The sequence below is a fragment of the Vipera ursinii genome, assembly GCF_947247035.1.
Source record: "Vipera ursinii genome assembly, chromosome: 4".
In the NCBI taxonomy this organism is placed as follows: Eukaryota; Metazoa; Chordata; class Lepidosauria; order Squamata; family Viperidae; genus Vipera; species Vipera ursinii.
Window position 1 is genome coordinate 56,069,883 of NC_139514.1, and position 53,738 is coordinate 56,123,620.

Genomic DNA, 53,738 nt, shown 5'->3' on the forward strand with positions numbered 1-53,738 from the left:
TGTGCTTTTTTCTTTACCCTGTCAACAATCTAGATTTAATATTATTTTTTTAAAAAAATAAACAATTTAAAAACTAATGCAAAATCAGAAAAACAGAAGACAAAGAAAGAAAGGAAGCTGAAGGTTAAAGGTGCAGGGAAGAAAAAAATAGTAAGAAGAAAGCTTCTGATCTTTTTATAGCAGTTGTAAGTGCAATTATAATTTTACCTTTTACTCCAGTTAAATGACTCTCTTCTTTCTTTATCTTATCTAATCATCAAAACCATAATTCATAAGATCACTTTTCTTCTGTTTTAAAAAGACCATGTCAGCAATAAACATTTAATTCACCTGATTTCAGCAATTGATTTCAATCCGGTCTTCAAACTATGATCACTTTAGTCTATAGATCACATTTCTATGGATGAAATTTGAAAGGCTTGCCTTTGCTGATTCTATATCTGCTGATTCTATACACCAATGCACAGAGCACGAGCAATAAACAGGGTGAATTAGAAATTCAGGTAAATGAAGGCAGATATGGAATGGTATGAAACCCACAAATGGAACACACAGCTAGAGGGATTTAAATTATTTAAAAGAAACAGACCAAATAAAAGAGGAGGTAGAGTTCCTCTCTCTATAAGAAATAACTACATCTCTAGAGAAATAGAGCAGAACAATGATGAAAACTATCTTAAATGCATTTGGGTCAATATAAAAGGGCGGGGGAAAAATGAGATTGCCATAGGTGTATACTATAGGCCACCCAACCAAACAGAGGTAATAGATGAACTTTTTGCTAGTTAGTTAATTAAGGTATGAAGGAAGCACATCACAATAGTAATGGGGGACTTTAATTACCCTGACATCAACTTAGAGACAAACTCTGCACCAAGTGGAAGATCAATCAGATTCCTGACAAACCTAGCAGACAACTTTGTCTCCCAAAAAGTAGAGAAGGGATCAGCCATATTGGACTTAATTCTCACTAACATAGATGAAATGATAGAAGCTGTTGAAACCCCAGGAACCTTGGGGGGGTAGTGATCATGCAATATTGGAATTCAACATTATATAAGCACAAGCAATAGAACACAGTCAAACTAGAGTCTTGGTCTTTAAGAGAGCTAATTTCAACAAACTTAGAGACAGCTTTGGAAGGATTCCATAGATGAGAATCCTCAAGGGGAAAACAATTCAAGAAGCTTGAGAAATTTTGAAAAATGAGATTATAAAAGCCCAGTCTAGCACAATACCAACAAAGAAGAAAAATAACAACTCTCAAAAGAAACCAGCATGGCTGCATAAAGAACTCTCTTATAAATTGAAAGACAAAAAGGACAAGTATAAAAAGTGGAAAGAGGGGCACATAGCTAAGGCAGAATATCAGCAAATATGAAGGGAGGAAAGCTAAGGCTCAAAATGAACTAAGGTTTGCAACAAAAGTCAAAAATAACAGAAAAAAGTTTCTTTCTACATGTAAAAAACAAAAAAGTTAAGGAAATGATTGGTCCATTAGTGGGAGAAAGTGGCAAGAAGGTGACAAGCAATAGGAAGAAAGCAGAACTACTCAACTCGTTTTTTGCATCCGTATTTACACAAAGGGGAAAAAACAGTCCAACCTATCAAAAACAGTACAGTAAAAAAAACAGATTAGAAACACAAGTTAAGATAGGAAAGAAAATGGTGAGCACCTGTCCACTCTAGATGAGTTCAAATCACCAGGACTAGCTGGATTATACCCCAAGGTTCTGAAGGAACTGGCAGATGTTATCTCAATAAAAAAGGTAAAGGTAAAGGTTCCCCCGCACATGCGTGCTAGTCGTTTCCGACTCTAGGGGCCGGTGCTCATCTCCGTTTCAAAGCCGAAGAGCCAGCGCTTGTCCGAGGACGTCTCCGTGGTCATGTGGCCGGCATGACTAGACGCCAAAGGCGCACGGAACGCTGTTACCTTCCCACCGGAGTGGTCCCTATTTTTCTACTTGCATTTTTTACGTGCTTTCGAACTGCTAGGTTGGCAGAAGCTGGGACGAGTAACAGGCGCTCACTCTGTTACGCAGCACTCGGGATTCGACCCGCCAAACTGCCGACCTTCTGATCGGCAAGCTCAGCGTCCTAACCCACTGAGCCACCGCGTCCCTTCGTTATCTCAATACCACTCAACTATAACTTTCAAAGATCCTGGAGCACTGGGGAACTACCAGAGGACAGGAAAAGAGCTGAAGTAGTTCCCATCTTCAAAAAAGGAAAAAAATGGATGCAGGAAACTACAGGCCTATCAGCCTGACCTCAATACCTGGGAGGATCTTGGAAAAGATAATCAAGCAATGAATCAGCAAACAACTAGAGGCAAACAAAGTCATTATCAAAAGCCAACATGGGTTTGTCAAAAACAGATCAGTGAAATTTTCTGGCAATTAGAAATTTCCTGACAGTTAGAACAATTAATCAGTGGAACAACCTGCCTCCAGAAGCTGTGAATGCTCCAACACTGGAAGTTTTTAAGAAGAGACTGGACAGCCATTTGTCTGAAATGGTATAGGGTTTCCTGCCTGAGGAGGGGGTTGGACTAGATGACCTCCAAGGTCCCTTTCAACTTATTGTTGTTGTTGTTGTTGTTGTAGCATATGTTCTTGAAAATAAAGATTTGTTGGAAAATATTAAGATTGAAAAACTAGTAATTTCAGACACATGGAGTAGATTTCAAATATTTTTCAGTTTTTATGCTGTAATTTTTGTTGCAGATGCCATAAAAGTTAAACAGTTAATGTGTTCTCCGTTTCCACAATTTGTCCCCCTTTCCAATTATTCATATCCTCTTTTGCCTTTTCAGATATTTGAACATACTGTTTGGCGCACTCTGCACTAATAGGAAGCGGTGAAAGGAATTATTATATTTTTTAAAGGGAAACAATTGAAAGGAAATTTTCTTAAAATGTTTACACTATTTTGCAGATTTGTATGAAAAAAAGATCAAGGTAAAGCAGGGCAATTTATAGCACTTGTATAAATTAAAACTGACTCCACCACTAATACTCATGGATTTCATAACAGTGATTCTTAATGATACCATACATAGTCTTTGCTGCCCTCTTTGTAGTGTCACAAAATTTGCATAAGTATCAACCAAATGTCATGCTAGTAGAGAAGACTATAACTTCTCACTTCAGATGGTGGGGAGCTGCAATTTGTTACCTCCAGTTTGATTTTAGATACCAAGCTAGATAGCTGGAGCTCTGTTCTAGTCCCCCCCTTAGCCATGATAGCCAGCTGGGTGACCTTGGGTCCATCGTTCTCTCTCAGCCCAACTCACCTCGTAGGATTGTTGCTGTGGGGAAAAGAGGAAGAGGAAGATTTATTGGCTAGGTTCGCTCCCTTGAGTTGTTTATAAAACTAATAATGGAGGGATATAAACAAACTTATCAAACCTACAACCCTACAAGGGAGAACATCTGTAGGAAAAGTTTCATCTCAATATCTTCTCTGCTCTGTGATGTTTTTGTGACTGCAAATAATGTACAAATGTATTCAAAACATGGCATCATCATGTCTTCTCCTGGCCAAAGGGTATGTCTGCTTTCAAAATCAGAGCTGACCAAAGTAGCTAAATGCCTGAGGGCTGCCTGTAGCAAAAGAGCAATGCATCATTACACTGAGCTTCTTACTTCAGATATTGGCAGTAGGAAAACATGTTTACATCTTCATGACTTCATTTCTATCTAACAACCAATGCAGTATTCTTATTAATATGCTTTGACTTCCAGATTCTGCAGCCAGTGAAACTGCAGCATAGTTGGGCACCTAAGACTTACAGAAAGTAAGGGAAATTATGAGAATCCCAATTATAATTCAGTATAAGACCTTTAACCCCTTCCCACCATCTTTCCTTTCTCCCATATATTGCAAAACTGAAAACAACTGTACCAGGTTCACAGTCATAAAATTCAATGAAACCATAATGAACATAAAAATTGTAAAGACCTTCCATAAAACCCAGACTGGCGACAGTCATGTTAAAATTAGCTTTGCTTCATTCTGTCAATTTGGTTCTTTCATTGGCTGACAAGAAAGGCAAACAGATATAAAAGGGCCTTTTTAGTTTAAAACATCTATCCCAGCCTCATAAGCAGTTCATGCCAACTCAAGGACTTTACAACTGTGCAAATACTATTATATTATAGAACTATTATCTTTTGGGTACGCATCCAATTTTATGATATGCAATGAAACAGCACTGATCTGGTGGCAAGGGAGGAAGAGAGAAGTGCAGAAAAATAAAAAGTCACCTCTTGCCACACATTCTGCCATTGCCCCCCAGGATACTGGCCTGAATTTTAGCCATTCCTTGAGATGTCTTGGGTAGTGTACTCATTTAGAGACATAATCCTAATTTCAGGGCCTTGAGCTAGACCCAAGAGTCAATTTGATGTAGTTGTTCAGGCATCAGGCTTGAAAACAGGATACCACGTGTTCTAGTCAACTGGGTGACTCTGAGCCAGTCACTCCTTCTCAGCATTAGGAAGGAGGCAATGGCAAACCCCTTCTGAAAAATCTCACCAAGAAAATTGCAGAGAGTAATCTAGACAGGAGGATTACAGGGAAAAGTCTCAAAGGTGTAAGTACTTATTCTATGTGGTCAGGCACAGAGAGGTTTTACCTACTGTGTTTTTAGTTGTTCCACCCAGTTGTTCAAGGCATCAAGGCACAGTCTAAATTTCAAAGCTTCTATAAGGTGCATATTTCCAAGTGACCCAGAAGGCAAAAGTTAGTTTTCCAGATAAATGATAATTTACAGCAGGGGTAGGCAACCTTGGCTCTTTTATGACTTGTGGAATTCTGGGAGTTGAAGTCCACGAGTCATAAGAGCCAAGGTTGCCTACCCCTGACCTACAGTATATTAAATTATTCTTGTACAAGATGATTTTTTAAGTTTTCCTGAATAGAAACCATGTCTATAATGGCAATTACCTGATGATGTTCCAACTGGATAATTCCTCATGAGTTATTTGTAGCTTTTCTTCCCAAGTGGTTTAAGAATAACGGTCTGCAGGGCTAATCCAAAATATTTTGCTACCTGGGCAAAGGCCAAGATGGCACTGAATGCATCTGAAACTTACTTTAATATTGATGATGTTGAATAATCTTAACTACTTCAAACGAAGGGAGACTCACCAAGGAATGAAAGCTGGGTTGTGATAGATAGTTCTGTTCAATCTCTCACCAAAGATCTGCAAAAAGCTCTAGCCACAGTACAAGTGTCATTCTGACTTTGATTTTCTAACCCAGTTACTGAAAAGCTAACCCAGTTACTGAAAAGTAAAGTCAGAACTACTTATTCCCTTTATTGTAATTTTTGCTGTGCTACATTTTTTATGACTTTGAGGGGTATTTATTACTTATGAAAGTAATGCACTGGATTGAAGTCCTTTATTTATCTATCATGCTGAGCTCAGCTTAGCTCCAGTATTTTGCATACTTGCACTAGGCTAGGAAGTCACCTACTGGCACCTTCCTCAACACCTTCCAGAAGTATCAGAAGCAGGAGGAGGGGAATTCAAGGAAGAACTGCCATTTCTTCCATTATCAGAAGTTATAGACCATAATTTCTCCCTTCCCTTCCCTTTTTTTTTTGTCATACCAATCCTACTGGGAAACAACTAAGCCTTGCCAGCCAATGAACTGATATAAGTCCTAGCATTCTGAATCATAGTATTTGTATTTATAATTTTCAAAGTATTCATAGTACCTAATTACCATAGAACAGACATGTCAAACACAAGGCCCGGGGTCCGGATCTGGCCCGCGAAGTGGTTTCATGCGGCCCGCGAAGCCATCCTGGAAACAGTGAGGGAACGGCCCCCACTGCCTTGGCCCTGGCCCAGAGACCCTCCTTCTGCCAGAGACCCTCAGATCTGTCCCACTCCTGCCCAGGCCCCCATAGGCAGCCTTGAGGCGAACGATGTAGAGCTGGCCATGCTCACCCAGTAGGCCATATGCACTCTGGCCACGCCCACCCAGTAGGCCATGCCCACCCCGGCCCCCTGAGGGCAACCGCAATGCTGATGCGGCCCTCAATGAAATTGAGTTTGACACCCCTGCCATAGAACTATCTTATGTAAGGCTATTTATGCATGTAACATGGCTGTATCACTATTATCGTTCTCATCTTTTCTATTACCTTCTCCTGTTGGTATCACGTTACTTTGTTCGTATTTACACTGAGTGTTTATGCACTGGAGACAAATTCCTATTCCCTATTCCATTCCATTCTATGAATAAGAGGACTTTGAATTTGGCAGCATCTCTAGACATGACTCCTTTCTGCCCCTTCTGAAGTCAAATTCTCCTCTCAAAAGATGGGCCTCTCTGCTCCCAGAAAAAAGAAATCTATCAGATACTATCTGCTCCTTAAGGAAACTCCCGTGATTTATGTAATTTCAGCAATTTTGTGCCTTAGAACAGAACAAACGTGCTTTTGAACACATTGGAATTAAAACAGGCAAACGCACTGGACCTTTAGAGTAATAATTTTCTCTAAAGAGTGCAGACAATTGGATTTTACAAAATGAAAGATAAGGTAATATGAGGCAGAATGTGATGTTGGCTTTAGCCAGAGATACTACCAGTAACTATGACACTGACTGTAGGCATAGAGTGCCATTTGAGATGAATTATTAAGGGCACAGGAAGACAAGAGAGGAAGAAAAGAGGGAAGCAAATGTTTAAGCAACTCGGCAGCAAGATAGCTGAATCACTTTATGCTAAATTGTCTGCTTTTGCAAAAACATTGGATAAGAGAGTTGTAAAGTTGAAAGAGATAAAAGAGATGAAAATCCCTGTAAAACAAGGATATAAAACTAACCACAAAGTAGAAATTTTGGAGATTAAGACAGAAGTCTCCCTCACACACTGCTTCTCTAGCTGCACATTCCATTATAACTTTTGGATTGTGTTGGGGAGAAAAACAGAGGGGAAAAACTGATAAATTATGCTAAATAAATAAAAGATTTGCTGTCAGGAAGACAAGGGATAAAAGCTTTGCAGCAGCATTTTAATACAAGACTGAAGTTTGATAATATAGATGTAATTGTTCTTAGAGAAATTCCTATTAGAATCTTGCAAAATCTTGACAGAAAGATTAAAGCAGATAAGGATCCCATTTCAAACTGGAAGGTGTGATGTTATAATTTCAATTAATTTTTTAATAAAATGATTTACTATTGCTATATATCACCCAAAATTGGTCCAGAATGTATAAAGCAGGGGTGTCAAACTCAATTTCATTGAGGGCCGCATCAGCATTGCAGTTGCCCTCAGGGGGCTGGGTGGGCGTGGCCTGGGTGGGCATGGCCTACTGGGTGGGCGTGGCTTGAGTGCATATGGCCTACTGGGTGGGCATGGCCAGCTCTACATTGTTCGCATCAAGGGTGCCTATGGGGGCCTGGGCAGGAGTGGGACAGATCTGAGGGTCTCTGGCAGAAGGAGGGTCTCTGGGCCAGGGCCAAGGCAGTGTGGGCCGTTCCCTCACTGTTTCCAGGATGGCTTCGCGGGCCACATGAAACCACTTCGCGGGCCGGATCCGGACCCCGGGCCTTGTGTTTGACATGTCTGGTATAAAGGCATTTCAAATTTATGCTGGAAATGTGAACAAGGAAATTTTATTATGTTTTGTGAACATGTAAACAAGCTAAAAATTTTGGATTCAATTACACACAGATTCAAATGATTAATAGACAATTAAGATCAAAGGTTTATCTTTAGGACTGATGGACAAATAGCTGGAAAGATTCATGGGACTTTGTTTTCGTATATGGTAATTGCAGTGAGATAATTGTATATACAAAGATGGAAAGATTTGACACTATCCACAATGGAGGAATAATTGGTGATGATGAAAGTTGCTGACTAAATTGGCTTCTTTGATCAGAGAAAATACAGTATCTATGTTTATTACTGAATAGAAATCCCTCATGAACTTTGTTAGAACAATGAACTTATAGTTTTGATGGGTTAGGCAGGATAGATTAGAGAAATAAGAGTTATGTCCTAACAGAATCAAGCTGCTGTAAAGATTTTTTTTTCCTATTTTTTTCTTTTTTGCACTTTTAGTTTTTAGTTTTTTATATTACTATATTCCTTTAAAATTATTTAATAGCTAATTAATAATTTTATACACACACGTAAACAAACATGTCCCCCATCCCCAACACATCAGAACTTTATTATCTTATCAAGACATTTAATTCTTGTAGTAAATTTGGAATAAACATGACATAGAATTCAAACTTTAAAAACAGACAGAAGCCTCTTTCATGGTCCTAAAGAACCAGAAATGCTTACTGGAACATTGAATGCTGAGTAATATTTTTGACACCAAATAGTAATTCCTCATTTATTGTATTACAGTAGCCTTTTAGTGGTTTAATATCATAATCTGAATTCCATACACATACAAAACTTGGTCCTTGATTGTGTCAAGGAGATTTTTCTGCCATGAAAGAAGTACTGCTGTGACTGGAAAAAGTACAGTATAAATAGCATGCTTCTTTAAAACATCCAGTAGAAGTTAAAGTAAACTACAAAAGAAAAGAAAATCCTACATCAAAGAATACCAAAAGAATCAGAAAACAGCTAAGTTTGTTTGCAGTTATTCCCCATTAAGACTATTATGACCAGCTAAACAAGTATCATTTTAAATAACATATTATACCCATGAACAAAACAGAGATAACAATTACTTGGCCAACATGATGCTGGACAGTTAAAACAATGTGCAGATAGAATCATATTTTGATTTAATATTAAATATTCTGATTTGGTCTTTGTGGAACAAATATGTTAGCAGTCAAGCTAGCCAACAATATATAAATAGAACATTAGATGCTAGAATACTTAACAGTAGAGAAAATACAGTGTTTTCTGATGCTGCGAGAGGTTGTGCTATGAGCTAGTAGTGTTTCAAGTACACAAAATTCTCTTTGATTACACAAAATGTACACAAACGAATGGAAACTGCATGAACTAGTTAAAGAGTTTTTTCCCCTCATTTTTTACTTACTGGCAAAGCAATTTCTTACTTTCCCTTGCACCCATAATTTGACCAGAATAAGGAAGGGAACTGCTATTAAGCATTCAGAAAGTGAAATCTGCAAGTAGGAGGGATAATGGATGTTTTGTCGTGTTTTGTGTTGAGGGTTGGGAAAATGGGTGGAATATGGAATTCAGCAGAAACATCTGGATAAACAAACTAGCATCTGTAAAAAGAGGTTAAAACAGTAATAGGACAGAGAAGATGTTTTTCAGACCACTTTCTCTATTGCTCATGTAATTATGTATTCCAACCCCTGGATATATATGAAGACAAATCCTTTATGAAGATTGGGTTAGGAAATAAGTTGTTTTCTTCTGTGCACTAGAGGACAGCCAGTAGGTTTGACAATGGACAACTTTAATAGGATTAAAGATTAAGATATCTAATACTATTCTGGGTTGCAAAACAGCATAGTGTAAGAAGTGGATGAGTTTCTAGACCACACCATAATGTGGAAGCAGGACCAGCAATCAGCTTTGGAAAGCTGTCACATAGCCATCCTGTTATGGTGGCTTGATCATTCAGGCCTTAGTCCTCCAGCTCAGCAGTGCCTTCACAATATAAAATTTGTATGTGCAAACAAAGCAATTCTTTACTGAAGTTATTAATCTTAAAACTTCCCAGTGTCCTTATATTTCAATGTGTTCGCTACATTCTAGAAATTACAACATTTTAAAACCTAACAGTTGCTTTGAATGATGGTATTCATTTTGACCAAAAGGTTTTTTTTTCTAGATTGTTCTAACAAAAGAAGCAAAAAAGAAGAAGAGACTTTTTTTTTAATGTGAAAAGCCAATGAAACGACGAGCCCTGTTGACATATTTCTTGAACTTAGGTTGTGTTTCTCTTCTGTTCCTGAGCAGTCACAAAATTCAGCAGGTCAATTGCCGTAACAACACCAAATACCATTTGCCTTTTACTAGATTCACCATCACCGTGATCTAGAAGACACAAGAGAATGCAATAAGTCTGATTTGTGAAATGAGATGGAAACTGTTTTCAAATGAGCACTTTAAAAAATAAAATTACTATCCTGCACTTACACACAGATAAATTATATACAGTTATCAATAATAATAATAATAATAATAATAATAATAATAATAATAATAATAATAATAATAATAATAGTTGGAAGGGACCTTGGAAGTCATCTAGTCCAACCCCCTGCTCAGGCAGGAAACCCTATACCATTTCAGACAAATGGCTGTCCAGTCTCTTCTTAAAAACTTCCAGTGTTGGAGCATTCACCACTTCTGGAGGCAGGTTGTTCCACTGGTTAATTGTTCTAACTGTCAGGAAGTTTCTCCTTAGTTCTAGGTTGCTTCTCTCCTTGACTAGTTTCCATCCGTTGCTTCTTGTCCTGCCCTCAGGTACTTTAGAGAATAGCTTGAGTCCTCTTTTCTGTGGTAGCCCCTGAGATATTGGAACACTGCTATCATGTCCCCCCTCGTCCTTCTCTTCATTAAACTAGACATACCCAATTCCAGCAACTGTTCCTTATACGTTTTAGCCTCCAGTCCCCTAATCATCTTTGTTGCTCTTCTCTGTACTCTTTCCAGAGTCTCAACATCTTTTTTACATCGTGGTGACCAAAACTGGATGCAGTATTCCAGGTGTGGCCTTACCAAGGCATTGTAAAGTGGTATTAATAGATTTCCCCAACCAGATACCTTCCTAATATCTTAGATGAGTATTTCCCAGAGTACCTTATCAGAATGTCCAGTGTATAGAAACAAGGAAAGAACTCCAAAGATTACGGCAATTTAGGAACTGCCTTGTTTCCTTGCTCTGCTTTTGGAAATTGGGCCAATTTATGCTGATAGGTGTCTGCTAGCATTCAGTGGAAATCTATGTGATGCCAATGGCTCAACCTATAGGCATTTTTTCTAAATAGAATGACCTTATATTAATTTCAATTGCACATTCCACACAAACTGCAACAAGGGACTTTCTGGGAATTTCAGGGATAAATGGGGCAAGGCTCCGCCGAGCCTTCTGCCATCCAGCAGAAGCATTCTTTAAGGTGTAGGACTGCCAGCCTTGGCTTATTCTGTGGCAGCAATAAGACATAATTTGAAAGATAAAAGCCACTTTAAGATAATAAAGGGCATATCATTAACAGTGGGTGAGAAAACTCTGAACTTAGGATACAAAGTGGGGCATCTTCTCTAGTGAATTGTTCCAATGTTTCTCATATCTGGCAACTTTAAGTTTTGTGGACTTCAACTCCCAGAATTCCCCAGCTAGCACAACGGGGAATTTTGAGAGCTGAAGTGCATGAAATACTGGTCTATTCTGTGAATTTTATATTTGTGACTTATTTGTCACTGTAAAATCAAGCTCCTCAAATTATGACTGAAGACTATGATTTTCTGCATACCTTCCCAACTGGACCACCCTCCACCCCACGTTCTGGTTTCAAGCTGATCTGAGGAGGAAGACGCAGAAATATTTTAGAGCAAACTTAAGAACAACAGCGAAAGACAAGACTTAGCACAAAACGAACACTGGGAAAGGGAATGCGGAAAACCCTGGCTCTGCCCACCTGCACGGCAGGACATTGGTCCAATTTTCATATTGTTCCATTTATTGTAGGCCTCAGTCCTTCTCCCTCAAAAAATAAAACAATAAGTGCAAACCTGTTGACAAAGTTTCACCTTCTGAAGGAACATCTGAGGCAGCCTTCAAATGAGAAAGTTTTAAAATTCAATAGTTGGATTCGAAAGGTTTCATTTATCTAATGAAAAGATTCTTGTGTCCTTCCATTGGATGGCAGAAACCTTTAGGAAGAGTAGGTTAAATAAACAAGGACAATGGTCCCTCAGCCGGGCATACACAGCTAACATGCATTTTAAAGGTAGGCTTTCTGCCTAACTCCGCCAAAAGGATAGTAAATAAATATAGATAGATGGAGAGTTTCTGTGTCTCATGATAACTGCGCGGAAAGCATTTTTTTATTTTATATAAATAAATAAAAATAAAAAAGTAAACTAATAAATAAATCAAGGATCAATAAAACTGTGAAAGTGCCATGACAGAGAATTTTCTGAAATCTTAAGGACTAACCATTTTATTATTATACAAGTTTTTTCCCCAATAAAGTTTCAGTGATAACAGTTATCCTTAAGAATTCTGCTATTTTCACTGCAACATTTCTAGGAAAATTCAGCAAACCATAAATAGCAAAGAAATAGTTTATGTAGTTCCATAATATGCTATTGTACTGGAAAGACGCCAATTAAATGTAAAATGCAGTTGTGAGCCCTTAGGAAAAATATATTGAATAGATAGAGTTATACATTAACAATGACCTTGAAGACAAAGTCACTTAGTAACTATATGAGTTACTTGGAAGAAAGGGCAGACCACTTCTCTAATGCTGCTGTTTCTTTATATATACATCAGTCAGATATCCTAATCTTCCTCGTCTTGAGTTGTTCACCCATTAACTTCTGATGTTATATGTTTATGGAAAGCAGCTGGAAGAAATCCAGATTCATTCCAGATTTTAAACTGGGAGCTTAAGAGGTTTTTGATACTCCAGTATATAAATATAGAAAGAGAATTCTAAAAATTATGATAACTGTTATGGAAGACTGAGGTAGAAATCGGTGCACAATCCATTTTCTCTAAAAATAAATTACAGGCTGGCGTTGCATTGTAATGAGGGCCAGACCAGAATCAGCACCACTGCTAAGGTTAAAAAACACCCTTCAGTTAAAAAGTTTTGGTTGTACCGCTTTTAATACACATATTACAGTTTATGGACTACTCTTTTCAGTCCAACCCAAGATTTAGAAAAGCTCAACCTATTCGATTAGAGAAGCTGGAAGTAGCATTATTTCATGGCTATGGGTTTCTTTGAATTTAATAAAGGTAAAAGGTAAAGGTTCCCCCGCACATGCGTGCTAGTCGTTTCCGACTCTAGGGGCCGGTGCTCATCTCCGTTTCAAAGCCAAAGAGCCAGCGCTTGTCCGAGGATGTCTCTGTGGTCATGTGGCTGGCATGACTGGACGCCAAAGGTGCACGGAAAGCTGTTACCTTCCCACCGTAGTGGTCCCTATTTTTCTACTTGCATTTTCACGTGCTTTCGAACTGCTAGGTTGGCAGAAGCTGGGACGAGTAACAGGTGCTCACTCTGTTACGTGGCACTCGGGATTCGACCCGCCAAACTGCCGACCTTCTGATCGACAAGCTCAGCGTCCTAACCCACTGAAAACGTTAAATCATTGTAACCTACTAGAAAATCAGTAACTTATAGACCTAAACATGCTAGTTAAAAAGGCAGACACTGGCTTGGAACAGCATACAAATAACCTTATACTCACATTGAATTTGTTCATGTACCACCAGAGCAAAATGATCTATTTCCAAAATATGAGAGAGCTTTCCTAAGTTGTCCTGCAAATGGATCTGTAAGAGAAAGTTGCATGATACACACCATTCACATTTAGATAAGAACTCTGATCCTCATTCCACTTAGTAGTTTTCCAACAATACTTTTTAAAAAAGAGTATGGGGTTCAAAAGCTATGCTTAAAAAATCCCACGTACTATGTGTTTATGGAGTGTTTTTCTGCGCAAATCAGGAAAAAATAAAAAATAAAAATAATTTCAGGATATACTGCTAAGCTTGTAAGCCGCCCTGAGTCTTCGGAGAAGGGCGGGATATAAATGGAATAAAAATAAAAATAAAATAAAATATACACTAATAAATACTCTCAACCCTATGGGGTTAACATTTAAGCATTTTGTCCCCTTGAGACAGAGCACAGACCTCCAGAATAACAATTTATAGCATCAACCAGCTATCATTCCTGCAGTAAAAAACATTAGTGTTGTAGCTTCATAGTGAAGGCAGGATGAGACTATACGTGAAAGTTCTCAACAAAGCACGTTAAAAAATAGAGAGAAATATATTTTTACAAGGAGGATTTTGGTTTTATTTTCATGTGGTTTCAATTTATTGCATACAACAAAAGCTTCATGATTGCTGCTACCCTGTTCTGCCCCTTAAATTTACATGCATTTTGCTTCTACGTGTTCTCCACAGTATTAATAATTTTAAAAGCTCAGTCTAAAGGTATTTTCAGTGTACAGAAAATGCATTCCAGTCACTGAAACATTGCTTTCACCACACTTTAGAAGCTGAATACTCAACACTGTGTTTACTGGTACCGCTACATAGTACCAGTAAACGCAGTGTTTTTAATCCTGAATACTTGAAGGATGTAAACCTCCCGCTTGAATTTTCCGCTGACTGATCAATAGGCGAGATTTTCAGAAACTCTTTCTACGTAGTGTGAAGGTGGGGGAGGGAATAGAAAGAAAGACATGTACAGAAGGCACAATACCGTTTGGAACTGCTTGTAGATTACTTTGCTGACTTTATCCAATGGCTGTACTTTACCAGCAAGCATCGAGGAAAGCATATTGCCAAGAGTAACCATGCCCAGAATCAGTCTAAAAAAGGATACCCCAAGCAAAAGCATTGAATGAGTTATATCAACGGGTTTCCCCCCCCCCCATTTAAAAGCTTTACATCAGCATTTCCACAAATTCAGGTGACAAGTACACTGATCTCAGAGTTATTTTCTTTTACCAACCCACCCCCATTTTTCAGAGGGGAGGAGGGAATTCTGAAATTCCCAATTAGCTAGAGGTTGACCCTTCTCCACCTTGACCTGTTCCACTTAAGTTGCCGCCCTCTAAAAAAAAAAGTGTATTCTGAATCTTTTCAGGATAAAACTGTAGCAAACAAACTTGGCTGAGGAATTCTGGGAGTTAAAAGTCCACAAGTCTTAAAAGTTGCTAAAGTTGGGCACCCCTGTTTTAAACAAAGGTTTATCACTAACTAGTGTCTACATAGCTCCTGAGGCTTTGGAAAAGTTAGCTTTTGATAATAGAAAAGACCTGCCAGACCAGGTGAGAGTACAATATTTCTTTCTTTGTTACATCTTCCTCCTTGTTTACCATGTGTTACATTTTATACTGTCTGGTTATATTTTATACTGTCTGGGTCAGACAATACAGGACCTTTTGCATCTGAGCTACTGGTAGCACAGATGATATGACTTACTAAACAAACCTTGTTTATTAAACTGGGCTGAACTTTGGAAACGACTTCCCTGCTCAGATCACAATTTGTCCTGGTCAGCTTGGCCATCCCACTGGCTTTTTATTTAGCTAGCTATGCAATCAGAACTCGGCTAATTACTTTATGGGCCCTTTTTAGGTGATGACAGTTCTCTCAAAACATAATAAACCATGTCATAACTTTAAAAGCAGATTTTAAAAGCAGCAACCTTAGTTCCACTTTCTCCCTAAACTTCAGGAAGTGCCGTTCTATCAGGCAGTCCTTGTGACCCGACCCAAACAGGGTTGGAGGATCTGTTGCTTCAGCTGATTTAGCCCATTTCACGTGTGCCAAGTGCACGGCATCGGTCTCTTACATTCTGCTAACTGAATGCAAGTTCAATCAGCAGAGAGCCGAAGGAGCAACACCTACATTTGTATTGTATACTTATCGCCATTCAATCACACCGCAGCAATTTGCACGACAAAACCCACACGACTGACGTGATTTTGCTCGAGAAAACCAAATAAGACAAATAATTTCCCAACACCACACTCTTCAGAAAGCGGATTTATTTGGAACAAAGGAAGGAAACACGGAAGACTATACATACCCAGATTCATCCACTACTGGTACTTGGTCAAATCCCTTCTCTCTGAGTATTTCGATGGTCTTTTCACAGGTAACGCTTGGCAGTACGGTGAGGGGGGCAGACAGGCGTAATTCCTGAACTTTCACATGCCACCACCTGGAAAATGAACAAATATCCTAGTGGTTCAGGCACTGAAGAACCAACTGTATTGCATTTTTGCAGACCGAAGCGTTTCTTGAAAGATGATATGGCAGAATAGCGTCTTCAAGAGCAAATACAGCAGCTAATCCCTGCCTGACTTCCAGGAAAGGTAATTTAGACCGAACGTTATGCTTCAGACATCCCCTTCTATTTGTGTGTACCATCACCAAAACACTGAGAGCAATGCTCCTGTGAGCCAAACAGGACATTGCAGAGTTTGTATAGAGAGCTTACTGTTGCTGACATTAAAGAAATAAGAGAGAAATAAAAATGGTATTTTAAAAAATGTTTTCTACATTCTCAGATGGGCCCTTACCTACAGAGCAGGGGTCCTCAACCTTGACAACTTTTAAGACTTGTGGATTTCAACTCTCAGGAAAGCTGGCTGGGGAATCCTGGGAGTTAAAGTCCACAAGTCTTGAAAGTTGCCAAGGTTGAGAACCCCTGCTATAGAGGCTTGTATTGCACAATGCTTATGTTTAGCAAAGCCCATCTCCTTCTCTAAATAAGGAATAAATATAAATGCTGATAAAGTTAATGTTATTTATGCGTTTATTTATCAAATTTATATAGCTGCCATCTCACCAAAAGTGACTATGGGTGGTGCACAACAATAAAATAAAACAACAATTCAAAAAACTGCAGCTATAAAGTGTAAAAAATTACTTATTATTATTATTATTATTATTATTATTATTATTATTGGGATTATTATATATTATTATATAAATGGGATTATTAATAATAATAATAATAATCCCATTTATATCCCGCCCTTCTCCGAAGACTCAGAGCGGCTTACAATCTAAGCACAAATCAATGTGCTTAGCAATAGCCTTCATTCTATGTATATGCCTGCTTATTAGGGCTCTCGGGGGCCCCCCAAGCGGCATTTTTACAAAGTCATCTTATTGCCCCCAACAATCTGGGTCCTCATTTTACCTACCTCGGAAGGGTGGAAGGCTGAGTCAACCTTGAGCCTGGTGGGACGCGTACCTGCACTAATTGCAGGCAGCTGGTGTTACTTAAGGAGGCATTAGTCCACTGCTCCACCAAGGCTCAATTATATTTAATTATATTAAATATTAATATATTTATATTAACCAATATAAAAACCAAAGATACAAACTGAAGGTAACGAGAGGAATAAAAATGGCCGTCTCCACAATAGAAGCCATCTCGGCAAATCTCCAGCATCCCGTCAGCTCCAGACCTGACAACATAACCTGGACTTGAGGGTCTTTCAGAATATCAAAAGGAATGGAGCTAATCTAATTTTGGAGGGCACCATGGCAAAGAAAGCATGTTTCCTGGCATCCACCAAATTGTAAGTTGAATCCTGGTTCAGACCAAACACCCATCTGGTTCCCACAATTGCCATTTAGAAGCTTCGAGGGAAGTTTACACTAGCAATTGGAATGGAGACACGTATACCTCCGAACCGGTCATTAAGAATCCATGAATGAATGACTGCTTTTGATTTTACATCTTGTTTGAAAGGATTAACTATCAATATTTTTAAAAGGCTCCTTCTGGCTTAAAAACTAACATTTTGTAAGAGTCTACTTTCTCAGACCCATGAAGTATTGCCTCTAACAGGCTAAGAGAGAAGAAAAATTAAACTATATCCACATACTCAAGAGAAAGCAAGAAAAAAAAAAAGCCAACAAGGTGGTTCAATTAGGTTTAAAACGTACGGAAATGTGACACATTTTATTAAGCTATGACAGATCTTATCATCTCACCAAGGCTTCTTAATATCATCATCCTCTTCTTCCATGAATCCTCTTTGGATCATCCATTTGTCACTTAAAAACTTAGACCTAAAAACCACCAAGAAAGTAAGTCACAAACATCAGTTTAGATGCTTTAAATGTAAACAAGCAACAAAGATAATGTGAGATACAATGTCACAGAAAATGATTAACGCATCTTCTGTTTTAAACACGTAGCTAGCAGAAAGGCTTCATCGGTGGGTTCTCTCTTGGATCAAACTGGCCTTTTATACTATTTTTCTGTGGTAGTCAAAAGCATCTAGGCTGAGATGTTGAAAAGCGAGAGTTTAGACTGCAAAGTGGAATGAAGCAATCACAGCCTCTAAATGAAGAAGCAGCAACGGCCACATTAGAAGGCACAGGAAGCTGTCTCACCTGCCATGCCAAACCCACAGCTCTCCCAGGGGGGGATCAAAAAAGTCAAGATAATATCTGTGACTGTGCAATCAAAACCTAGTCATTTTTAATGTGTGGTGCATGGGAAAAAAGGAACGGGACTTTGATCAGTCAGTCACGGTTGCCATCTTAAGAGTTTGATTTCCCCCTCATGGATGTCCTTGCCTCAAGGGCTTGCCTTAAATATAAATTTAGGTAGCCCTTCAGTTATGACAGCAAATGGGATTGGGACTGCCATGGCTGAGCCAGGCATATGACTGCATCACTTAGCAACAGCAATCCTAGCAGTCCTAATTATAATCAATCTGACGGGAATCCCAGGTAAGGAGCATAGGGGTGCGGGGGGGGGGGGAGGTTGAAGGGTTTGGGAGGACCAGTGCAGGCCACCTGTGAGTCAAGAGAGGCTGGGGAAATCCAATGTAGGTTGTCCCCACCAGTTTACCCATTAACTCTGTTTGTTTGAAGCTGGCAGGAAAGGTCAGAAATGGCAAGCCCATGACCACTGCCCTGCTATGTCATAATTGCGAGCTGGGCACCCAAGCACCTAGATTACGATTGCGTAATTGCAAGGGTGCTGCAACGGCCGGAAGTACAGGGACCCGATACAGGTCCATTCTTTTTAGCTCTGAGATAACACTGAACAGTCACTGAATTAAGCCAAGGACTACTTGTAGGCTATTTCAGTATGTAAAATAGAGTATCTTTTAAAAAACCATGTAGGAGAGACAGATGTCAAACACACACTATTTGTGTGTTTTTAGCAGTGGATTATAGGTGACAGGCTAAAACCAAGCAATGAACCCACCCAATTCCTGCACATCATACTTCCTGAAAACCAAATCTGTTTTCCTTGGGTTATGCCCGTGAGCCCAGAAAAAGATACAGCTTCTTTAAGTAAGGAGTTGTTGACAGGTGAGATGTGCATATCTAAGGAGTTACAAATCACCTTTTCCTCTTTTGGCTTTGGATTGCTGGACAGCAGTATCTCAGTCAGTATAGGGAAGGAAGAGGCATACAAAGCACGGTACCTACATGTAGTTCCTGACAGAGTCGGGAAGAATGACAACACAACGCTGGCCTTCTTTTAGCTCTTGGGCTGCCTTGACGGCAACAGACATGGCACTACCTGAGCTGCCACCTGCCAAAAGATACAGGAGATTATCAGAATTCAAGTATATTGGAATGCACAGTGTGAAAAGGAAGGAAAAAAGAAAGAGTGTGAGGCCAAAGCCTCTTCATTAGTAATTTAAGCATACTTTGAAAATTTGTTTAAAGCACTGTAACAGTTTCTTAGAAAAGTTCTGTCGTAATCAAAAAATTGTTCTTTCAATGCCAGGTACTATTCAATAACATAGGAATGTAATGCGGCCCAGGCCATCTTAGTCCAGCATTTTCTTGCTCACACGCTGGCCATGGAGATGTCTCTGAAGTGCTCACAAGTAAGAAGCAGAGCTATATTCTTCTCCTGGAAACCTTGGACAGCACTCAGGAAATCTGTGCATTGACATTTCCATTGGTCAATTGAAAAGGCCGCACATCTTGGGTCCAGACATGTTCTATGCCAATATATTATGACATCCTAGGTTCTTGAAAAGAACTTGATGTGACTGAAGGCCAATACTAGCTAAAGAACTGGCAGCTCTGGTTTCACGTTGTTGTGTTATAATAATGTGCAAGAGACAGCGAATGCCATCTCTGCAAACAAAAGGAAGAAACAGTGGACCATCTAGTTCAGGGGTGTCAAACTCAATTTCATTGAGGGCCGCATCAGCATTGCAGTTGCCCTTAGGGGGCCGGGTGGGTATGGCCTGGGTGGGCATGGCCTGCTGGGTGGGCGTGGCTAAAGTACGTATGGCCTAGTGGGTGGGCATGGCCAGCTCTACATCGTTCGCATCAAGGGTGCCTATGGGGGCCTGGGCAGGAGTGGGACAGATCTGAGTGTCTCTGGCAGAAGGAGGGTCTCTGACCAGGGCCAAGGCAGTGGGGGCCGTTCCCTCACTGTTTCCAGGATGGCTTTGCGGGCCGCATGAAACCACTTCGCGGGCCGGATCTGGCCCCTGGGCCTTGTGTTTGACATGTCTGATCTAGTTAGCTGCTACAAGAAAGTCACACAGACTCTAAACCAGAGGTCCCCAACCTTTTGGGCACCAGGGACCGGTTCCATGGAGAAAGGTTTTTCCACGGACCAGAGAGTGTGTGGTTTTGTGTGCTGCCTGCATCCACGGATGGGGCTTTGCTTGTTTGTGTGGACCGGTTGCTGCCATGCCGCGGCCTGGTACCAGTCCACGGACCAGGGTTGGGGACCCCTACTCTAAACAATAAATTAGCAACAGTGGTGCATTGGAATATCTGTAAGAAATACCATTTGCCTGCAAGCAAGAACTGATGGGACCACAAAATAGACAAAGTCATAGAAAATGAAGTAGTAGTCTGGGACTTTAGAATTCAAATAGACAAGCACCTGCCACAAAGCACCTCACACTTAACAAATATATGGTAGATGAGAAAAATAAAAGAACTGTCTGGACAGGGGATGTGGCAGTACCTGGAGACAGCAGAAGAGAAGAGAACTGGAGAAAATCACAAAAGACAAAGACCTACAAATATTAGAATGACTGTGGCAAAAGAAAGCAAAGATAGTAGCAATAATAATAGGCGCCTTGGGTGCAATTCCCAAAACAGCTAGAGCACCGTTTGAACACCAACAAAATCACCGCCAGTCAATTGCAAAAGGCAGCTTCACTTGAAAGAGCTTATATCCTGGAATGACCTCTTTCACACCATCAAACGACGTCTACCTAGCCCAGTTCTTTGGGAAGGACACGCTAGGTCACAGGTCTGCATCCCGCGGCTCTGGAGCCACGTGCGGCTCTTTCAGCCATCTCCTGCGGCTCCCAGTCTTCTGCCATGTGCTGTCCAAAAAAAAAAAGTGGGACTAAAAAAGTTCAACCAATCAATTCAAATATGCAGGGTAGGTGCATATCTCGCCTTGGCTCCACTCTTCAGTCAAACCCTGTTCTGCACATGTGCGCATGTACGCACATGCGCACACATTTTTTTGCGGCTCCCAGTTTTTCCTTTTGTGAGGGAACCGGTTCTGAGTGGCTCTTTCACTGTTTCAGGTTGCTGACCCCTGCGCTAGGTAGATAAAAATGCCAAATCCAGTCTAAACAGCTGGATGACTGTGTGGACCAACCATCATCATAACAAAGAATTCCAGAGTTTAAATAGGCCTCATATAAAAAGTGCTTTCTTTTGTCCATTCAAAATCATCCCATCAGTTTCACTGAAGGAAACCTGACCCTAGTGTTTTGAAAAAACGATTACAATGTCTGCCTAATTTCTCCGTCCCGTGCATGATTTGATCATCTCTCCCTCCCTCCCCCAAAGGAATCTTTTTTCCAAGCTAGAGATGATGCTCAAGCATCTTACTTGTTTTGGTTTTCCGGTACTTTTTTTTTTAGCTGTATTATATCATTTTTTCAAATGTGGCAAGAAGAGCTATATGAAGTACTCAAGATGAGGACATTATACAGGAGTTTGCAAATTATAGGCAACAACGGGGCAAAGATAAAAAAAAGGGAAGAGTCACTGCTGGCAATTGTCAAGGGTATTCCACGAGTAACTTGCTGCGTGAGGCGGTGGGAGATTACAAAGGGCTAGTGCAGGGGTAGGCAACCTCGGCTCTTTTATGACTCATGGACTTCAACTCCCAGAATTCCTGAGCCAGCCAAACCTCTAAAGGCTTTTGAAAGTGGAAAACCTAGGGAAGAGAAAGAGGAGGCTTTTATTGAACTGACCTCCTTAGTGAAGCAATATTATCTTCTAATATCTGAAGTCACTAACATCAGAGGTTCCCAACCGTTTGAGCACCAGGGACCGGTTACATGGAGAGAGGTTTTTTCTGTGGACCGTAGGGGGTGTGGTTTTGTGTGCTGCCTGCATCCTGTGGATGGGGCTTTCCTTGTTTGTGCAGACCAGTTGCTGGCATGCCACGGGATTTGACTAAATCCTCCTGACTCAAGAGATCTACTGGTGTAAGCAGCATTTTACGTACTTCATAGATCTCTGCTTATAAGAATTACTTCAAACCATATTATGCGCACTTGCAGAAGTAAAGTCTTCAGTAAAATCCATGAGTTCCATATTCACTGTTTGCATTTTTCATAAAAACATTTTTCATAAAAACTGTCCGGTATGGAAGTAGAATGCCCCCAGTAAAAATGTGGCCACAATTCTATTATTGTCTAGACTACAGATTATCCTATGCTTACCACAAAGCAGTCCTTCCTCTCTGATTAGCATGCGTGAGAAGGCAAAAGATTCCTCATCGTTACATTTATACCATTTGTCTACCACCTAGAAGGAAGAAAGGGCACACAAACATTATTCTAGACCTGTTATTTCATACGAGTCATCCACTGGTACTAGAACATAAGACTCATAGGGCTGGAAGGGACCTCAGAGGTCTTCTAGTCCAACTCCTTGCTCAAGGCTGGAGATCTTATACCATCCTGGTCAAGTGGTTGTCCAGTCTATTTTTAAAAACCTCCAGTGATGGAGCACCCACAACCCCAGGAGGTAAGCTATTCCGTTGAAAACCTGCTGGTTGCTATTGCTTCATTCTCATTCGGGATGACCAGAATTGATTTAGATATGCCAGAAAATGTATGGAAAGGAGAAATGGATTTAGTAGTGGATTCTTGGATCCACTGATACAAATTTCAGGAAAAAAACATTCTCTGGATACCATAATACAATTAAATTACAGTACAGTTAAAATGCAGCAGTCCAGGGTTTTTCCGTTGTGTCATATAAGGCACTTCATGAATCGTCAAACTATTCCCATTTAAGCATTGTACAACATCTTTCTGAATCTTCCATTTTTTTCTGTGCTATGCACTTCCAAATGACACAAGCTATATAAAGCAAGCAGACTACTCTTAAGAAAGAGCAACTGACTCGTATTTTGCTATGAATAAGTCCTGTTATAAATATTGGAAAATTCCTGTAATAGTAATTTGTCTTCCAAAATTCAGAAATTGACAAAAGTAGGATCAGACCTGTTAAAAGGTTAATGAGTCTAAATAAAACTTGAATATCAAAATTGTCACAAAGATTAAAGGCTATGTTTGGATGAGGGAAATAAGAAGGAAAAAAGATTAGTCCTGCACTTAAGAACCAAAGGGATTTCAATGAGGGTCACACTAAAGCAATGTTTCTCAACGGTGACAATTTTAAGGTGTGGAATTCTGGGAATTGAAGTCCATATATCTTAAAGTTGCCATGGCTGAAAATCACAGCACTAAAGGATATGTATATGAAACCTTCCTTACCGATCTATCCAGAACTGTGGGTATGAAATCGTATCCAATACCTTCCACTTCATAACCTGTCTTGTCAGTTACGTTTAATTTTTCAGGCTCTGCTAGGATAGATCCTTCAGGATCAACACCTACAATCTAAAGAGCAATTTGTTATTGAAATAGTATTTTGATTTTAAGTATACAGATATTAAAAAGACAATTAAATAAAATCACAGACATGACTAAATCAACATTACTGCATCACTGCTGCCTCTGCAATTGTGCCTTGGGAAATGTCTACGTTGAATAATGGAACTTTTGGTACTTCCATTTAAAATTTAAGTATTGTGTAGATATTCCATGTTTCAATCTGGAACCATAAATAAATAAAAAAGCAATTGCCCCTATTAATTTGATATTTGCATAATTCCATGATCCAGGACAACTCTTAAGTAATTGTTCTAAGAAATTATTTCCTACTTGGGTCAAATTTAATTTCCCACAAAATTAAGCATAGCTTTTTTTAAAATTTCTTAATTTAAGAAAAGAAATTAAAGCAGAATGCATATGTGTACTCATCATCTTAGAGGGCAAATCAGATATTTCATGCAAGTATATGTAAGGAAAGTACAACTCCTTGTGTTATTTGCTTCCAAAACAAATAATTATCCTGTGAGATACTGAATTTTAGTATAGACGTACAGGGGGGAAGGAGTACCTTACTCTTTTGTTTTATCAAAAGTTTTCCTAGGTGCTTATTTTTCCCACCCTTTATGGAACTCTAGTTCATTTTTAACTTTCTAAATGTTTACCTGGAATGTGAGAGCAGCGGTTTATACAGAAGTTTATTAACCCACTCCATTCTTATCAATACAACACCAGCAGCCAAAACCTTATATATAAGAGAGGATTGCATAGGGCGACACCACACTCCGTTTCATATTATTTGGACTCATTCTCTGCACTGATTTTATTTCTCTAAAAGTGAACATAACCATCTGTATTCCTCTCAATAAATGGGAAAGTTCATATTGGATAGTGCTATGCCAGCAGCTAATGTTGAGACAAAGGAAAGAAAGAAATTACCAAAAAAAAACCATACAATAATGTGTAAGATACACCAGGAACGCCTGTTCCCTCATTTAATATGATTGTAAAGCTACTAGGTCCTGCCATGTGATAACATGTCACAGTATTTCTTTTGGTGCTTGAAGAATAAGTGTAATCATAGGAATGAACTGTGCATACAAGCAGTCCAAACACTCTGCAGACACGCTCTCATGGCAAAAGGTAGCAAATGAACTCAAAAGCAATTAGGTTTATAAAAAGTAGCCATCTTAATAAACAATTTCAATCATTAGAGGAATGACTGTACATCATTTCTGTAATCAGCAGGATAACACATTTTATTTGTCTCTTGTACAGTTTGCATGGAGAAGGAAATGCCTTTTTTGAATCACCCGCCATTTGCAGAGTTTGTAATAGTGCCTATAAGGTAATCTACAAGGGCATATATACATATGTATACACATACAGACAGACACCACTATCAGTAACTTAAGCAGTGAACCCAATGTTCTTGTTAGGGACTTACTGTGCATCCAGGGCATTTCTCCTTGATTTTTCGGGCAATACCAGTGATGGTGCCTCCTGTGCCAGCTCCAGCCACAATCATGTCTACTTGACCTATTGAAGAGGCAGAAATAAATATTTTTACAAATATTAAAAAGCTGTTATCTAGATGAGCAATAACGAACATTTACTTTGCTTTTATTTAAGTCAGTGACTCTGAAAGAGAGGATACAGTAATGGATGCCTCATGTTCCTATTGTGTAATTCTGAAAGCGATCATTGGAAGCGAAGTAGCTGCATATTTTCACTTACAGTAACTACAATCCATACTTTATATCGAGGTTGATGAGCATTTCATATTTTAGAATTTTTTTGTATATAAGAATATTCTGACCTACTTCTTTTTCTGCTCATACTTTATTCAATATGGCTTATATAAATTGTGGCAATTATATTAACATTGATTGATAAAGCAGTCCATTTTTATTGTTATCGCATTTTATAATCAGCTTGTAAATGCAAAAATGAATGTTTCGCCTACTCAAAACTCTACCCTCTCCTTATATGATTTCTTTCTTTTCTCTCCTCCTGTCCAGCAACCGCTTAGATTGGGATGTATAATATTCCTTTCAAGGAACTGCATTCTCTGCATCTCATGAAATAATGATCCACAAAAGCTTATGCAGTAATATATTAGGTTATCTTTAAGGTGCCATAAGACTCTTCACTTTTAGCTACAAAACTAGGCTGCAATTAGAAAGTTCCTGTAGTTGCAAAGATCCATCTTTTAATTTTCTTTTGCAAAAGAAGCTTGTATTTAATCTCATTTCCCTGACACGTCTAACTTTATTTTAGATTTGACACTTGAGTCTCTGTCCTTTCATCTATTAAACATCACCATGCATCTTATTTAATTTAAACTGCAACATGAAGTTTAAAACCATTTCCCAATACCTAAAGTACTAAAATTAAGATTAGTATTCTTAGATGCGGCTTCACTTAAATAATCTAAGATAAGAACTGCTTCACATTAGAGGTGGACACACCTTGAAACTTATTTTGAAGAAGGGCTTTGGACCACGCATGAAGGCAGAACCTTCTGCTGGTCATGAAAGGAGCCCAATGTTTTTCAAGCTCTCAGTGACTCAAGAGAGAACAGATGTGCTGTTGCTTAAGGAATTCATTCAATAACACTAAGACAAGTTTTTAAAAAGCAACACCTTCTTTCAAGCTCGCGTGGAAAGCTGGAAAAAGGTCTCTGGGCCTGTGTAAGGTTCAAAGTGCTTCCTCTGAATAAACCTTTATTGTCAAAGTACAACCATGTATACACTGAGATTGGCTGAGCCTCCCTTCGTGCCCCTACCCTCAACTCACAGTGACACAAACCATCTTATTACACCAATTACACTTATTACACTTATTTTCAAAGCATCTTCTGCTCCGTCTCACACAGAAGCAGAAAAGGACTTATTGTGTAGGTCAGGAGCTCCCTCTGCTGGTTTCCAGCTAGTAACAGAATTAACATATCCTCTCTTCATCTGGCAACCACAAGTACCGGTAACCTTGGCTCTTTTATGACTCATGGACTTCAACTCCCAGAATTCCTGAGCCAGCCACGCTGAGGGGAAAGGGAGAGGTTTCCAAGCTGAGCCATGCTGGCTCAGGAATTCTGGGAGTTGAAGTCCACGAATCATAAAAGAGCCAAGGTTGCCTACCCCTGCGGTAGACACTGGAAATTTGGTTGTAAATGCAGGCATTGGCTGGGAAACTTATTTTTTATTACCGTTTATTATTGTTGATTTGCAAACGGTCACTAACCAAGATAGTTACTAAGTGAGTAACAGCTGTAACTGGATTATTTTTCCAAAACGTACTGAGCCTACACACACACACACACACACACACACACACACCCCACCCCAAAGTCACACATTTCAAGATACACATGGCTTCCCCAACCCATGTCTTCACACTATTTTTAGTAATGTTTAAATTGGCCACTGCCTATAAGAAGCTCAGGGTCCTGTTTCATACAACATACCAAGCTATAATAAGGGGTTTAGTATCTCGTGTAAACCAAATCCAAATTCTTGTTGAGCTATAAAGCTTCTCCAGCACTCTTTGGTATTCTGCCATCTCTTCAGTCTGGCTCATGCAATAGGGGTATCATAGATACATCTTCTGTTTATATGGTTGGCATATACATTTGTTGCAACTATCTCATTAAGTAGGCTTCAACTGAACCTGCTGCACACAAGTACTATTTTAAGAATAAATGAGACAAGAATGGAAAGATCTCCTGGCCCCAAAAGCTGTAGCATGAATGGGACATCTCCACTGCACAAAACCAATCCAGTCTATTGGCCATGCCAATATGGGAATCTCAGGCAACAGCCTTCCCCTTTGCCCCAAAGCAAGATCATAAACAAAGCCTACCAGTTATAGAAAAATGTCACATGTACCATGGGAGTACTCAGTCTGAGCTTCAAAGCACAGCTTTACAGGTACTCAAGTGAATATTGCCCAAAAAGGATAGTTGAGGTTTAAGAAAGCCCTCTCTTCATGGTAAATTCATAACATTTAGCAGAGAAAGGAAGATGATAAAACTTTGATTTGTGAATTGTGTATGTGTGTGTATGGTTAGCAAGAAGCTGCTTTGATATAGATTTATGTTGACTTATACATGTATACACACACACACACACAGACACACTCTACAGGTAATTTATAGTACAGGCTTTAGACAACTATTTTGCAGGTTTGGGCTATTGCGATTGCAGAACATATTCTGCCTTGAAAATCTATGGTTCTTAAATCTGTTTTAAACAATCTAGGAATGTCAACAATTGTCCAGATCTAAGATTTGTGCATTCTTTTTACATCTTTATTCATTCCACCTCTTAAAACAAGTTGCGTGTGGAAGTAACCTGGCCACTGGATGAGTCCCACAAATTATCTGCAAAAGTTGTCTGTTGGACTCAACACTTTCATGTTTGTATTAATCCATCTCTTCTAGCATAGCTTCCATTTCCTAGAAGCTCCCATTTCTAGGACAGAAGCATCTGTAAAGCATAAAATGTACCTTCACACTGCTGAAGAATCTCCTCTGCTGTTGTGTCATAATGGGACAAAGGGTTGCTGGCATTGCGGTACTGTGTAAAAAAAAAAGAGAGAGAGAGAGAGAGAGAGAGAATGTGTGTGGAGAAAATGTAGGATCAACAAACAGGTTGACCAGTTCAGTAGCAACCCAGATGATTCAGAAATAATGCAGATGCAAGATATACCACACATACACAGACACACACAGACAACCCACCCACCCCCAACTGAGTTTTAAAAGGCTTAAGTTGTTGTTTTATTCCCTTTGGCTTTTTTTATATCAATGCTATTTTTATGTTTTGCTGTAGCTTTATTATTTATATTAACCCCCTGGTGGAACAATTGAAAACCAGTGCATCAGAAAACAAAAAATAAAGTAATGCTTTTAACATTAATTTACTAAATATCAAAAGAAAACCATTCTAAACTCAGCTATCAAGAGCACAAACTTACTTACTTCCTCCCTCACTTTTTTCCCCCTTCCCTCCCCTTCCCTTACAGTATATTTGCATCGTTGTATTATATTGGGGAAAAGATTATTTATTCTGCTGATCTTTATCTGCCAAGATTGTCTCCTTTTTAATAGCTAAAATCCTACGAAGAAAGTCCATGTGAAAGAAGTTGCACAAAGGTTCACTTGAAACCAGTCGAACAAGTGAATAGCAACCAGTTTCACCCCTATTAATTTGTTATGATCTAAGCAGTGATTGGCCGATGATGATCTGCAGGGAGAGACATAAAGAATCAATCGATAGTAGAAGATAGCATGTTTCTACCATCCAAGTTCAGACAATAAACTACCTGCTCCCTGTAAGATAGGGAGGATTCTATTCTCATTCTCTTTCTTAATATATGAGCATTTTCCCCCTGCTTTATATTGGCAGTGCATGAATACATTAAAAAACAAACTATTCTCCAGGGCGAGGCCATTTTTCACGTTCAATAATTTACCTGATCCAGAATATGGGAGTTGGGGATTTCATTTTTCAATCTCCATGCCACTCCAACATGTGATTCTGGAGAATCAAATCTGGCAGTTGTTGGAGTCCTCACAATTTCAGCCCCAAGGGCACGTAGCACATCCACCTATTTAAGAAAAACAATCAAAATTAGCCATAATGTCTAGGCCTGTGCACAGGGAATGCTTATGCAACTGGCATATTAAAGGGGTTACAGGCTTAGAGCCAATTCAAAACCAAATGTTAAGATGGCAAGCCGAGTTTAGCTTTCTCACACACAGCACTGCCGACTTAGGGTGCCTCAGTAAACTAATGCAGCCATGGGTTGATCACTCAGTGATAAACAGCTCTGACCTTTTCCATGCTCATTTTCTCTGGCATTACAATGATACAACGGTATCCTTTCACTGCAGCTGCCAAGGCCAATCCAATTCCTGCAACCAAGAAAAATGTCACTAAAAAAGCCATACATTTTATGTTTTATATTCTGAAACTCTATACTTAAATATGGGCAGCTAGCCTAACCCAGGCAAATAGCTTTAACCAAGCAACTATTGATCAATCTAGCTCAGTATTGTGTACGCCAAGAATAAACAATCTAGTATCATCCATGTATGTCCCAGTCTCCCTGTTAATCCTTCTGGCTGATACTAATGGGATATGTGGTACAAAACGTCTGGAAAGATATCACTCTACCTGTTCCCAGTTGTGCACTGGTAGCAGCTCTCCCTGTCTGAGTTAAATATGGTATGTTAGGAAGAAAGACTAATGCATAAAATCACCATCCTAACAAGGTATGATAATGCTGCCAAACGCACGGCCTGAGAGGCTCTATTCCAGAGCTGCTTTATGTCTTGCCATTATGAGCCAGCTAAGTCCCACAATGCTAAAAAGAGAAAGAGGCAGCTGAGCTATAAAAGGCAGAATTTCCATACGTTTCCACCTATCCGTATGCTTTTTTTTCTTGATCTACCTACATGGCTAAATGGGATTATGTTCCCAAGCTGTGCATGCACCACTTTAACATTCCCTCATTCCTTTGCAAATGGAGGGTTTGACTAGCTCAGTCAAATCATTAATCATATAGCAGACTGGAAATGTCTAGTGTTTAAAAACCGATAAGCCAAACAATTATTCCCCTCCTGAGTATTTGTAAAACTTGATACAGCAGTGTTTAGTCATCAGCTCTGTTAGAACTGAGACTTGCATTAGTCATCTTTAATACTTCAGTATTCCCGTCATTTCTTTACATTTAAAAAAAAATAGTCTTATTTTTTGGCGCAGCCAGGGGCAGGAGAATGACTCTATTCAGAAAAGGGCATCCCATTCCACTCACTTCTTTATACCACAGTTCAAATGGATGTATTTACCTGTATTTCCTGAAGTTGGTTCAATAATGGTATCTCCTGGCTGCAGAATCCCATCCCTTTCAGCATCTTCCACCATTCGTAAACTGATTCGGTCTTTCACACTTCCTCCAGCATTGAAAAACTCGCATTTGGCCACTGAATACCACAATTAAAGTAGGATTTGTTTCCGATGAACCAAGAAAAAGAAGCCCATCAACCTTCTGCAAGGGATTTGGCAAATGCCATTTCATCTATCCATATTCTAAGAAAAGACATAGCCGAACACCTGCACAAATATCTGTATGTACACAGATATGCATGCATATCCTATGCATATCCTAATTGAATATTGCACTAAACAACAGCCTCTGATGAATCAATTCTGAAGATGGATTTGGATTAGCCCAATATCCTGTACTTCCTCCCATAAGCAACTACATAGTCTGACCATCCTCTTCTATAAGCTCAGACCCCAAACCAGACATATACAGAACTATTTTCATTCTGAAAAACCGAGAACTGAATAACAGAGTTGGAAGGGACACTGGAGGTCTTCTAGTCCAACCCCAGGCTCAGGCAGGAAGCCCTATACCATTTCAGACCAATGGCTGTCCAGTCTCTTCTTAAAAACTTCCAGTGTTGGAGCAACCTGGAGGCAGGTTGTTCCACTGATTGTTCTAACTAAATTTCTCCTTAGTTCTAGGTTGCTTCTCTCTTTGACCAGTTTCCATCCATTGCTTCTTGTCCTGCTTTCAGGTGCTTTGGAGAATAGCTTGACTCCCTCTTCTTTGTGGCAACCCCTGAGATATTGGAACACTGCTATCGTCACCCCTCACCCTTCTCTTCGTTAAACTACACATACCCAATTCCAGCAACCGTTCTTTATGTTTTAGCTTCTAGTCCCCTAATCATCTTTGTTGTTTTTCTCTGGACTCTTTCTAGAGTCTCATCATCTTTTTTTGACACTGTGGCGACCAAAACTGGATGCAGTATTCCAAATGTGGTATTACCAAGGCATTATTTCTCTTTCTTCTTTCCCAAGAAGTTTTCCTCCTATCCAGCACGCTCCTCATGCAATGTCTTAAATTGTTCTTCTACGACTTAAGGTTTTAAGCCTCACTAGCAATGCACAGACTGGAGAATGAGGTGACTGTAGGTCAGTTTCCAACTGCTGCACTTAAAGCATGATAATATCATAAATAGCCTCATAGTTCAGAAATAACAGAAAGTCACAAAGTCTATTAAATTCCTGACTGATTTGATCCTTTTAAATTAAGGGCTCCCTTACTGATAATACTGTTAAGAATGCCAATGTTTATCTTTCCAATTCCAAGTAACCCGTCACTATAAAAATACTCACAGAGTTCACATTTGAGGCCACAGAGCTTTCCAATCTTGTTGATATGCACCATGGGAGTATCTCCAATTTTTTTGAGGATATCTGACATAATTTTTGGCGTCTTTGTTCTACATCAGAAAGAGATATACAATATTGTTGAACAATCATTATCCCCAACTAACATCAGAATGGATCAATCATTATCCCCAACTAACATCAGAATGGATCAAGCTGAATAGCCGACTTACAATAAAAGCCACCTTCCAAAAAGCCACCTGCCTCCACCTGCCTCCACCACTTACAACAGGGGTGTCAAACTCAATTTCATTGAGGGCCGCATCAGCATTGCGGTCGCCCTCAGGAGGCCCGGGTGGGTGAGGCCTACTGGGTGGGCGTGGCTAGAGTCCGTATGGCCTAATGGGTGGGCGTGGCCAGCTCTACATCGTTTGCATCAAGGGTGCCTATGGGGGCCTGGGCAGGAGTGGGACAGATCTGAGGGTCTCTGGCAGAAGGAGGGTCTCTGGGCCAGGGCCAAGGCAGTGGGGGCCGTTCCCTCACTGTTTCCAGGATGGCTTCGCGGGCCACATGAAACCACTTTGCGGGCCGGATCCAGCCCCCGGGCCTTGTGTTTGACATGTCTGACTTACAACGTAGCATGGTGATGGGGCGATTCAGAAGGAGATTTTCCAAGCTCCCAGGTACACTTGCTGACGGCATCAGGCCGAATCCATTTCCTCTCGTTTTCTGTTGAACTACAAGATTCCTTCTCCAAGGTTCCATTGGGTATGCAGTCAACCGAAACACGAGTGCAAGTCCCGGTATCCATTTCAGTTTTGGCAGGGACTGATGGCATTGTGCCTGCACGAGAGGGAGAAACAAGAGATCATTTGTATTACGATACAGGACTAACAACAGTCATTATGACTAAAGCACATAAACATGGAACAATCTCAAATTTAATAATAATAATAAAAAAATACATAGCAACAAATTATAGTTCTTTTTTGCCTGTAACTTTTGCCTGCAACTTTTACTGGCCTTTGGAAGGCTCAATAAAATAACTAGACCAAACTATGTTGAATCTGGCAGATTATGCCCATGTACTCTTACAAAATGAAGTATTTAAAAATAGCTTTGCTACTGTCTCATTATTTCCAAGATGCTGAGCTATGTTGATAATGTTTCGGGTAATTCTCTACCAGACAAATTTAAGAACACGATATTCTTCAGACTGGTACACTCTGAATCTGCTTGATTTCACACTCCATAATCCTGTGAAATTTATTTCAGAATCCATGTAGGTTTCAAAATAAAAACAAGGATATAGATATAGGGTTATCGCGATAGCATCTGGGAGGGAAAGACATAAAATTGTTTGAAATACAAGAAAAAATTAACATATAAATATTTACAGGCATTTATATGCACACAAACTAGATTTAAACACATATATTTCTCACTCAGTACATTTCACTTCATGAGAACAAATGGAAAGAGCTGCAATCTCAGAACTGTGGTACACCATGAGTGCACTTTTTAAAATAGTAATTTTATTAAAAATGGCAATTAAAAAGATAAAAATTAATACAAACTAAAAACAGAATGTGGAAAAAATAAAAATAGACAAGGAAAAAATAAAAATATAGTGTGTGTGTGTTTGTGTGTGCATAAATGACTTTCTCCTTCATCAAAGTATAAACAATTTTAGCAACTTCTCTTACAATGCAACTAATGATCTTTTCCCCCTATATCCCAACTATTATCTACAAGTAGTCCTTAACGTACGACCACAGTTGGGAACAGGATTTCCACTGTTAAGCAAGTGGATCAGTGAATTACATTATTTTTTGCTACAGTTGTTAAGCTAGTCACTGTGTTTGTTAAGTGAGCTAGGCAGTCATTAAGTGAATTCGGCTTCACCCAATGACTTTGCTTGACGGAAGACAGCTGGGAAAGTCGCAAATGGTGACTATGTGACTTTTGATCATGTGACTGTGGAGATGTTGTGATGGTGATAAGGGCGATCAGGGTTGGTAAGTCATTTTTTCAGTGCTATTGTAACTTCGATCACTAAACAAAAGATTGTAAGTCAAGGACTACCTGCGTAAAGAAATCCTCAAAGCCTCATTGTTCAGCCCTAATCAACAAAGGTCCTTCAAGGGTTACCAGAGTTAACAACATATCTACTTTTAACCTTAAAAAAAGCCAACTTTACATTCCTTCCTTTTACTTTAATTTAATTTCATTAAATTAAACAATCTTGATTTTTAGTCTCTTCAAATAATGTCCTGTTGATTTCTATTTTTCTTAATCTCTTCCCATACAACTCCTAAAGGCTTGGACAAGTCTCATTTGTAAATCCAATACAGGAAAGTTACCCAGTTCCTTCTGTTGGTCTGTTATTTGTACATCACTTTTAAAACATCAGCCAGTTTCCTTTCTATGTCCAGTGTAGCATCTTTTTTCCATTCTTGTAGCCTGTCAGTTTTAAATCCCCTTTCAGTTCAGTTTCAGTCTTATCCAGTAAAACTTCAAAACAGCAGAAGTTTAGTACAAACTATAATATCAGAAATGATTAATTTAAAAATTGCTGTAAAAACAGAGCGTTTATTAAGAGTTTCAGAAAGATAAAAGCGACATTATTTTGATTCAAAAAGACAAGGTAGTGCCAAAGCCCGATTCTGGGTAATTCCAACATAGGGAAGTCTGTTGCAGAGCAATGTTTTGATCAACAGCTAAACTGTAGAAAGATCTATGAAGGATACTGTAGATTTCTGAAGGCTATGCTACTGAAGTGTTTTCCCCAAAATAAGACCCGTGTTATATTTTTTTTACCTCCAAAAGAGGCATTTGGTCTTATTTTTTCCACTGTCTCGCACTGGCGGCACCACCAGTCCCGTCCATAGGAGTCCACCTGGCCACCACCAGCCCACTTCTGCGGCTGCTCACCGCCAATCACACGTATCACCCCCCAGACTCTGTTTCACCAGCAAAGGCCTTTAGGAAAGGCCTCTGCAGCCAAGAATGGAGCCCCAGGTTGATGCACACATTGCTCCTAGTCTCCATTTCGCTAGCAGAGGCCTTCAGGAAAAAGGGTCTGCAGCCAAGAACCGAGCCCCAGGTTGACGTGTGGGGCTCCATTCTTGGCTGCAGAGGCCTTTTCTGAAGGCCTCTGCCAGCAAAACGGAGGCTGGGGGCGACACATGCGAGTGACAGCAATCGGCCACAGAAGAAGTGGGCTGCCGTTGGCCACATGGGCTCCTGCTGGTCAGGGCTATTGGTGCCACCATTGCGAGGTGAGGCAGGTGTCAGGGTGTGGGAGGCTTGGCTGCAGGGCCCCTGAGGTAAGCAGGTGCGGGGCACGTGGGGCAACTCCATCCCCTCCCACGCCTGCCTCGCCTCGTGGCGGCAGCATCGCAAACAACCAGACAGAATGGACGGGCGGCTAGCTGCGCAGGCTCTTAACTGGGGCTTATTTTGGGGATAGGGCTTATATTAGGCACACGTGTAAAAATCAACACAGGGCTCATTTTTGGGATAGGTCTTATTTTGGGGAAAACATGATAGCACCCTTCTTCCCTCTCTTCACCTTATACCTGCTGGAGGCTCTCTAGGCTATTATCAAATTTAAGGGGAACAGCTTAACTTTGGCCATTGGGCATCCCAAGAAAGAGATCTAAGAAAACACACACAAAAACACACACACACACACAAGATTCACACAGAAATGCATCTGCGAGTCAAACACATACTATATATTTATGCTTTTTTTAAAAAAACGCATGATTTATTTGGCCACCTTTTTGGGGAGTAGTGGTGCAGAAAAACCAACTAAGGGAATGCAATCCAGCATCAAAGATCCATTCTCACAGCTGCTTATTTGTGAAGGAATCAATCTGTTTCTAACCCTGCTTTGTTGGCTCTGCATGGAAAAATGTAGTCCAAAAGCCTTTTTATCTGATCCAATCTCTTTCAAGCCTGCAGCTCCCACCCCAGCAGGATGCTTGCCAGTGTCTATTGGCTATAATCCCAGGAAGCTGGTAAATAATCTCTACTTCTTCCTACCACCTCACGCAATATCGGTCCAATTTTTATAACATATCCAATGGAAATTGGGGGGGGCAGGGTGACAAAGAGGAATATGGACTTTTGAAAGTCATCAATTTATTTCCTCTAACTGCTATTGCAAGAGGCTTTCCTGTACTTATGGCATTATCTATTTCTCAGGCTGAGCCTAAACATTGATGCAGACTTTTTAGGACTTTCGTGAGCACTGTAAGCACTTGTTACTTACTCAGTTACTTCTGCTTGGTAATTCCATCTTACTTTTATACATCTAGGTAAATGTAAATACTGAAACAGTAGCTAATGTATACCAATGTATTAGAACAAAAAATATGCTATTTAGAATTATGCAGCCTCTGATCACCCAGACATGCCTTTAGGAACTGTAGAGACATGCCTTTAGGAACTGTACAACTGTACAGACATGCCTTTAGGAACTGTACATCTGAAGAGGGTCAGGTTGGGAAGGCTGACCTGCAGCACCATGATTTACTGTATGTCAGAGGTGTCAAACTGCCGGCCCCTGGGCCGGACACGTCATGCGGAAGCCACGCCCACCCCACTGCCGGCAATGGCAAAACAGTCCCGATACATTGCGCAACGTCATGAGTTTGACATGTCTGATCTATGTGGATTTTCCTCTGAAGTGTCTAGATGAGTAACTATCAGTCTTGCATCAGAATTCTAGCCAACCACAATCCAAGGCACTACAATCCTTTTGGGGGGAGGGGTGGTTGGGTAACAAGATGACCCTAGTCATACTTTCATTGCTTGAACTAAGAATCTGGCGGCTATATTGGATACTAACTGGAACAAGAGGATTATACCAAACACCCTTTGATTAACATAGCTGTCAAAAATACCAGTTCAGCTTGTGAAGCAGCGGTGTTGCAGGGTCATCCCAAAGTGGGCTTATAACCACTTGTACCATTATAATTATATTCTGAACCAAATGCAGTTTCCAGGTGGTTTTGAAGGACAGCCCATGTACACCGTACAGTAGGTGAACAGGACACAAGTATCTGTGAACAGGGCCACCCAGTTTAGGAACTAGCAGGACTGTTGCATAATATGGATTTGTGCAAAAGTTCTCCTGGTCATGGCTACCACTGGCTCTTCCTGTAAGACCTGACAGTTCAAGAAGATCACCAAATTACACACCAAATCTGTCTAGGGGGAATATAGTCCCATCCGGTATCAGGGAACCAAAAACCCCACAACCATTTGATCTTGCTCAGATTGAACCAAAGCCTCTTCTTCCCTATCCAGACCCACAATGCACCCAGACGCTGAAAAATAATCTTCACAGCATCACCTGTTAGCCTAGAGATTTATAACTGGATATCATAACTGGATATCATTAAGGTGCACTGATTAACAGCCTGCTTCCAGGTGCAACTGCAGAGAACTGGTAGTTACTGTTCCTAGACAAGTGGTCCTTGTTTAATGGCCACTCATTTAGCGGCTATTCAAACTTACAACGGCATTGAACAAGTGGAATTTACAACTTTTTTCTGAAAGTTCTGGCCATTACACTGTCCCTGCAATCATATAAATGTGATCCGCATGCTCAGCATCCAGCCTAGGTTTCTGACCTTTGCAACATCTCACAGCCGTGTGATCATAATTTGTGACCTCCACTAGTGGCTTCCCACAAGCAACATCTCTCAGGAAGATGGCAGGAAGTTGTGGTCACATGAAGCCCTTTGCTTAATGACCTGTGGCAATTCACTTAATGATGGTAACCAGGGACTACTAGAACTATTGCCACTAAGCAGTTTGGTCATGCAATGTCGGGCTTTACAATTGCATTAGCAACGGAAATTCCAGTCCCAATTGCCATTGTTAAGGAAGGCTTACTTATAAGGCTCTTTGTGGCATGGGACCTGGTTCTTGTAGGACATCTGTTTACAATTCTGCCTGACAAAATCTGATAATGTGGACATGCTCCAAGTCCAGTTTCCCAACAGAACAGCATCCCCATTGAGACCTTCCTTCCTTTTTGGAAGGCATTAAAGACCTGGCACTTTTCTTTAGGCATTGGATCTAGAGACCACCATGATCTGTTGGATGAAGGGTTTTTCCTCTACCACTTTGTAGATCCCTATATGCCTCTGTTTCAGGTTATTATTTTATTTCTTATCAAGTCAATTTATAGTGGTTTTTAAATTATGCCGCCCTCAGACAAATTTAATTTTAATTTAATTTAATTTATTAATATTTCTATACCGCCCTTCTCCCGAAGGACTCAGGGCGGTGTACAGGGCAAAAATAAAACACAAAGCTACAAAAATTAAAAAGTAATTAAATACATGCCCATAAAAAACAATAAGTACATTAATAAAACCCCAATAAAATGATAGTAAAAACCCCACCAATCCCCCCTCAGGCCAGGCCGGCTTGTTCGAACAGGTATGTTTTCAGATCGCGGCGAAAGGAGCGAAGATCGGGCGCCGTCCGGAGCTCAACCGGTAACTGGTTCCATAGCTCCGGGGCGCCCACAGAGAAAGATCTCCCCCTGGGGGCCACCAATCTACATTCTCTGACCGGTGGCACCCTGAGGAGGCCCTCTCTGTGGGAACGCACAGGGCGGAGGGAAGTTGACGCCGGCAAATGATCTCTCCCAGCAATTTTGTGTACGTGTTAATGAGCAACAGCAGAAAGAGGATATACCGGTAAACCTGAGGGACTGCATGTAGTATGGACCTTGGGCTACATCTCACTCCCTGCAACACTGACTAGAACAGCTCTGGGGAAGGAGAATGACTGCAACACTGTAGTTCCCAATCATAAACCCCTAAGCCAATCTAGAAGGAAACCATGATCAAAAACAGCTGAGAGAAACAAGCAGGGCTAGGACAGATGCGGTACCTCCAATCCCAGTTCTAACTGAGAATCTTGCCAAAGAAGCAAGCCATAACTTGTCTTACAAGGAAAATTTCAACGGAATGCTTAGAAAAATATTCTCATGGAAAAATCCTCAGGATGTGAGAGGGCAGGAAGAGGAAGTAATTAAACACAGTGTTCTTGAGTTGCTTTGTTAAATATATTCAAGCAGAGGTTAGACAAACATTTGTCAAAGGTGCCTATATTTGTATTCTAGACTAAGTAAAGGCAGGGCTTGATGACTTAAAATAAGCTCTTTCAACTCTATGTTAACAAACTTCTGAACAAGCTTTTGTCGCTCCTCTTTGAATACTAGCTATAAACACAGATACTATATGTTATAAAGCACCTTAATTCACTAAATACTGCACGTGGATTAAACCAAAAGAAATCTGGTTATTCCTTTTTGTTTACCTGTGTTTACCATTCCTACATTAACACTGGCACCATTTCCAGGTATTTTGTAATACTATAGAGGAAATAATTTATACTGTATTTACATAAAGATAACTCTGTGTTGATAATGATCTCATCCCAAATACATTTTTTTAATTTTGGCAAAGTTTTCACAATACTCAGCTTTTATAACTTGTCAACACTGGTTGCCAATTTCAGCTGAAACAAATCTTCAAGATTTTCTCCTTTGCATAATTATGTGCATATGACACACGTGTGTGCCTATAAACAAGTATATGCACAAATACACATATATCTTGCCAGAAGCCACATGCCAAAAGAGGATCAGATCTGGGCAAAGAAAGTAGTTAAATAAAGTTATAAAACTGACTAAAGTTGCTAATAAAATAAAATAGCTCACACAGAAGTAATTGATCACTGTATGTAAAAACTGGAGGAAGAAGGCAGGGAGGGGGGGAGGAAGGGAGGAAGAAAAGAAAGGATTGAGCTAGAATAAGAGGAAGCAGAGTTGTACATTAGGAAAGCAAGAAAAGAAAATTTGAAAAATAAAACGGGATGGACATGATGCAAGAAGGCTAAACAGGGAAGTTTAAAAAGTTCTGCTTTTCTATTACAGAAATCATTTGCACCTTTCACATACTAACCATAAGATTGACTACTTCAGTCCACGGTTAATTATTTAGAAGGCGATTTGTCTTTCTATTTCAGATTAATAAATGTACCCGCTAATTCTGATTTTAGTTCAGTGTACAATGGACAATGTTATGTTCAAAACTTACATAACAATCATAAAATTGGAGGGGGCCATTTAGGTCATCAAATGTTATGTACAATGTTTTCCCATATTGTTTGGTGACTGGTCAGTTTAGTTAAAGATGTAAGGGCATTGGTTTATATTTTGGCTGCGGTATGATCAGAATAAGCTTATCTGTTGCAATTAAGAAAGATATTTAGTTATAAGATTAAAAAATGTACAAAGAATTTAGGCAGGTTATGGACCAAATCAAGCTGCCAACTTATGATTGGAAACAAGTTTAAATAATTTATTACTACAAAGATCTCAAAAGTTCTTATGAAGGTTCAAAATTAGTCAGAATTGGAGCTGGAGCAGCTGGCATTAAGTGATTAACATGGAGGGATCCTATGCAGCACAGACAGTGAGTTCTGAGTAGTGATCTTCCAACTAGAAGGCCTGTCACAGACAGAACTGATTGCTGAATCAGCGATCAGAAGTGGTGACAGGAGATATTTGGACTGGCTGAATATGTGGGGACTTTAAAAAAAACACCTTCTTTCCAGCAGATTACAAGGAAGGCAAAGTTGGGGACTATGTGGCACTATGTTTCATTGGATCCAAACCAAGGGAAGACGAGGAAATCAAGATAATATTCAGGAGCAGCTCAGGCATATATCTCTCTGATTCACTGGATTATAAGGAGGAGGGGAGGTAAATGATAAATAGATTTACAACAGGGGTGTCAAACTGTTGGCCTGCGGGCCGGATGCGTCATCCACAAGCCGCGCTCACCCCATTGCCGGCAATGGCGAAAAGGCTCTGATACATTGTGTGACGTCACACGATGTCACGAGTTTGACATGTCTGATTTAGAAGATTGTTATGTAGGGATGCTCAGTGGGTTAGGACGCTAAGCTTGTTGATCAGAAGGTCGGCAGTTTGGCGTGTCGAATACCGAGTGCTGCGTAACAGAGTGAGTGCCTGTTACTCATCCCAGCTTCTGCCCACCTAGCAGTTCGAAAGCACGTAAAAAATGCAAGTAGAAAAATAGGGACCACTATGGTGGGAAGGTAACAGTGTTCTGTGCGCCTTTACCGTCTAGTCATGCCGGCCACATGACCACCGAGACGTCCTCGGACAAGCGCTGGCTCTTCGGCTTTGAAACGGAGATGAGCACCGGCCCCTAGAGTCGGAAACGACTAGCACGCATGTGTGGGGGAACCTTTACCTTTATCTACGTAGCCTATGTTAATAAAGCACAGTTCTAGTCCTCCTGTGGAATTCATTTTGTGGCCTGCACTATCCAGTGCGGCTGACACCAATTATCAGCCATTCTCTCTTCCTAATGGAAACTTTATCCTATATCAAGATCATTAAGGATGTGGGGTGGTGAGCTAGTAGATAGCCACACAGAGTAAGAAGTAGAACAGACTCTCCCAATCTGAGATGAGAGAGGCTGCTCAGAGGCTTTCAGGATACGGATTGCATAGAATGCAAGGGGTAGTAAACTACACAGGGAGTGTCAATTTGAACAGTGTCACCAGATCGCTGGTCTCCGTATTTTTCTGTAGTTATAATTTCTGAATAAGTTAACTATAGTTGGCTGTTAGCTTATGATGTAGGATTGGGAGTGGTGATAGTAGGGCAAAACAGTACTGGATTGCTGTACACCAGCCAGAGTTACTTTCCATGAAATAGGGAGCCATATAAATTTGATTTAACAAATAAATAAAGAGTAGATCTCAGTGACTGAGCTTGAGTAAAATACATTGGAGGAAGAGGGGCAGGCCATTCTAGGGGAGGGGAACTGTCAGTCTGCTCCAGCTGCTCCAGTCTTAGGTCTTGGTAGCCAGATTGTTTATGGTCTCAGATTGAGAATGATAAACGGCAGATCAGTCTGTAATAAAACATACACATCTATAATCTGGAAGAGGAAGAACAGACAGATTTGCTTGTTACTATGCTCAATACTAAAAATAGGCTAGGTAAGGGCATTAATATTCCCTTTTCAAAAATTTGCTTGGAAGAGTTTTAAGTTCTTCTTCAATCGTAATGCCAGAGCCATTATGATTGGAAGGGTTAGGGCAGGGGTAAGCAACCTTGGCTCTTTTATGACTCGTGGACTTCAACTCCCATAGCTGGCTCAGGAATTCTGGGAGTTGAAGTCCACAAGTCATAAAAGAGCCTGGGTTAGGGTTATATAAGGATGCCTATGACTGGCATTAGCAGGGTACTGGCTCATTGTCCTGTTTAGGATTGCCAGCTAATTTTAATTAATGGTTATGCTGTTTCATGGACTATACTTTATTTTTATTTTTCAAAATTACTGGGAGTCATAAGATTGCAGCATTCTAAAAAAACCAATCAATAATCAATCAATCAATCAATCAATCAATCCTTCATCTGATGGCATATAGCTTCCTTCCATGTACTAAATATACTGCATGTCCAGGATTTATGCGCGTCATATCTTTAAACAATAAATAAAGTTTATAATTTAATTGAAAAGCAAATTACTATTTATGTTTTCTGTGCCTTCCTGAAAGAGGGGGGGGGAGATGGCCTTGGAATTCTCAAAATACTGGTCTGTGAGGTGTGTGGGGGGGGTGTAGGGGAAAGAATAGTTCAGAAATCTTCAGAAAGTGTTCCCAGTAATATATATGCATAAATATATAAATATATAATATATAGTTGTTAACAAGTGAAGATACTGTGAAAAATGGGAAGGCATTTTTAAGTTACAGAAAATCAAAAGCCTATATCTAGAGTATCTTCTCCGTCCTCTCCCTGCTCCAAGTAATGCAGAATTTTTATGATGAAGTGATGGATCAATGGAATGAACAGTTAAACTACAGGCATTTGGGTAATTAGAAAAGCTATCCTAGCTTGAGGAACGGAATTATCACAGACATATTCATCCATAGGCAGAGGAGAGGCAAAAATAGATAACCATGAATCATTAGTCTGTGTACATAGTGTAAATGATAATTCATGTTTCTTTTTCACATTCTTCTGATTCAGTGTCTGATTTCTCAATTTTAAATAATACATTCCCTCCCTCCCCCCCCACCCCCACCAAAAGGCTTAAGGCACTCAGTGGGTAAAATAACCTATTGTGTACAAGGAAAAATTCTAATCTAGATGGAACTGATTTGTCTAGAGGGCAAAACAGTTTGGAACCAATGAGCTCTGGAGATAAAAAGAGAAACTGAAATCCACTGCCAAAAACATTTTGGGGAGGAAGCCTCAATTACCTGATGTCATAACAGAAGGCAGAAATACTGTTATCTTTCCATATTCTATTCCAGGGGTGTCAAACTCAATTTCATTGAGGGCCGCATCAGCACTGCGCTTGCCCTCAGGAGGCCGGGTGGGTATGGTCTGGGTGGGCGTGGCCTACTGGGTGGGTGTGGCTAGAGTGCGTATGGCCTACTGGGTGGGCATGGCCAGCTCTACATCATTCGCATCAAGGGTGCCTATGGGGGCCTGGGCAGGAGTGGGACAGATCTGAGGGTCTCTGGCAGAAGGAGGATCTCTGGGCCAGGGCAAAGACAGTGGGGGAGTCAAGTCTATTGAGAAAAAAAAGCCCTGTATATATATATATATATATATATAACGCTCAGAACGGAGTTCCGGCACCTTTTTTGGATGGAACCTTGTAGCATAGGCAAGGCGGGTTGTATGACATGTGTGAGTTACGGCACCTTTTTCTTTTACAAAAAAAGCATTGTGTGTGTATATATATTTCCATTTCATATCACTCTTTCTAAACATATTGGGCAGTTTAATACAGAATTTTAAACCATGCAAATACACTAAAACTAAAAAAGAATATTAAACCACAGAACACTATTAAATCAGTGCTTATGAAACTTGACAACATTAAGATGAGGAGACTTCCAGAATTTCCCAATCATCATGCTTCAATATATGGGAAGTTCATGCAATTTAAAGTTGCTAAGTTTGAAAAACACTGCACTAGATGTTATTAATAATTAGGCTGAATGAAAAAAAGACTTGTATGGTTCTCCTGAAGAAAGACCTCCAAAAGAAGATCTATCCATTTTCATATGTAAATAGATATTCCTCAACACAAGTGACAACCAAGAAGGTTTGGTTCCAAGTCTCCACCAGAGTGGCTGATGGCATCTGAAGACCTACAGCCTTAATGAGTGCCGAGAGAGGTATTTTCTTAAAGACTTGAAATAAAAATTACTTATGTTGGTTCAGAAAACTACAGGTAGTCAATGCAACTGTTTAAGGACAGATACAATTCAGTTTCTCCCAGTTGAACTAATTGAAGTTTCTAAACTGCACTCATAGACAGCCCTAAACAAACTGCATTACAGTCATGCACTCTGGATGGTACCAGTTGAAGCATCAGCTTTCTGAGGTCACTTTGTTTAAAGAAAAAACAACACATTCAAAGATAGCTGGTGAAACACTCTAGTCCAGTGGTGGCGAACCTATGGCCCACGTGCCAGAGGCAGCACTCAGAGCCCTCTCTGTGGGTATGCACACCATTGCCCCAGCCCCTCCTCCCGCAGCCCCCCTCCTCACCAGGAGCCCCCCTGGAGAATCGCCCCTGAGCAGTGAAGCCAAGGACATGGCAGCTGAACAGCGGGGACAAGACACTGCACTCACGCCCCGTCGCACGCAGATGATGCTGCGGAGTGTGGTGGAGGGCGTGGCTGCCATGGCGCTGCTGGGCTGCCTGGGTGATCTGCGGCAGGCCGTGGAGGTGGTGGGTGGCCCTGAGGGCGGGCGGGGTCAGAGTGGGGATGGACTGGGGGCAGGGGCGGGACCGGTTTTTGGGCACTTGGTCTCTAAAAGGTTCACCATCATTGCTCTAGTTCAGGGCTTTTCAACCTTTTCACCCATTGTATCACTTTTAAGATATGGCAACATCCGAGTACCACCAGTCGCCTAGCAAGGTGTCAAAAACTTGATGACCAAAACAAAAAAAGGAAAAAAGTACAGGTAGTCCTTGACTTACAACAGTTCCCTTAGTGACTGTTCGAAGTTACAATGGCACTGAAAAAAGTGCCCCCCAAGCCACAGCCGAGCAAGACACCTGCCTGCCCGCCTGGCAGAATTCTTCCTCCTGTCCGAGGTTTTCATTGTTGTGAGCATTTCTGTTGAGGATTGGAAGCAGGGGTGGGGTGGGGGAGTTTGGTTTTTATACCCCATCTGCTGGGTGGTTGCAGCAGGTTTTGGTCACTTCACATGACCCTGGGATACTGTGACCTTCATAAGTATGAATCAGTTGCCAAGCATCTGAATGTAAATCACAAGACCCTGGAGATGCTGCAACATTCCAGCTGATCGGCGCTTTTTCGGGGCTCAGCAGAAACGCCAGGATCAGTGCCGAGCTCCAGTTGGAGCCTGGCGCTGATCCTGGCGTTTCCACTGAGTCCTGACAGCCCCGAAGAAGTGCTGATCAGCTGGAAAGTGGCACTGATCCTGGCGCTTGCGCTGAGCCATGACAGCCCTGCAGCTCCAGCCATCTCTCGCTCAGGCTTGTGCAGTGCTGCCACTGGTTCAGCTCATTCCCTTCCCCCACTACCACTTTTCCAGGATGGCCACATACCACCTGCCAGGTGCCAATGTACCACAGGTGGTACCCGTACCACTGGTTGAAAAGCCCTGCTCTAGTCCATTTCTCAGTGTGAGACACAGGTTGAGAGAAGTGTGTGTGTGTGTGTGTGTGTGTGTGTGTGTGGAGAATTTAAAGTCAAACATCAAGTGTACCTCTATACTTCAAGAAACTTATCAGTCATAATCATATTAAGATATACTTATTATGTAAATATATATTAAGACACACCTATTAATACTTAGCAAGACATACATTTCCAAATAAATACCAATATTCAGCAAGTATTCAATCACTACACAAAAGAAACATTGTCAAAATTCCCAGCAACACTTCATTTCTCCTCAGATTCAACATTAATTTGGCACTTTCCCCAGAAAAATCAAGAATAATATCTGAGAAAATATATACTCAAGGAAAACCAAAATGTTGCCATTATTTATGCAGATAGTCTAAGACTATTAGTGCTGGTATTAGGAGTAGGAACAAACAAACTAGGGAGAATTGCAGAAAGAATAATTGGCACAGAACAAACTGCAGTGTGTGCAGAGATGAGAGACAAAGAAACATAATTCTTCTCTGTGTCTTTAATGCTACAAGGTCATCTTTGCAAATGAATTGTCCTACATTTCAATGCATGCTCATAGAAACATGAAATTCATTAGTATTTTCAATGTAAAGGGGTTTCTTCTTCACAGCTCCCAAAATGTATTCATTACTCCTAGAGCAGTGTCACCAAATGACAACCATCTTGGGTTCTCAGACATAAACTTCAGACACAAATTCTTTTCAAAATAAAGGATTCATTTCATTTTCCACTTCCCACATTCACTGACAGAGATATTGAAACTGCAGTACTGAAACTGGCATGTTTATATGACATGTTTTGCAACAGATGTACTGATCTAAGGAATACAGTCGAGCATCACAAGTGGTGAGCTATTAACAAATTCAACTAGTGTTCCACACCACATAATCTATGAGATATACTGGACTGAAAGTGAATAATCTAACATCACTCATTAAGCTCCCATGGTTGTGATGGAGTCACAGCATGAGATTCTCAGTTTCTACTCCACCGCTCCAGCTAGGGATCTTTGGGGGACAGGCAGTTTTCATGAGTAGATCAGAGACAACAGGCAGATGCACTGGGGTATGTACAATACAGACCAGCTCTTAAGTATGTGATGGTTATGTCTGGAGAATGGAAGTCAATAGGTTTCCTCCAAAAAGGCTAGCAACAGGTCAGAATGTTACTTTTATAACATATTGGGAGTGTAAAAAAAAAATCTGGTGTCTATGGTATAATCCAGGGGTGTCAATTTCATTGAGGGCCACATCAGCATTGCGGTTGCCCTCAGGGGGCCGGGTGGGTGTGGCCAGGGTGGGCGTGGCTAGTGTATGGCCTACTGGGTGGGCCTCTACATCGTTTGCATCAAGGGTGCCTAAGGGGGCCTGGGCAGGAGTGGGACAGATCTGAGGGTCTCTGGCAGAAGGAGGGTCTCTGGGCCAGGGCCAAGGCAGTGGGGGCCGTTCCCTCACTGTTTCCAGGGTGGCTTCGGGGGGCAACTTGAAACCACTTTGCGGGCCAGATCCGGCCCCCGGGCCTTGTGTTTGACATGTTTGGTATAATCCCTTTCATCCTAAAATTAAAAGTACTATAATTCAACCCAAAGTTGCTTTAGCTGTAAAAAGGTTTAAAAGAGATAGCCACTTGGGTACAGTGGTTAAACTGCTGGGCAAGAAACTAGAAGATTATAAGTTCTAGTCTTCCCTTAGATATGAAAGCCAACAGGGAGACTTTGAACCAATTCTCAGTTTTTCTCAGCCCAATCCACTTATAGGTTAGTTGTTATGGAAAAATAGGAGACAGAAGTATTTGGTATGCATGCTGCCTTAAGTTAATAAAAAGGCAGGATAAAACAAATACATGCAGACAGGGTCATAAATTTTATATCAACAGATCATGCAACAGCTGTCCAGAATGTTGCTGTCTATCAAAGAGCAGAAAATGGATTTCATAACTTGTGTGATTTTATCCAACTAATAAAACTAAATAAGCTGTAAAGAACGCTATGGATAATACTATGCTCATTAAAGATTCCCAATTACTAAAAAGAAACCAATTGTGTACAACCATATATTTATAACAATTTGTATTCAAATAGATGGACTATGTATAATTATGAAAGAATTGTATATTAGCTTCTACACTTTAATGCTCCTTGGCAGAAAGTAGTTTGCAGAAAACAAAACCACACCATTGGCATATTAGCTGAGAAAGACTGACATTTAGCCTGAAGGGTGGGTATGGCATGCAATCCCTTGCAACACACTATTCAACCAAATTGGTAAATGCTATTAAACATTTTGTAAATTGTGCTCCAAAACCTTTTTAATCATTTTAAAACATGTCCCTGCAATCCCATGCAACATTTCTATTACCTGTTCCACTCATGTTGGGATTTGTTTGCTCTTTTAGTTCAAAAGGAATCTAAGGAGAAATCCGTTTTTATTTTGGTTCACAAGAATTTAAAAATTTAAGAAACATACTCAGCTCATGGTAACTCTTATTGTCTTATACATATATGTTCTGGCTCCACTTGACAAAAGATTCCATATTTCGTTCCAGCATTGTCTGCAAATTAAAAATCCTGAATATGCCCCAAATTTTACAAGCACAATATATCGAAATTATTATTACTCTACATAACTCAGTACCACCATAATTAAATTCTTCATCTACTTGATAAATTCACATGATAAAAAAGATATTTTCTTTAAATATATGGAGAGAAACAAGATAATGCTCAAAGAACTGTTCCACAGGGCAGGCCCTGCAACAAAGAAGGCACAATTCTTAGTTCCCACAAGATGACCCTGCCTAATAAAGAGGCCTGGAGTGTGCTAAATATTGTTTCTAGTAAGATGAGCTGAGACCATGGAGACAGCTGATTGTAACTTAATCTCACATGTTTTAAATCTGAACTAAAGTCTCATCAATTGTTAAGCAGTATGTATGTACCCCAAGCTGCATATAGTTAACTAAGAATTAACTCCAGGAACTCAGAAGTTAGTGCTGAGTAAAGTATTGTATCAAACTAAGAAAGCTGTTTCACAGCTAGAGGTCACTCAAACACGCCTGGGAAACGCACAAACAGGGCATTTGAGATATGCATCATTTCACAGCTCTAGCTCTCAATTTACAGTACATGCCTCTTGTACTTCAAAAAGAGAAGCAGAAATTTAGGAGCCATCAAGAAAAGTAGAACTCCATCTTCCAACATGCTGTCCTTCACAGCTCATTAAGAGTTTATGTTTGGGGAACATAACACTATAAAGGAGAATTAAAACATTTACTGAATGCTACTACACTTTCCTCGAGATTCTCTTTCTAGCTCACTTGTCCTACGACAGGATGATGCAACCACAAGGTGAAGGAGAAGAAATAAGAGGTCTCTTCAACAAGAATTCCATGAACAAAGAACCCTCCTCCGCTTCCCAGCTCTGTAAATTTAGAGTTGCAGTTGCCCCATCCCACTATTTCTCTCCTCCCTCCCCCTTATTAGATGAAATAAGCTCCTGAGGTGGTACTTTACTACGAGGTAGGGAAACTGGCCTTCCAGCTGTTAATGTACTCCCCATTTCTACTAGCCTTAGGCGGCACCGGCAAAAATAGGAATTACTAACCGGACTACAATAGGGATTGTACTTTTATTAGTGCCCTGAACATAGGAGCCACATCCTAGTCAATTATTACAGAAATAAGCGTTTTTCTTTCTAATAATACTGCACCACTAATACTTACTTGCTTTATTAAAATGAGAAAAGGGATAGCAGATTCCACTCGGTAGATGGAAAACGCTCTCCGGCCAGAAGATACTCGCCGGCGGACGGCCAACGGCGAACCCAGCGTGTGCGAAGATCTTTTTCAACCCACCTTATCTTTTAGGGAAAGAGTAAGCAGTGATTGGCTGGAAGGAGGGCGTGAGGGAAAGGCGGAGAACCAATGAGAAGGTGCTGCCTCGGTGCAGCAGTGTGCGCACATTGCTTGTTCGTCTTGCCTAGCGTGCATGTATAAACTCACGAAAGTGGTAGAGTGGCAGTGATTGGCGGCGATTAGATTTTCTGTTGGCGGGGGGATTGTATAGCTTTCTCTTCAGGGTGTTAAAACGAGACAACGTTGAGACAGCGTGGAACTCAGAACTTTGTAGTTACTCTGAACTTACAGCATATTTGCACACCTCCTCCAAGCCAAGTAGCAGGCACGCTAATGTTTAAATAACTATATGCCCTTTCCCCTGTCAATTATGAATGCTGGTCGTTCCCGTATGGAAGCTAATTTTTCTCGGATGCCCTGCTCAGAAGTTCCCAGTTGAGCATGAATGTTAGAATTCATAATGTCCTCCCTCGTTCTATACACTCTTTCCTTTATTAATGCATCAAATATTTACCAGGGGCTTAGGAGATACTTACAGTAGCATCTGATACTTGATTTAAAGGATATGGCTGATGCACTTCTTGTTTAGATTGTTTTTGTGTACTATTATTGCTAAGCATTTCAAGAATCTTGAGAGACAAGATAAAAATGTTTAAATATTTTAAATATTTGGAGAAATGTTTGGAAGGCATTTTAAACATTAAATATTAGGTTAAATGCTATATACAAGCATAAAAATATTAGGAGAGCTCACTTGTTGCTGGATCAAAGGGCCCATCTAATCAAGCGCTTTGGGGGGCCTCCAGTTTGGATGTTAAAGCAACTAATGTTCAAGGCATATAATCTTATGTATCTAATATGAACGTCTGACTAGTAGCCATTGTTTTAAAATGTTTGTCTACGTTTCCTTTTAAAGTCATCCAAGCTGTCTTTTACCTCATCTTGAGCTAGCAAATTCCGTCATTTAGTTTTTACACCTGCTTACCAAAAAATAAAAAAATAAAATCGCCGATATAGCAGTCAACAAAAGCATATTTTATTCACTCTCTAGCGAGGAAGTAGCCTCAGGCTCGCTGTTAACGTTTTCAGACGTGTTCCTCTTTACTTTTTTTTTTTTTAATCTCCAGCAGCAGCGAGGAATGCAAGTTATAGGAGTTTTTTGGTTGTCTTCTTCCAATCAGAAGACGCCCCTAAGGGTTTATTTTAAGGCAGGAGTCTTCAAACTTGGCCCTTTTATGACTTGTGGACTTCAACTCCCAGAATTCCTCAGCCAGCTTTGCTGGCTGAGGAATTCTGGGAGTTGAAGTCCACAAGTCATAAAAGGGCCAAGTTTGAAAACCCCTGTTTTAAGGCATCGGCTCGGCTTTTCCGAAAAGGTCGGGCTACCTACGCCTCCGGCTCCTTTTTCGAGGGAGGAGGAAGCGGAGCTTTTGCGCAAGAGCGAAGGGTGACCTCCGTCTACAGTTACGTGTACACACGGAACCACCCTTCCCGTCCGGCGATTCGCCCGTCATTCTGTGCTGACTCATGCCCGGTTCTCTTTAATTTCTTCACCCGCTTCTTCCTTTGCTGATTCATCCTTCGACGCAGTTCAAGCAACCGCCTCTTCAAATGTACGCCGGTAACGCCGTACCGTTCCCACCTTCCTCTTGTGCTCCCATTTCCACGTAGTGATCCATAACAGTTTGTAAATTACCACCAGATGGCAGCAAGGAAAAACAGACTTCTCATTGCTGCAGCAGCGTCTTACCCCAGATTTTTTGCGCTCCCAATAAAGTAGCCCAGGTTTATTAAGTGTCTTGAAGAGTTTTGTTTTTAGTAGAAAATCATTCTCTAAAATCTTGGAAAGGCATTGGTTTTGCTTTAATCCAATCTATCTCCCAAAGATGTTTGGGGGATACAGTAAAGAGATTTTTACTATGCCGCTGTAGGGTCCTATAGGAAATATATAAATTTAACAAACAAAAAGCCAGACTTGCAGGGTGCTCTGAACTGGGAGCAATCAATTGCATACTTCTTTCTGTAGGAATATGCCTCTGGCAGCTTATCTTTCACCAGCAACTAACAAAAGTTTAAGCAAGCTTTGATCATTTGGAAGGATCCTTTTGTTCCATTTATTCCAGAACTAAATTGAGATACTGTTGTCAAAAACAGCATTCAAAGTTTGGTTTTGACAACATAACAAAGTTGAAGCAAGCTTTGATAATTTGGAAGGATCCTTTTGTTCCATTCATTCCAGAACTAAAGTGAGATACTGTTGTCAAAAACAACAAAGTATTGATGTCTCATTGATGTTAAGTTTCAATGATTAAGATAAACTTGTACCACTAAATGTTATTAGGAAAGATACATTATCAAAATTGTTTTTAATGATGGCTAGGAATTGTCTATATCTACTTATGTTGTTACTGTTCTGTGTAATTATTGATCTTGTTAACTGTTTTTGGAATCAACTGTAGGAAGATATGCTGCAGGGGTGTCAAACTCAATTTCATTGAGGGCCACATCAGCATTATGGTTGCGGGTGTGTGTGTGTGTGTGTGTGTGTGTGGCCAGGTGGGCGTGACCAAGTGGACGTGGCCGGGTGGGCGTGGCCAGCTCAATGCTGCTCACTCAGCGCAGCTTACTCAAAATGAAAAAGTTGGCGGCAGTGCCCCTGAGGGGCAGGCAGGGTGGCAAAAGTTTTTAGCACTCAGCTCTACTATACCAGCAAATCAAGCAATCACACCAGGGTTACCCTTGTAGGTAGGTGCACTTGAAGCAGGCAGTGCCACTCAACCTGGTTCCCAGAGGGCCAACTTCCCCCTTCGGCCTCGAGGCCCCTGAAAAAGCCTAGTGGGATGGGGCCGGATATTGGCTCATTTGCAGGCACCCCGATGAGCATTGCATAGCCGTAAGATAGGTAGTCCTCGTTTAGCAACAGTACAGTTACAACAGTGGTGACAAAGTAACTTTGCAGCCAATCCTTGCATTTAGAACTTTTTCAGGTTTGTGTGGCAAATGGCAGCTGAAGTAAGATCCTAAGTCAGTTGCAGTTTCACTGAGTGACTGCATTGCTTAACAACCGAGTGGCTGGTCCCAATTGTGGTCGGTAAATGAGAACTACCTGTATTTCTATGTCCTTTTTGGTGTGGTAGAGGGCTTCAAATTCAGGAAACCTTCCTAAAAAAGGACCAGAGACTTACTTTCCCCAGGCTAGGAGTGCCCCTGAAGTACACACACTTGAACAGCAATTCAACACATAATCTCACTTCTGTACCCATGCCAGCTTTTCAAAACCACACCGGCAGCAGGGGATCCCACTTCAGTTTCCATTTTACAGCTTTACCCTGTGCAGCAGAAACCCAGCAGCTGCAAAATTACCCATAACACAGCCTGGAATTAAAGGATTCTGCCCTCGGCAGTGATAGGTAGGCAGTTGAAGCAATCAGTGAAGGTCTTCCATAATTTTGTTATACCGCTGTTTACCACAAATCTTGAGTGGGGCTTCTAGTTCCAACAAAATGGGCTGGCTCAGGAAGATCTCTCGTGACTTCAGGCATATGCCCAGAATCTCATTTTCTGTGAGCTGAACATTCTTGCCTGGATGTGATCCTTGCACTTCAAGCACCCGGCACAGGAGCCCATGCGTGAAAGAAGCCCGGCAGAGGAGCTGGAGTGGCTCCGCTGCTGGGGGCGCGTCTCGGCCAGGCCTTGCAGGATCCAGGCCAGGAGCCTTTGCTCGCCCTCAGCAGCTCCCGGCAAAGTAGCTCGCACGCGAAACAAGCCCAGCAGAGGAGCCCGTGTGTGAAAGAAGCCCGGCAGAGGAGCTGGAGTGGCTCCGCTGCTGGGGGCGCGTCTTGGCCGGGCCTTGCAGGATCCAGGCCAGGAGCCTTTGCTCGCCCTCAGCAGCTTCCGGCAAAGTAGCAGAGGCGCCCGGCTCGGATCCTGGAAGGCCCCGGCCAAGACGCGCCCCCAGCAGCGGAGCCACTCCAGCTCCTCTGCCGGGCTTCTTTCATGTGCGAGCTACTTTGCCGGGAGCTGCTGAGGGCGAGCAGAGGCGCCCGGCTCGGATCCTGGAAGGCCCCGGCCAAGACGCGCCCCCCAGCAGCGGAGCCGCTCCGGCTCCTCTGCCGGGCTTCTTCCACGTACGAGCTACTTTGCCAGGAGCTGCTGAGGGCGAGCAGAGGAGCCTGGCTCGGATCCTGGAAGGCCCCGGCCAAGACGCGCCCCCCAGCAGCGGAGCCGCTCCGGCTCCTCTGCCGGGCTTCTTTCATGTACGAGCTACTTTGCCAGGAGCTGCTGAGGGCGAGCAGAGGAGCCTGGCTCGGATCCTGGAAGGCCCCGGCCAAGACGCGCCCCCAGCAGCGGAGCCGCTCC

At 40.9% G+C, this 53,738-nt stretch overlaps 1 protein-coding gene across 3 annotated transcripts; it reads right to left on the reverse strand.

The window, feature by feature from the left end:
- Positions 1 to 9,835: 9,835 nt before the first annotated feature.
- Positions 9,836 to 49,391, reverse strand: LOC310639960 (cystathionine beta-synthase-like). Of its 3 annotated transcripts, XM_083361981.1 has the most exons (18): positions 49,248 to 49,362; positions 47,885 to 47,933; positions 32,387 to 32,597; positions 31,761 to 31,867; positions 30,422 to 30,556; positions 29,406 to 29,485; positions 29,044 to 29,178; positions 28,076 to 28,145; positions 25,016 to 25,107; positions 23,452 to 23,577; positions 22,390 to 22,474; positions 19,148 to 19,253; positions 17,690 to 17,767; positions 15,765 to 15,899; positions 14,430 to 14,538; positions 13,405 to 13,489; positions 11,457 to 11,504; positions 9,836 to 10,014 (listed from the first exon to the last, which is right to left on the reverse strand). In XM_083361981.1, exons 2-18 carry the CDS (start codon positions 47,895 to 47,897, stop codon positions 9,905 to 9,907), a joined length of 1,725 nt encoding a protein of 574 aa, XP_083218107.1. In that variant the 5' UTR covers positions 47,898 to 47,933; positions 49,248 to 49,362; the 3' UTR covers positions 9,836 to 9,904. The 3 variants fall into 3 exon arrangements, with proteins under 3 accessions (XP_083218107.1, XP_083218108.1, XP_083218109.1); XM_083361982.1 differs by lacking the exon at positions 47,885 to 47,933 and having other exon boundaries at positions 49,248 to 49,391; XM_083361983.1 differs by lacking the exon at positions 11,457 to 11,504 and having other exon boundaries at positions 49,248 to 49,358.
- Between the last annotated feature and the right edge of the window lie 4,347 nt (positions 49,392 to 53,738).

Coding starts and splice junctions, on each gene's coding strand:
- LOC310639960 (XM_083361981.1), bottom strand. Junction 31,868..32,386: donor CCCCATCACCATGCTACGTT/GTAAGTCAGACA, acceptor TTTCTGATGTAG/AACAAAGACGCCAAAAATTA. Junction 19,254..22,389: donor AGAGGAAGGACTGCTTTGTG/GTAAGCATAGGA, acceptor ATCTTTTGGCAG/GTGGCAGCTCAGGTAGTGCC.